The following is a 58,304-nucleotide window of genomic DNA, read 5'->3' as shown; positions in this document are numbered from 1 at the left end:
AAAAGGGGACGACAAGCGGATAAGAGGCAATCCGTAATTTCGATTAAGACATTAATGAGCGAGCTAGGACGGACATAACGTTAGTCAATATAACTATCTGTTTAGCACTTTTGAAATGTACAGCGACAGAATTCAGAACATGGGCAGTTCTTACAGTGCCCTGTACACCAAGTCAGAACCGTAGGATAAATAAAGGGGACATATAAGCAGACAATGAAAGCTCCTACTGTCACGACTTCCGCCGAAGTCGGTCCCTCTCCTTGTTCGGGCGGCGTTCGGCGGACGGAGTCGCTGGTCTTCTAGCCATCGCCGCTCCACCTTTCATTTTCCATTTGTTTTGTCTTGTTTTCCCGCACACCTGGTTCACATTCCCTCATCAGACTAAATGTATATTACCCTCTGTTTCCCCCATGTCTGTGTGTGGAATTGTTCTTTGTGTAGGGTGTTACGCTACAGGCTGGCTTGCGCTAGGTTTGTTTCAAACCTAGGTTTGTTTGTTTTGTTTAATCTGGTTCATGTTACCGTGGTTGTGCTTTGTGGTGCCTCACCTTTGCCTTTGGGCCAGGGTGTATATTAAAGTTCTCCTGTTATCACCCATCTCTGCTCTCCTGCGCCTGACTTCCCGGCAACCAGTCACTCACCCCATTATACCTACAGTATTCAATGAATACATTTCTCTAAAACAGGTTATAGGCTACAGTAGAACAGTCAGAACAGTAGGTGAAATTCTCCCTGGCATATTACATCATTTATGCAGCAGCATACAATACATTTTTGGACTCACTTTGTTGTGCTGTGCTCACTTAAACAGGAATGTGGCGCGGCGGTCCTTCGTGGGCAAATCTTGTCATCAAAGTCTGGCATTCTCTGTATTTATGGTGCTTTCAAAACAACTGGAGGCAGATTTACAATTCCAAGTTGGATGAACGTTCAAAACGTATTTTCCCAGTCGGAACTTGTTTACTCCCGACTTCCCAGTTGTCTTGAACTCACTGAAGTGAAGTCAAGATTTCACATTTCCGAGTTAACAGTTGTTTTGAGTGCGACACAAATCATGCTTCATTGACAGCATGGACAATGTTGAATGTTTATCATTTTAAACTTGGAAAAATCCCAGATTTGGGACCACACAGCCACTGTCACTGATTCCTTCCAAACCACTCGTTGAATTTGCGATTTCCAACTTGTTGTGTAATGTTTATATGTCCAATGGCCGATGAGATACGTTTTATCTATAATTTCTCTTCATTATTTCTCTTCATATGACAAGGATTGAAAAGGATTTGCCAGTAGATTGTTAACTTGATTCATGATGATGAGTGCTAGCTAAGATTGTGAAAGTATGATGTTGACATGATCAGTCCAATCAAAGCTACTGTACGTATAACGTGATTTGACGTAATTTTATTTGTGGCCAATGACCTTGAGCCTTCTTGCATGGGCACTTCTAATGTAACACCCGAAGAGCTAGAATTTTCGAGGTCTCCTCTTACACTTGGCAGTGACATAAAGTCCCCATGAGTGACAGAACACTGAGCCAATCACAGCGCAACGCTCCGTATTTTCTGCTGGCTTGCCCCACCGCCACAGAAAGCACAGAAAGCACTGAGCTAGGCTGAAACACCTGCATTTTGGAGCTGCCTCACTCAAGAAAACAAAATAGTATGTATGCGGCTTTATTAACTCAATTATATATATATTAGTTTTACATTGTTTGCAAACTGATATGTGACACATATTAATGCCAAAATAACATGCAAAACAGGCCCCACCTGTCCTGCCCCACCTGTCCTGAATGATGGGTCGCCACTGCTCCCTATACTTCTAGCATCACACTACCTTTGCAAAAGATTGAGCCCTTTTGCCCGGATCAATGACTTCTCTGCGGCACAGTGGGACCTGAATATCTACCCTGCTGGCTTGTCATCTTGTTAGTCAGAAGGTGATATTTAACGGTCGCTGGCCCAGTGTTCCAGTTAGCTAGGGAGATGTGGAGGGTTAACACCTTTAGTTGGCTCTCCCTATTTGATTTCCAAAAAACAATTATTTATTCCATATTTCCTGTTTTCATTTTGCTCCACTTTTTGGTTTGCTTCCTGTCTAAGTTTGATGTGAGTTTTAATTTTGTTCGCAACTCTTGGGCAAATTTAGTGGGCGCTCATGGTGGGTATCTTTTAGGTTCCAGTTGTTGTTGCTAGGCAACTTTCAGTGCACACCCACATGAGTGTTTTTCAGAACCCCTCCTAGAACCCCACCTGTTTCGTTTTGGTTTTCAATGACTCTTTGTTAGTTCCCCCTTCAGTTTGAGCGACAATTTCTTGTTTCTTGCTGGGGAATGTAACACATGTGACATAAACTGGATCATTCACTTACATGCCTGTTCATAAATCCTATATGTTATCCATATGGAGCATAACACAGCATTATTAATGTTTGCGGTAAAATGTTACAGAAAGGGACTCCAATCTGTTCTGCCGATGGACCACAGTTAGTATGAAAGTTTCTCTAATTGAACCCAAAGCCCAACAGAAGAACAGGTCAGCAGCACCAATACACCCCCAGAGCCCACCTCAATGCCTAGAGGATGGGGGATACATATAAGATCTCACTAGGGCTTTTAGGGCCTTTCAGTGAGTGTCCACTCTGGAGCTTATCATGCACTCACCACCAGAGAAGTCCATCCACTCATGCTCATGATAGTATCAATAGGCATGTAGTGGCTAACCTTCCTGATAGCCACTCTAGCACAGGTGCGATTGCAAATGTTCATAAACGTGTGCAGCACAAACCGCTTTAAAAACCTAGATCTTTGGTTGGGTCTTTTACCCATTTATTAGGAGCAAAATACAGCAATTGTTCCATACTAGTTACCGTAGCGCATATCATAGTTCCAAAGATGTTTAAAAAAATATTATGAAACAAAATGATCGTCACATATATAGGTGCAGTGAAATGTGTCAGCCATAGTATTATGGTACCCCTGGAGCATATTAGGATTAAGTGCATTGCTCAAGGGCGCATCGACAAATGTTTCACCTTGGTAACCTTTCGCTTACTGGTCCAACGCTCTAACCGCCCTAAAAAAAAAGGTATATTGTCACATGCTCTTATGTAAGCATTTATAAAGACTTCAGAACTGGCAGTGGACATGCTAAGTGAACTGTGCATCTTTACTATCTGGTTAATTAACGTGTCCAGTGACCCATGACCCAACATAGTGTGCCCTCTAGTGTACAAATTAAGTGGAACATTCAAACACAGACAAACTATAGACAACACATCAATCAAATAAGTAAGCCCAAATCTCTCCTACAAGGCATACACTTTTGAGGGATAAAATTCATTTACAAATAATGCAAAATGTGGTGAATTTAATATAAACAAGTGTACAATATTAAACGATAAACAGTCTTTCTCAACCCAATTCAAGATATCTAGTCAAGTCTTCCATAAACTCTCTGACAAATGAATTTGCACATTACATCATGAATCACTGGAGTAAGGATAGAATAGGGTGTGTTTATGGACTTTTACCATATACTGAAACTGTACTTGTACAATAAAGCGTGAAAGCTAGTAAGGATGTGAATGGTAGTACCTTGTTTACAACCAAGTTATTGCTGCCATCTAGTGCTGAGAAGATGTGACAGCAACAGAGGCTAAAGCCATCACAGATCTCTAGGCAACACATTATCACAACGCAAGGTGAACATGGCATAGAAGTCATGAGATGTTGATGAATGTGAACACCATTACATCAAGAACATACTACTAGAGCATCTCTGATTCAAATAACTTTCAAACCACTGGGGATGATGAAACTATTTATACTGAGATTCTGAGTCAATACGGAGGGAACTATTTGATGACAGTCTATATACAGAGAACTGCCCAAATGGAATTCCAGGAAGACATTGAATAAAGCAATCCAAACAATGACAGTGACACACCCAAGAGACTATTTGGATCTCCAAATACAGCCCAGTAAATTAGTTCATAATAGAAAGCATGAGTCATACTCAGATTTGGAGATCTGACATGATCAAGTTTTAGAATGTGACCAGGGGGTGTCAGTGAAAGGCTTTGTCATGCGGGTAAGAATGTCCCCCAAATTGGACACATGTTCAATCCCAAATGTAGCCTACGCCATACTCAATCAGAGTATACAGTTGGGATTAGAATAAAATTGGGATTAGAATTCAGAATACTAATTCGATAGTTCCATCCTGAAGTGGCAGAACTCCATCCATCTGGTCAGCCTATATGTAACCCCTGGGTGTACAGATGAAGACAAGGAAGTTATCAGGTTTCAGGGCATTCCATTTCATTTCCAGCCCAGTAATATAGAATAAATTAGGATTATAATCTGCAATTGAAAAAACACCCCTGTCTACTCAGTGCAAAAATGACAAGGCCTACCAACCTCATATAGTCCTAGGTTTTAGGAGCATAAACAAACCTGCTTTCGTGGTCAAGTGGGAATAATAATAAACTACTGGAAACATGTATTTTATAATCAATGGGGTAGCCTAATATAGTGCGCGTTCAAACATCCCAAAATAGAAGGAGAGTGACTCCAGTTGCCCCGTGTTAAGGATCTTGGGTCACAATCTGTTCTTTCTTTGAAGAGGGCGCCGTTTTCTCTGCAGAATTTCGCCATGCTGACGTTCTGTGGAGTCATGTGATGAAGCGCTGGTCCTTCCCAGGGTTCACTGAGCGCTGTTTGCCCCACCCCATCTCTTCAGCGCTGTCTATCTCATATACTGTTCCCGAAGAGAAAGGGAAAAATTATACCTTCAAGAATTGCTTATACCCGTGTTTAATCTTCCACGACCAGTCCAGGAGGGAACTGTCTTCATAGTGGAATGTGTTAGTACAACACGCGTTATATTTATGAATGTATATGCACATGTAAACTCTACCGAGTACCTACCATTCGAGTTCAGAAGGATATAAAACGGAGACTGACAGCGGGCTATACCTGCAAGAAACGGGACAATTCGAAGGATTTTCGTGTTTTCGTCATGTTTAGAAGATTCAGAACCCATTTAAGAATGTATTGGGGGCTATCAGAGCGCTATTAGGAGCCTTGGTGATGTGAGGAGGGATACAAATTTCAGCAACAAAAGAAAAGACAGCGAAGGGCCTTTGGATTGAGAAAAACCAGCAAGGAACAGCCATCACAGAAACGGGGGAAAATCACGAAAATAGAATTATTTTGGGGATCTAAACTGAATCGGACTCACCGTTTAGATCGAGGATCATATTATGGATATAAAAATGAGTTAAATGAAGACGGAAGCAAGGAAAATATTACACATGTAGTTCGTTAAGTGTAAATATATATATTTTTCTCCAGTCTCCAGTCTCTGCGCGTAGAAAGGCCGCAGGAAATACGCCTTTTCCCAAAGAGATGTTTATTCTAACCCGTGTTAAAAAGATCCGGGTCAAATTTTACAGTCGAGTTTTTGTGCTATGCCGATTTTCGGTCTCTGTCACAGGCAACAGTGAGACGTGAGACCCGTGCCGTTCGTGAGATGAAAATAGGCTATTTATCCTCTCTTCAATTGAATGTGAAAGAGGCAAAACCCTCAGTCAACATTTAAACCTGTGGATGGTCATCTATATCGGCATATAAAAGCTGTATGTGAAGAAGGAAAAGCCTAATAGAATTGACCAAACTGAGAGGACGGCCTGGGTGTCGTCATCAACAGTATCCTGCCCTCTTTGACAGCAATATCAATTGAAAATACGCATTATATACACATACTTACAAACGCAATAGGACAACGTTTTAAAACAGACGTTAGTTCGACGTAACATTAAACAACAGACTGTATACATGTCGTTAATATTGTTCTCAATTCCGTCGGTCAACCGAGAGATCTAGAGTAGTTATTTTTCTTCACCTTCCCCTGGACCCACTTTCTTGCGGGAAGATGGGTTGTTTGGGCAACAGTAAGACTGAAGATCAGCGAAATGAGGAGAAGGTACAAAGAGAAGCCAACAAAAAGATAGAGAAACAGCTTCAGAAGGACAAACAGCTATATAGAGCAACTCACAGGCTACTACTTTTAGGTAAATGTGAATGGAATCTGATGTGTTGCAGGCAAGGCCTCAATGGCGACATTGTTTCTAATCTTATATTTTATGTGATATAGGATTTTGTTTTCTCTGTAGGCCTTCCTGCTACACAACATAGTAATTGTACTTTTTCAATGTGACATGGTTGCTGGCATGATGTTTCAAGCTGACGTGGTGTATCAAAAGATGCAGTTAGACTTGATCCTCTAACCATAATTGAAGCCTACTTATTGCAACATTTGTTTCTTTCACATTTGATACATTGTGTCGTAGGCCTGTGTGATTGTAACAGCTCCTGCCTAATCTATATGAAACATGGGTGTCGAGCCTCTACATGTGGGTTGTGGGTGTGCTCTCAGAACTACTAGCTGCTTGAAAACTTTCAAATCCACAGGCCTGTGTATTTCGAGGTGGGCCTATGTGTGAAATAATGCACGGTGAACTCAGTCTTTGAGCACTTCTCTACTCACGGTACTGTTATCACGTGAAAACAGTCAAAATGTCCTCTCTAAAGGATATTTGATTAGAAAATGCCTGAGACGGAGTGTATTGAACGCTATACCAGTATTTCCGTTGGAGAGGAAGTTGTGGCAACTAAAGTAAGCAGAACAGAACTCTCATTTAACCATGACTTCTACAATGCTGCTTTATATAGCACTGTGCTCTTTGCACTTTTCTATGATATGACAATGTTTTGTTGTACCATGATCAAGTTTTCAGATGTTGGCCTATTTGTGAGTTTGAATTTTGTCAGACGGTGGCGATAGACATCCGACCCTTAACCAATCATGATAAAGCTCTTACCATTTGATATCACTGCTATGGGGGATAAAAATATTAGTCATAAATCTATTTGAAATTTAGAGTATGGTCGGCACCTTTTATGCTTGATTCACACTATAGGGTCAAGTCGAGCTGTAATGGACTAGATGGTTATGCAACTACCACTGGAACCGTGCTGGTAAGGACAGTGTTAACAGACAATATCAGAGCCAGTCCAGTTCAGGTCAGCCCCATAGGCATTAGAGAGGATCTGTGATAAAGAACTTCTTTAGTTATTCTCACGTGGGGAAAGTTCACTAACCTAGACTAGCCAATCTAAAATAATCTATCAGACTTGATAGAGGTTTTACGCCTTACTTTGTGTTAGCGGTACACCCCTGGTTATAAGTGAAGCTGTTAATACTATTGTATTATTAGATTTCAACAGGTTAATATTTCACACATTTATTGCTATTTATACTGCATGTGTGGATTCACCTAACATCCCACTAATTTCAAGTTGTTTGCCTCAGACACAGGTGGAATCACGCTCAAAGGTAGAAGTTGACCCTAACCGCATTAGTTTATCCAACTTAAATCCCGACCTTAACCAACTGGAGAATACAGCTATATCTGACCAGAGGTTAAGGCCAACTTTTTCCAGCTCCTGGCCTCTGTTGCTGCTGTGTGAGACCTCAGTCAAGTGGCATAATAACCCATTTCAATTAGAACTTTTCTGATCATGTTTATTTCACAGATTTTAAAATGCTGAACTATCACTTTCAACGTACTCTCTTTACAATTTTTTTGTTATGCATGACATTCCAAATTGGCCATCCTCGGTTGGCTGTCAGGATAGGGCAATGTACTGTACTCTCTGAAATGTGTCTAACCACCTCTCTCGTTCTCTCTCTCGTTCTCCATCTCTTGTTGGCTCTTTCACTGTATACCTCTACACAGGGGCTGGTGAGTCAGGGAAAAGCACCATAGTGAAGCAGATGCGAATCCTACATGTGAATGGCTTCAACGCGGAGTAAGTATCGTTTTCTTCACCAGACTACGTTTCTCAACTGCGAATAAAGGTCAGGGTTTGAGGCGGCCAGAGGGATTGGGGGAAAATCACAGAGGAACCCAGAATGAAAACAAACATTCAAAACACCAACTTGACCCTTATGCATCTTTCATGTATTGGTCTTTCGATACCTGAATTGTATAATACACACACTAGATGCACCTGTGCAAGAGCACATGATGGGAGGGTAGTTACAGTTCCCTCAGTTTGAAGATTAGTGCTTCAATTGCCACTATTACTTACTGTCTAGGTGTCTCGTCCTTATGCTATTTTTAAAAGTGTTGACGGAAATATTAGATTGCGGTTCAAGAATGATTAGTCCGATTGCATGGACTTCCAAAAATGAAAAGCTAATGGAGAGACGAGAAGTCAAACTTCCTTTGGAACAAACTCTGCGGGGTTCAATCCCTGGTTGGTGACTGGTGCTTTAAGGCCCTAGTGCATTGGTTGGTAGAGGTTTAAGCCCAGGTGAGTAGGTTGGTTGGGGGTTTAGGCCTAAATGTGGAGATGGGTGAGGGTCTATGCCTCCGCAGAAGTCCCATGTAAGTGCCCAATCAGAATACGATGGTCGCATTGAAAAGACAAAAGTCGCATTTTTGTCTGATTGTGTTCAGGTCCGTCTGACCACCTAGTTATCATTGTGTGTATATTTCTCCTCAGTCTGGATGCAATCAGGCTACCAAAAGTGCAAACAATGGGTGACATCATCAGCACTCCGCCCACAAGTCTCAAGAAAACTTGTTTTGGTAGCGAGAGGCACCTAGCGTGTGAGGAATGTGTTTGCTGGCTTCATGAATGCTAGCCAAATAGCTAATATTAGTTACGCTAACCCCTTTGCAATCCCTTTAGCTTTGCTAGCTGTCTTGCTGGTTAGCTAAAGATGTTAGCTTGCTAGTTAGCTACTGTAGTTAGCTACAGTAGTTAACTACTGCCATCAAGTAGTTGTTGTGTTATATTTAGCCTTTTCCACCGTTTGCAGAATGCATACTGGCATTTGAATATAACGCTGGAAAATGAAATCCGGGCACAATGTGGACACATTTAAATGTAGGTGAAGACACACGACGTGTTTCTGAATTCTATGATCAGAACTCCATGATCAGAATACAAAAACGTCATTAACTGTCAAGTCTAGACACAGCCTCTGTGCGTTGGTGGTTTGGGTTTTAGTCGCCAGTTTGTGGGGTTAGGTTTGACGGTTCAGACTCTGGTGTGGTGAGTGGCTTGGGTTAAATGAGCAAATCAGCACCTAAGGCACCCAGCATCGTGTGACCCATCTCGTGACTCCATAACACTTACAACTGCTGTGGTGTGTGTGTGTGTGTGTGTGTGTGTGTGCTCAGATCATCGCTTGGTCACATCCTAGATCAAGGGTGTCAAACATACGGCCCGGGGTAGTTTGACTAAAACATTTTAATAATGATAAAACAAAATCAATATACTTTTAAATGACTAAAACCAAATCGAAACTGTGTAGAAATGATAATGGACCTACATTATTACCGTTTCTTGACTGTCCAGCTGCTAATAATCACCGAAACTAAAGCTCACCGAAACTAAACTAATTTTCAGTGCGGCCCTCTGGACCTCGTTGAAGACTGAATGCGGCCCCACCCCAGGCAAAATAGTTTTGACACCCCTGTCCTAGACATTTCAAACATGTATTGATTAGTTGGTTGTGTCTGTGTTAAGTTAGCTGTACCGTATATAACTTAAACGTATGGATTGTATTTCTATGGTATTTGCAATGGATAAAATGCAGGGCGGTGTGTCTGACTTCTTGAGCAATGTTTCCTCGTCAGTCCTGGAGGAAAAGATGCTCTACAAGGAATTCCTGGATGTGTTTGGTAGATTCCTGGATTATGATGTTTTTGCATTCAGTAACTTTCATTGATACGGTTCTAGGCCTAATAGCATGATGGCTCATCCATTTGTGAAACACTGGACCAAATATATTTTGTTTATTTTGTCTTCTTTAGTACATTCTTTGATAAAGATAGACACGGATGTATACACTAACACATGCTTTCTACTTCAAGTTATTGCCTATTCTCTCTCCACACGCACATATAAGCGAGCACATGCTACTTTGTAATAGCATGTGATTTTGAATGACCATCATGTTGAAAATATAAACAAGGCCTTCTCAATCTAACACTCTTGTTTATTGGGTTAGGGGGGATGTCTGTGTAGAATACAGGCCCTCCTGCTGGCTGTTACCTATTCTCTCGACTTTTCTCTCCCTTCTCTCGCTCCCTTTCTATCCCTCTCTATCTGTCGGTGTACCTCTTTCACATTCCCTCTCTTACTCCTTGAATGCTGTTTTGTGTTTTTGATGTCAACTACATATCAGTGGTAGTGCACAGTCTGCGATGGGTGCTGCTCAGCAAAGCGGTTGTTTTACAATTTAGTCGTACATTGAAGCAGTCTAGTAATGGGCTGTTGTTGCAGCTCAGATACCACTCTTACAGTTGGGGGTCATGTTTGACATCGGATCATTTATAGCTATCGTGGCAGGTCGAGTATTTTCATTGGAGTGCAATGTAGACACTGGGAGACTGTGTCCCGTTTTAAATATATGAGTTTCACATGGTTGAAGATGTGTGTGTCAGTCATGAGTAATGGCAGGTTCAGAAGGGATGATAGTGAGGTGTAGTGCATGTGTCAGATGTTTCTAGACTATTATCCACATACGTTTTTGGTTTTGCTGTATCAACATTGTATGACAAAATGATATTGTAATTTACAACATGGAAGATTGAGCTTTGGGGTTTTTTCGCAGGGAGAAGAAGCAGAAGATTCACGACATCAAGAATAATATTAAAGAAGCTATTGAGGTAAGTTTTTGGTTTGAAGCTTTCATATCACTGTGGGTAGGTAGAATAAATACATCTAAACAGCTAAGCATGAATCATCAATATTTTATCAATGATTATTGAATATAAGATACCCCAAGACAATCCTGTGTTGTCACTCGATCTGTATTGATTGTGTGTGTGTGTGTGTGTCGCTCTTTAGACCATTGTAGCGGCTATGAGTATACTGACGCCTCCCGTTCAGCTCGCCAGTCCACACAACCAATACCGGATCGAATATGTCCTCAATTTAGTCAGTCAGAAGGACTATGAATTCACATCTGTGAGTATGACAATGTTTCTACCACCCACACACAGAACATTATAGATTGTCATTGTCTTTTCATGAATGTACAGTGTATACACGTCTGTGAGTAAGCACAGTATTTTCTTGTGTGTGTACCGTGCATGTGCACATACAGTACCAGTCAAAAGTTTGGACACACCTACTCATTCCAGGGTTTTTCTTTATTTTTACTATTTTCTACATTGTAGAATAATAGTCAAGACATCAAAACTATGAAATAACACATATGGAATCATTTAGTAACCAAAAAAGTGTTAAATATATTTGAGATTTGAGATTCTTCAAAGTAGCCACCCTTTGCCTTGATGACAGCTTTGCACACTCTTGGCATTTTCTCAAGAGCTTCCCACACCTGGATTGTGGAACATTTGCCTGTTTATTATTTAAATCATTCTTCAAGCTCTGTCAAATTGGTTGTTGATCATTGCTAGACAACCATTTTCAGGTCTTGCCATAGATCTTCAAGTATATTTAAAAACTAACTCGGCCACTCAGGAACATTCACTGTCTCCTTGGTAAGCAACTCCAGTGTAGATTTGGCATTGTGTTTTAGGTTACTGTCTTGCTGACAGGTAAATTAATCTCCCATTGTCTGGTGGAAGGCAGACTGAACCAGGTTTTCCTCTAGGATTTTGCCTGTGCTTGACTCCATTCCGTTTCTTTTTTTATTTCCCGAAAAAGTCCAGAATCCTTAATGATTACAAGCATACCCATAACATGATGCGGCCACCACTATGCTTGAAAATTGGGAGAGTGGTACTCGGTAATTAATTGGATTTGCCCCAAACATAACTGTATTCAGGTCAAAAAGTGCATTTGCTTTGCCACATGTTTAGCAGTATTACTTTAGTGCCTTGTTGCAAACAGGATGCATGTTTTGGAATATTTTTATTCTGTACAGGCTTCCTTCTTTTCTCTGTCAATTAGGTTAGTATTGTGGAGTAACTATGTTCTTGATCCATCTTTAGTTTTCTCCAACACAACCACTCTGTAACTGTTTTAAAGTCACCATTGGCCTCATGGTGAAATCCCTGAACAATTTCCTTCCTCTCCGGCAACATTGTTAGGAAGGACGACTGTATCTTTGTAGTGACTGGGTGTATTGATACACCATCCAAAGTGTAATTAGTGACTTCATGCTTAAAGGGATATACAATGTCTGCTTTTACATGTTTTACCCATCTACCAATAGGCGCTTGTCTTTGTGAGGCATTGGAAAACCTCCCTGGTCTTTGTGGTTGAATCTGTGTTTGAAATTCACTGCTCGACTGAGGTTGCCGTACAGATAATTGGATTTGTGTAAACATTTCGAAAAGCGTAACTCCACTTTGACATTATGGAGTATTGTGTGGAGGCCAGTAACCAACAATCTCAATTTAATACATTTTTAAATTCAGGCTGTAACACAACAAAATATGGGGGGGGGGGGGGTCTAGGGATGTGAATACATTCTAAAGGCACTGTACATGCTGTTCATGTTCCCTTAGGAATGCCCATCCAGCAGTCCCTGTTGCAGGTGCCAGCCTCATGGTACTGGTAGCTCTGTGGGATGTGGTACAGTACAGTAGTAATTAGCAGGTAGGGCCTCTATGGGATGCCTGTTAACTAATGGACTGCCCTGAGGGAAGGCCTGGAGGTCTCTGAGTACCACTGCTTGACACTGATTGTGCATTTTAACGCCCCTAAATATCTCTCTGGGACCCACGTGTCAGAGGCACACTGGGACCCACACCTGAACAACAGAGTGCTTTCTGGTAGGACTTCGCTGGAAGCAGTCAAACACATAGTCCATTGAATTGCATTTCTAATGGGTTTATTGATGCTTTGGGAACTTTGTTACACATTGATCACAGGAACCTTGTTAATGTTTTTGATTGAATAGTGTGCACCACAGTGAGTTTTACTTACTCCTAGGACAGACGACAACATGTCACTCATCAAAATTAAAACAACCGATAGGTTAATGCTTTGCATATATTTTGTTGTTACGTGTTAATTTAGGTCCACTTGAGAGTCTTCGGCTGATACAAAGTGATCTGTTACAGTTGAATGGTTACATCCCTACCATTGCACCACAGACAGTCATTGAAGATTGCTTTGTCTTTCTTCTGAGCCTAGCACACCTGCCATAACATCTCTCTCTGAGTTTGGGTGTGTAGGGCCACATGTGAAGGCGATGTGATTGTCTGCTGCCTTGCTCTGTGATGTTTGGATCTCTGTGATTTAGAGTCCCCCAACTCCCCTCCATCAGGAGCTAAGGTCAGACAGTGTAACTCTCTCCCTCCCTCCTCTCTGGCACCCTCCAGGGCGGAGAGGAAACCGGTTCTACTGGTCACCTGATCTCAGAGTACATGTAGAAAAAAAGAAAGGATGAGGAAAAGGAGAAGGCCTTTAGATGTGGGCGTTTCTGGGGGTAGAAGCGGGGGTTTCTGGGGGTAGAAGCGGGGGTAGTTTGTACAGTTATCTACTGTCTGGTATTCAGTTCTAGTTAATTTTGAGTTTTAAGATGTCGTCTTTAGGGGCCTCCCGGGTGGCGCAGTGGTCTAGGGCACTGCATCGCAGTGCTAACTGCGCCACCAGAGTCTCTGGGTTCGCGCACAGGCTCTGTCGCAGCCGGCCGCGACCGGGAGGTCCGTGGCATAGCGTCGTCCGGGTTAGGGAGGGTTTGGCCGGTAGGGATATCCTTGTCTCATCGCGCTCCAGCGACTCCTGTGGCGGGCCGGGCGCAGTGCGCGCTAACCAAGGGGGCCAGGTACACGGTGTTTCCTCCAACACATTGGTGCGGCTGGCTTCCGGGTTGGATGCGCGCTGTGTTAAGAAGCAGTGCGGCTTGGTTGGGTTGTGCTTCGGAGGACGCATGGCTTTCGACCTTCGTCTCTCCCGAGCCCGTACGGGAGTTGTAGCGATGAGACAAGATAGTAATTACTAGCGATTGGATACCACGAAAATTGGGGAGAAAATGGGATAAAAAAAAAAACTAAAAAAAAACATGTCGTCTTTGTTGTGGTATGGGATTTATTTTCGGACTGCTGATTTCTCGACTGATAATGGGAGAAGTCTTATAGGTTGTCTAAACGCCAATAAAATGTCAGTTTTCTAAAATGCAAAGCTACCAGGGAACTTCCTTTCTCATGTCTCTCGCTACATGAAGATACTGTAGAAGTGTTGACCATAGAGTTGGAACGCTAGTGAGATTCCCATTTAGCCACAAATTGTGCAAGGTTTTTGCGTAGCACGTGCTATGTTATAGATTGTCGTTTTAGAAACCAGGTAAAAGCAACCAGCCATGGCTCTTCTGATAAACCTCAACTTGACAATTGTCCCTTTGCTTCAAAAAAAGAGTTAAAGGAAGATCAAGTTCCCTGTGATATTTGTTTTGTTGCAAAAACAACATTTGTGTATTTGAGAAAGGCCATCCCAAAGGATGAAATGGAAATGATAAAATAAAGGAAATCTAGGTGTAGTTGGCAAATATTTCCTTTCTTTTTTGCCATTAGACCTGACTAATTCTCACTTAAAACATACATTTTCTGTGTAATAAGCTAAATCACATCTTCTGACTCCAGAGTGATCTATTCTTGCAATTTGTAGTCTGACATTTAGATATAATAAGTAGTTTGAATGTAGTGGACTACTTTTTCAAAAGAACTTTAGTTAATTAAACTGTTTAAGGGTATCCTTAGTGTAGCTTCACTTCTTCCAGAGTAAAGTAATTGGCAACTTGGTAAACTGTATTTTCAGAGTAGCTTCCCGAACACTGCAAGCCGGTGGGCGGAGGCAAACAATATAGCACTGAGTCGTAGCCCCAAAGGATTCTGGTTTGGCTGCTGTAATGCAATAAGGAGTTACCAGAGGAGTTATTTTTCTCTTAAGCGCATGACTGATGATAAAGGAGGACTCTGTTACTACGACACATAATGAGTGCTCTTTTTATGGAGTGGATGCAGGGATTTCAGGTAACCCAAGCCAGACAAAAAGTGGGACAAATATATTGGGCAGCGAAACCTAAATGTTGTGTGTGTGTGTGTGTGGCCCAATTGTTCCACAAAAGTCCAGTTGTCCAGAAGCATTTATTTTATACATGACACCATTTCCTGTTTACCTTCATGGTCCAAATGGAGGAGGATGAAGGGAGATTTGAGACTGTCTAACTTTCCATGTGCTTTTTGGCCCTCTGAATGTTGTTTAATGGGCGGGTCACTCTGGTCCTTGATAAGCTATGTGGACATTCCCACTTTATGCAAAAGATATCAAACAAGGATGTAACAGATTAGCCATTAGATATGAGTTGACTCCCCTGTTTACACCTGCGCCACTTTTGTTTGCCGAGTCAAAGTAATGAAAAAGGTTTCATTTCAATATGATATGGAATTTTGACTTGATTATTTAGGGTTAAGTCTGTGATACCTGCCAAAGATGAGTTAACTGACCCTCCCAAGCCTGTTGACCATACGCACTCTTACTTTCTCCTCGTTGAAGGAAATGTTGAAAAACATGCCTTGTTTTTACTTTAAGGCACAATCTGTAATTTCAACGGCCTGACTAATGTCACTTGGTTTTTCCTATATTGAAGCTCCCCTTGGCCGTTACCCTCACTGGCCACAGAACCTGTTCTCCAGTCAATAAATGCCAGATCCCTAATAGGTGTGCTGCCCCATTGGAATGTAATTCTTCCCACCCCTATTTACCTTTTCTACATGTACACACGCTCTAGCCAAGCACAAAGCACACAGCATGTGGTGTCAACAAAAGATGCCGCACATCGCAGTGCCCTCAAACACAGCATGGATGGACAGGGTCCTCTTTTTCGACCTGCTTTAATTCAATTGATCCCGTCTCTCTCTTCCTCTCACATACTCTTTCTCCCTTTTATATCTCTCTTTCAGGAGTTTTATGAAAATGCGAAGACTCTCTGGCAGGACGAGGGCGTGAGGGTGTGTTTTGAGAGATCCAATGAGTACCAGCTGATCGACTGTGCGCAGTAGTAAGTATGCACTGCACCACACGCCAAGAGAGGATCAGCAGTCTTTAGTAGCTCCGGTGCCCTTATACAGGCCTGTGTTGTTGAACATAAACAGTCTAGGCCAAAGATTAGGGGCACGTATAGCGCACTACCCAATCTGAAACGTATTCAATTTCATCTAAACCTTGTACAAAGCAATTTCCTTGAGAGACTGTTCTGATTTTCTGTGACACCTGGCAACATAATGGGCAAAGGGTTCTGCCTGAAAAATGGCCCCTAATGTTCTTTGTGTTCCTATTGCTGTGGCTGAGGGTCTGTGTAAAAAGGACCCAGGAAGTGCTGTGTGATAGTGGAGCTCTGTCATGGAAGTTACTCTGCAGCTCCTCATTGCGTCTCAGTGCACACACACCACAGTATGACATCCCCAGAGCTGTCTGCATCAACAATGCCACCACTCTCTGGCTATGTGTCTCTCTCTGTCACTCTCCCTGGTACTCTCTCGCTCCACGCGCTCCCTCGTACTCGCACGCTCTCACACACGTTCTCTTCTTCTCTTTCTTTTCCTCTCCTTCACGCTTTCTCTCTCAACTGTTGTGTGGCTCCATCTCCGCATCTGTGATGTAGGATATTTGCAGCAACAGGGACCAAAAAATGGCAGGTTCTGAGTCATAAGAAGGGGTAAGCGAGATTTCACCAGCCCACCACCAGGTGGGGGGGGGGGGGGGGGGGAGTACACCACTTAACCACAGTGACTGGAGCCTCAGAGTTAAATTTGTTATGGTGGTGTTTAGGGATGCACGGTATATCTTTAAGTATATCAGAACCACCCAATATTAGCTGATAATGCTAACATCGGCATCGGCCCGATGTCTAGTTTAACGCCGATGTGCAAAACCGATGTCAAAGCTGACGTGCATAACTATATAACATAGGTAGATGGCGTAATGACGCCACGACACATACTGCGCTACACGTGCAACACCGCATTCCTAACCTAGCCCACAACGTCTGCTGTGTGGATCTATTTTGAAGTTTCAAAGGAAGATAACAAAAAGGCCATATACAACATTTGTGCTGCTATTATTTCCAGAGGGGAGAAAATGAAATCTTTCGATACCACAAACCTAATTTGAAAGTGCATCACCCCCAGACGTTCAGCGGCTACTTGGAACAATAGCAGAAAAAAACGAAGCGCACACCAACAACTAAACAAGTTAAAGTCGAGCAGTAATTTTGAAAGAGTTTAACGTTTCAGCGGGACAACTCAAAGGCGAAATCCATCAACACCAAAATAATGGTATTCATTGCCCTTGACAATCAACCGTTCTCTGTCGTGGATGATGTTGGCTTTCGCCGACTGGTCGAGCAACCTCAAGCCCCAGTACACACTACCAAGTAGGAGCTATTTTTTCAGATGTTGCCCTACCGGAGTTACACAGTATTGTTGAAATGCACATCCATTAACTACTTGCTATGGGCGTCACTGCTATTAGCTTCACGGCTGACATTTGGACCAGCGATGTCAGCCCCATGAGCATGTTGAGTCTGACAGCACAGTGGGTCGACGAGGATTTGGTACTGAGGAAAGCCGTATTGCATGCTCAATAATGTCCTGGTTCTCATACCGCTGCCGCCATTTCAATGGCATTTGAGAACATGTTTCAAACATGAACACACTCCTAAGCTCCATTCGAACAACTGACTCGAGAAATAAGCTCATCAACTGTGTCTGCAGCAGACGTGATACCCTCTGTCATGGCAATGAAACACCTGCTCTACAAAACTTTCGAAACAGACCGTGGGTTTAAAACTTGCAGAAGTACTCTGCTAGAGGCTGTGAACAAGTGATTCGGTGGCATTCTCTCTGAGCCTCTTTACTGTGTCGCCACCATGCTCGATGCTAGGTACAAGGACCGCTACTTCGATGCAGACAAGAAACAGGGTTTACGTGAAATGTTAGACACAGCTAGACAAGATGGAAACGGACACAGTGCGCACCGATGAAGAGGACCCATGATAGAAGAGGACAAGGACCAACTAAGCTGAAACTTCACTGCTCGACATGTACGATGAAATCCTCTTTGAGAATGAAACGACTGAACAAATGAACAGCGAAACAGCACAGCAAGTAAGTGAAAGAAATAGGTTTTGATTATGTTTTACTGGTAATGGGGACATACGTAAATGCACACACACTGACCAAAAATAACTTTTTGGTGTGTGTGTGTTTCAACTATTTAACTGTACTAGAACGTATATGAAAGGCCGCTCAATTTTTTTTATATCGTTATTGGGTTTTTTGGCAAGGAAAATATCGGTATCGGCCAAAAATGTAATCAGTGCATCCCTAGTGGTGTTTGATTTTGAGCTGATTGTATAAAATATACTTGTGCCAATGCTTGAAGAAACCGTGATGGGTATTTGATTGTGTTACTTAACAGTCTAGGACAACCCCTTCAGATGGTCCAGTCCAGTTTTGGTCCCTCCCTCTCTCCCGCTCACTCTCTCACTACCTCACTCTCCTTCTCACTACCTCACTCTCCTGCTCTCTATCTTTCACTCTCCTCCTCTCTCTCCTGCTCTTTCTTTCACTCACTCTCCCGCTTCCTCTCTCCCAGTCCCTCTTTCTCTCACTCACTCTTTTTTTCCCCTCTCGTTCTCTTCCCTTTTCTTTCTCTCCCTGGCTACTCTAGTCACACAAGATTTTGAGCTGATAGTCTATTTATAGAGCCTGTGGTTCTGTCTCTATGGCAACCATGCTGGAGGCCAGGGAGCTATTTTAGAATCTGCTCTGTAATGTCAGACTACTTTCTCTCTGTGTTTGTCTTTTGGGTTCAGGCCGGTGGGCTAGGTCAGTTTTGTGAGTGTGAACCTTTGTGGAAGGAGAGCTTACAGCTTTTACAATATTATTCTATAACGAGCAGGAAAGGAAAAAGATTAAGAGTTAATCTTCTGGAGTCTGCATAGTTATCTCTCGCCATCTTTGTGGCCATAACAAAGAATGGTAAATGTGCACGTACACACACTCACACAATCTCTCTGTTTGTTTGTCCTAGTTAGAGCTAGGTGATATGGCCTAAAAATATATATATATATTTTTTTACATTTATGGGTGATCCACAATATATACATTATCTAGATTTAAAATGTTTTCTCTAAATAAGCATTGTTGTACAATTTTAAAGGTAAAATACACTACATTTCAAACAGTCAGCAATAATCTATTGAATTCAGGGTTTGAAGTTATAAGCCTTCCACAACTACAAGACCCACTAATGTAATTAGTTTATCGAAATAATATAACGTTTTTTTTGTGCAATAATCACTGATCTGGCTTTCAAGTCTGTATATGAAAATGCCCTTTTTAAAAAAAATACATTTAACTAGAACCATGCATAATGCACATTCACTAGTAATGATTCACTTTTTGTAGCAGGCATTAGGCTATAGAAAATTAAAACAAGTCTCATCAACAATCTCTCAAGCCACCGAGCTAGTGATTAGCCAGCTAATCTTTATATTTCAAGTTTAGCCAATTCGGCTATATGTGCTAGCGAACAAGGTTGAATTATGAACACACAATGATTATGAACGTTAGCCTGTCCACTTTGTTCAGATGTTGAAATCAATTGGCCTACCTTATTTCTCAGAATGAGAACGAGTTGTCAATTCCTTATATAATTGTGTTTTATGCTTATTGCATATTTATAAAACAGACTAGACAGCTAGTATACCAGTATTTGGCTAAAATACTTATAGCAGTACACCAATGCCGCGCGCTACAAACTGAGCATTAATTTTCCAGAATCAATGTTCATTGATACTCTCGTTTTAGTAGTGTCTGCTCTGTGCGCAATTTGAGTAGTTGAGACTTAAAAAGGGTGTAGTTTGAAAAGTTAACTTATCCTCTATTACGGTAAAATAATGTCTCAATGTGTTTTGGTGTCTATAACCGATTCTGTTGGACCAAACCTGAAATACAAATATCCCGTTGAAACCAGAAAACGCTTGTCAGAGAGGAATATGTGATCTCTTAAATTTGATGGCGTGAGAGGCAAAGGAAGGGAGGGAGGGACTTTGTTTGGTGTGTGTGTAAACCATAGAGGAAGAGGGGAAGCGAGAGGTTTCACTCTTGCAAAAAGTCTTAAATAAGGCAAATGATTTTCTATGAGCTTATTTTGGACATAAGTTTTGTCGCCTCTGCTTTTCGGACTCCCATTGTTAGGGTGGAGACGTGCATCTCGTCATATTAAGATCGCTGGTGTAAATGGGAAGGTGCACAGAGGAGCGAAGGGGACGAGACCAAAAAATACCACATGAGTACAAGCGGACATAAACGCTATTAAAAACGAAAAAATAACAATCTCGATTCTTGCGATACAGGTATTTGGATTGTCGCGCAAAAACATACGTTAAAATGAATTCGATATATCGCCTAGTTCTAGCCCTCTAGGTTCTAGGTCTCTCCCAGTGAGTGCCGACTCATTCCTGCCATGTCTCACCTGTAGTTAGGCCTGCCCCATTCCACCCCACCATGTCACATTCCTGGTTATCCAGAGGCTCGGCATTCCTCTGTGTTAAGCAGGCTTGTGAGACCAGGCCAGCATTCGTCTGTCACACTGTTTGTGACGTTCAGTTGTATTAGCCACTCTATAGGTACTGTTTAAACCCAAGTGAAATATCAGTTAACGTATGTATTGGAATGGGATATTCGTTTCAAAGTCAGTATGACTACAGGACTGGAACCATTGCCATTCCTATAATCTGTAAGTGTCTCTACAAATGTATGCTAGTGTTTCTCTCCACCCCCTGGTTCCTGACCTGGACCAACACTGGTCCCTAGGATGTTAATAACTGGCTGCTCATTTAGCTGAGTTAAGTTAACTAACGGACAACAATATTTAATGTACATGTAGTTAAATCATTCTACATATTCCTAATTTACTCTTTCTGCAAGTGCTGGATTTTCACCCACCGCGGCGAAATCCACCATTCACTGTGATCTTACCTCCAACACAGATGTCCACAGATTAACCCGTCTTTCTCAGTATAGTGCCATTTTGCTATTTCCTTTTACAATACATCCCTCCATTTTACTGTGATGTGTTACGAGTGTCCTGAGCCTCCCTATTTGTAACATTTATACTGATATTGCCCTAAAATAAATACTTTATCCAAGAGTATAATAATAATAATTTCCCATTGACTGGTCACGGTTTTTCAGATCCCCTAACAGTACAGTTTTCACATCCATCTGAATCCTGGTATTATGACATAACAACCATTCCTGGACCTGACTCCAAAAGCGAGCCACCGATGGACAGTACCAGAAAAGATGCTCTATTGATTGTTTCCTCGTGGCACAAGGCTGACTTTTCATTGCCCCATATATTGAGCATTCTTTTTGTAGCAAGTATTTTATATAATAGCTTCAATTAAAACGAATGGATTGATGGGTCAATTGTTTTATTGATCAGATAATAGACCAGATGCCAAGGTATTGGGACATCAAAAACCTGTTCCCAAGCAACTTGAATTTTATATACAGCATTGCTGTCTCAAGTCCTACTTCTCAAGTCCTAGTTTGTATCTCAATTGGCCTCCAAAGAGGAAGGAGTGATGGCTTACTGCAGGTTAGTCTCTCCCTAGCACGAAGATAGTTGGAGAAACACAGGTCTATACAATGCTATTGAGCTCAGTGGTTTCTACCTGTCCCCACAGAACAGCTTCCCATAAGGCTCACTCACTGCCCCTGCTAACTGTTGATGAGAATTATGCCATTTTGTCCTGTTCATCCTTCTGAATCTCTGTTTCTTTCTTCTCAGCTTTCTAGACAAGATTGATATTGTGAAGCAGAGTGACTACACTCCCACTGATCAGGTGAGTTTCCGTGGTCTCAATGCCGCCATTACCAGAGACCCAGGGATACATCTCAAATCTAATTTTATTTGTCAAATGTGCCGAATACAACCGGTGTAGACCTTACCGTGAAATGCTTACTTACAAGCCCTTAACCAACAATGCAGTTCAATAAATAGTTAAGAAAATATTTACTAAATAAACTAAAGTAAAAAAAAAACTAAAAAGTAACACAATAAAAAAGAATAACGAGGCTTTATATAGGGGGTACCGGTACCGAGTCAATGTGCGGGGGTACAGGTTATTTGAGGCAATTTGTACATGAAGGTAGGGGTAAAGTGACTATGTGTGGCCGATGTGAAATGGTTAGCTAGTTAGCGGTGGTGCGCGCTAATAGTGTTTCAATCGGTGACGTCACTCGCTCTGAGACCTAGAAGTAGTTGTTCCCCTTGCTCTGCAAGAGCCGCGGCTTTTGTGGAGAGATGGGTAACGATGCTTCGTGAGTGACTGTGGTTGATGTGTGCAGAGGGTCCCTGGTTCGAGCCCAGGTTGGGGTGAGGAGAGAGACGGAAGCTATACTGTTACATATGCATAGATAATAAACAGCGCGTAGCAGCAGTGTAAAAACAAAGGGAGGGGGTGTCAATGTAAATAGTCTGGGTGGCCATTTTATTAATTGTTTAGCAGTCTTATGGCTTGGGGGTAGAAGCTGTTAAGGAGCCTTTTGGACCCAGACTTGGCACTCCAGTACAGCTTGCCATGCGGTAGCAGAGAGAACAGTATGACTTGGGTTACTGGAGTCTTTGACAAAAAAAATTTCGCCTTCCTCTGACACCGTCTAGTATATAGGTCCTGGATGGCAGGAAGCTTGGCCCCAGTGATGAATTGGGCCTTATGCACTGCCCTCTGTAGCGCCTTACGGTCGGATGCCGAGCAGTTGCCATACCGGTCAGGATGCTCTCGATGGTGCAGCTGTAGAACTTTTTGATGATCTGGGGACCCATGCCAAATCTTCTCAGTCTCCTGAAGGGGAAAAGGTGTTGTCCTGCCCTCTTCATGACTGTCTTGGCATGTTTGGACCATGATAGTTTGTTGGTGGACACCAAGGAATTTGAAACTCTCAAACTGTTTGGCCCGCCTTTTCCTGTAGTCCACGAACAGCTCCTTTATCTTGCTCACATCGAGGGAGAGGTTGTCCTAGCACAACACTGCCAGGTCTCTGACCACCTCCCTATCGAATTTCTCATCGTTGTCATGGTGATCAGGCCTACCACTGTTGTGTCGTCATCAAACTTAATGATAGTGTTAGTTGTGCTTGGCCACACAGTCGTGGGTGAACGGAGTACAGGAGGGGACTAAGCACCCACCTCTGAAGGGCCCCAGTGTTGAGGATCAGCATGGCAGATGTGTTGTTGCCTTCCCTTACCAACTGGGGGTGGCCTGTCAGGAAGTCCAGGATCCAGTTGCAGAGGGAGGTGTTTAGTCCCAGGGTCCTTAGCTTAGTGATGAGCTTTGTGGGCACTATGGTGTTAAACGCTGAGCTGTAGTCAATGAACAGCATTCTCACATAGGTGTTCCTTTTGTCCAGGTGGGAAAGGGCAGTGTGGAGTGTGGTTTGAGATTGCGTAATCTGTTGGTGAATTGGAGAATGTGAATTGGAGTGAGTCTAGGGTTTCCGGGAGGATGGTGTTAATGTGAGCCATGACCAGCCTTTCAAAGCACTCCATGTCTACCGACGTAAGTGCTATGGGGCGGTAGTATTTTAGACAGGTTACCTTCACTTTCTTGGGCACAGGCACTATGGTATTCTGCCGGTATTACAGACTCGGTCAGGGAGAGGTTGAAAATGTCAGTGAAGACACTTGCCAATTGGTCCGCACATGCTTTGAGTACACGTCCTGGTAATCCGTCTGGCCTTGTGAATGTTGACCTGTTTAAAGGTCTTGCTCACATCAGCTACAGAGAGCGTGATCACACAGTTGTCCGAAACAGCTGGTGCTCTCATGCATGCTTCAGTGTTGCTTGCCTAGAAGCGAGCAGAAAAGGCAGTTAGCTCGTCTGGTAGGCTCGCGTCACTGGGCAGCTCGCGGCTGGGTTTGCAAGCCCTGCCACATCTGACGAGCGTCATAGCCGGTGTAGTAGGATCAAGTTTTTGTCCTGTATTGACGGTTCATCTGAGGCTATAGCGAGATTTCTTATAAGCGTCCAGATTAGTGTCCCGTAGATGTTGCCTGTAATCCATGGCTTCTAGTTGGAATATGTATATACGGTCACTGTGGGGACGATGTCGTTGATGCAAGTGACTGACGTGGTATACTCCTGAATGCATAGTCCATAGTCCAGTCTGTGCTAGCAAAACAGTCCTGTAGCATAGCATCCGTGTCATCTGACCACTTCCATATTGAGCGAGTCACTACCGTTGGTAGGATAGTCTTGATTGTAGATCACCCAGGCCAACATTATTGCATGTTGGCCAATAGGATGCATGGTAGTGGCAGTTTACCCACTCGTCGACGAATTCTCACAAGTCACCGTGACCTACGACCCCTGTATTTCCGTCTTTTCTTCATGGGAATGACGGGAACCATGGCCTGGTTTCGGGAAAGCAGTAATGTCCTTAACGTATGACTCATTAAATAAAACAATTACGTACAGTTTTGAGGTGAGTAATCGCTGTTCTGTCCAGAATCTATTTTCTGTCATAAGAGACGGTAGCAGCAACATTTATATACAAAATAAGTTAAAACAATGTGAAAAAACAAACAAAATAGCACAGTTGGTTAAGAGCCTGTAAAAATGGCAGCCATCCCCTCTGGCGCCATTATAAGTACACCCTATTCCCTGTATAGTGCACTACTTTTGGCCAGAGACCTCAATTGGAGAGACATGCCTACTGTACTTGATCATCAACTTTTCATAATATTGATAAATATAAAGCAGATTCTTTTGTCATCTCTCAGGACCTACTGAGATGCCGAGTGCTCACCTCTGGGATCTTCGAAACCAGATTTCAGGTGGACAAAGTAAATTTCCAGTGAGTATAACCCCGGGTTATCGTCCCATTCGGTTATTAGTACAACACTCGGAAGAGAAATCTCCAACTCGGCCCTGCAGACGTTTACGAGTCCATACAGTGCAGCTAACATGTGATTCATCACTACGCCACAAGGTGGTAGTGTGTGGTGTTAGTCTCACTTTGCCATTTCTTCAACAGCATGTTTGATGTTGGCGGTCAAAGGGATGAACGTCGGAAATGGATCCAGTGCTTTAATGGTAACATTTGTTTTTCCATTTGATCTGGCCAACCCAATAGAGAATAACTCACAATTCAGATCTCATTTATAGATCATTTTTAGTCTTAGAAGGGTCTTAGTCTGTAGCCTCGTTCCTCTAAAGGTTTCCTGTATTTTCCTACCATCGCTTCTCTGCTATGACTGTGTGTTTCGAGCTTAGGCTTAAAGCTTAAGTGCCTTTTGACTGTGTCATTGATTGCAGTTTACAAAACCAGTTTGTCTGTGTCCTTCCTCCCTCTGTCTTCCCCACAGATGTAACAGCCATTATTTTCGTGGTGGCCAGTAGCAGCTACAACATGGTGATCCGGGAGGATAATCAGACCAACCGTTTACAGGAGGCTCTCAATCTATTCAAGAACATTTGGAACAACAGGTGACACACAAATGCACGCACGCACACACACCAGTGGCCGTTCGGAGAGCTTCTTTTTTTCCCTATTAAAGCATATTGGATGACTGTCATTCATATTCCATTCACGTAGCTCAGGTTTAGGCTACTACATGATACTCACATTTTCCCTATACCAATCATGAGGTTGCTACAACCTAGCCTACAAATGAAAGTTTATAACGTAGGTGCACAGGTCAAGAGACAAATTGGAGTAATCAAGGTGACAGACAGTGAGTGACACATTCGGTAACGTCTCGCATATTGTTGCCTGCATCTAACTAATTTGGGGGTTAATCATTAGTCCACTTAAACAAGAGTTTCTGTTGGACAAATTCAGGTAGGTCCCTCCTAGGACTGTGGCGGTCATGAGATTTTGAAAGCCGGTTATTGTCATGCAAAAGAATGCCAGTCTCACGGTAATTGACTGTTAGTGAACGTAAACACGTTTTGGTTGTGGAAGAGCGAAAAAGTAGGGAACTTCTCTGTTCTCGCATCTACACGCTCTCCTCACCTTTACCCTTCGCTTTGTGGACTTCATGTATTTCTATTTCAGCTTTACAATAATTTTAATGATCTTCTGATTTCATCTCTTCAGTTTGTATTGGAAAGAGAAGGGTTAGTAGTGAAGAGTGGCGCAGCGGTCCTAAGGCACTGCACCTCAGTGCATCACTACAGTCCTTGGTTCGAATCCAGTCTGTATCACATCCAGCTGTGATTGAGAGTCTCATAGGGCGGCGTACAATTGGTCTAGCATCGTCCGGGTTTGGCCGGGGTAGGCCGTCATTGTAAATAACAATTTGATCTTAACTGACTTGCCTAGTTAAATAAAGGTTAAATTTAAAATAATAAATACAATTAAAAAAATATATCTAATCAGGATTTTCTTTGGTAGTCTCTAGGTAGAAAAATCTAGCTCGCTCAGCCAGCCATTGGCTGGGACAGAAGGCCTGTGCCGTTCAACTGTATTGGAGCAGAATTTTGTAGTGACAGTGGAATTAAACAATCATATTTTGACTTGCAATGGGTGGGCCCGTAAAAAGATAGAACAAGTAGCCAGATATTTCCAAATATGGTAGTGGGAGAAGATGGAACGAGATGGATTTTGGCCAACATTCTGCACATTGTCATCGATTTAAAAAAAAATAATAATAATAATAATAAAAATAAAAAAATTGATCTCAATACGGTTTTCTGTTCCCAAAACTAGAATCTGTTATGAACAGATTGCGAAAGGTTTTTAAAAATGGTGTTTAGGAGTGCAAATGTGAATTGAGTTATTGCACATTTGCACGTCACATAATAGGCGTTCCCTGACGGAAATATGCAAATACATACTAGAACGCGCCAAAATGATCTCGCTAGCTCCCGCTTGGCTTGGTTTTGCCCACTTTGACTAATTTGTTCCAATCGGAAACGACAGGCTGTGGTCTGTCTTGGTTTAGTTATAACATCTTTGACGTCACTACTGAGAGCACAGTATAAAGTAATCAGTGGCGCAAGCAGTAGTGTCCCCACGCTAAAAGCCAATTTAGGCTTGATCCGAAAATGTGGTCGGAGGCTTTGTATGGAGGGTGTGATGCAATTGTGGAGCCTCCGGAGGCACGTAGAGGCAAGATTAAGCTCCATACCACATCGCCATTGTACACATTTTGTAACAATGTGGAGTGCTCCGCATTGACATGATTGGTTGACAGTAGGTGGGGGCGGTACGTTCTGTATAAACACAAAGCCCTGACGTCTGTGGAGGCTGCATGATCACAGTAAATGCCACTTCAGATGTCGGATTGACCATGCAGAGCCTTTTACACTAGTAACATTAGCTAGCTTGTGTTGTAGTAGTGAGACGATAGTGGCTGCAGCAGCTGTTTTCAACTTTAAGGTGGATGTTGTTGCTAATTTGTTAGCAACACCCTTTTCAAGATACACTGAAAAGTTTGAAAGTTAATGTGTTTATTTTTGTTTGATGCAACGTATTGGAAGATTTTTGGTCCCTCTGAAGGCCTAGGTCCTATAGTCACGGTTCGCCACTGTATTAATGTTATAGTCAACAAACTAGAACTAAGGCGTTAGTATACCCAAAATCCAATCCATGTGTACAATCACACAGTACAATGTACAGCAAGCAGTTTAGTAGTTACACCGGGGGCCCCAGTGGCAATAAGTTAGTAAAAACGAACGCTTACCTTGACTTGAAGGAGGTGCAGTGTTGGATAGTCTTAGCCAGCCAGCTAACATAAATAGCATTCCTCTCTGTTTGTCAGGTTGTTGACTAGGCCAAATTAGATGCATTTTCTAACTAAAAGAAAGGTAAACTAAGAAGAAAAGAACATACAAAGCAATATAGCTAGCTAGCTCTCTTTGCTGCTTCTCCTTAATTTGACAAAATTAATTTGTTAAACTGTACAACTGTCTTTCTGAGTCAACTACTCAACGCACTTTATGCACTGCAGTCTTAGCTAGCTGCAGCTTATGCTTTCAGTAGTAGATTCATTTCTGATTCTTTGATTGGATGAACAACATGTCAGTTCATACTGCAGCTGATAGAGCTCATAGGTTGAAGTACGTCCCCCGAAGTCGTCATAATTACTGTGTAAGTCTATGGAAGGGGGTGAGAACCATGAACTTCCTAGGTTTTGTATTGAAGTTAATGTACCCAGAGGAGGACAGAAAATAGCTGTCCTCTGGCTACACCATGGTGCTACCCTAGAGGGTGCTGTTGAGGATAATGTAGACGTTCATTGCAAAACAGTGTTTTAATCATTTATTTGGCAACGTGAATATATTTAGTAAAGTTTTATCTAAAAAGGATAACTTTTTTAAAACTTTTCCCTTTTTACTTATGAAATTTACTGAGTAGGATGGTCCTCCCCTTCCTCCTCTGAGGAGCCTCCACTGACACACACAGAGAAACGCACACAACCCATGACACCCACTATCCACGAACAATGAAGATTCATTCTATTCCTCTGTTCTATTAAAATGCTCTCATCATAAATCTAATTTGCTAGCCCTAATGGACCACTGATTGCTTTCTGCCAGTGTATTTACCCAGCATCTCTGTGTGTTTGTCTCTTTAGGTGGCTACGGACCATTTCTGTCATCCTATTCCTCAACAAACAGGACCTGCTAGCGGAGAAGGTGTTGGCTGGGAAATCAAAAATCGAAGAGTATTTCCCAGAGTTTGCACGCTACACCACACCGGATGATGGTGAGACACACACACACACACACACACACACACACAGACTGCTTCTGATTTTAGCCACAGTAGGTGGCTCCTGAATGTTCTTTCCTGTGGCTGATAAGTAGTCGCCATAGCGAACTGTGGCACTGACAATGTGTGATGGTGTACCAGAATCCAATCATAACACTCATCATCAGTCTCTCACGCTTCTATAGCGACACCGGAAGCAGGGGAGGACCCGCGCGTCACGAGGGCAAAGTACTTCATACGAGATGAGTTCCTGGTAAGTGCAGACATTCCGATGTCTCCCCTGCTAATGTTACATAGAATCTTATGGTATTGATTACAAAATAGTATCTAATCGCAACAAAAGATGACAAATGAGATGACTTTCTCTTACTCGTATTGAATAAGTTAGCAGGAAGGCTAACGTGTTAGATTTGTTATTGAGTCAAATGGATGATGTCCTGATGGTGGTAGTGCACGTTTGTCTCATTGTGCTTCACTACGGGATTTTTTCAGAGGATCAGCACAGCCAGCGGAGATGGCAGGCACTATTGTTACCCCCATTTTACCTGCGCCGTGGACACGGAAAACATCCGCCGGGTCTTCAACGACTGTCGGGACATCATTCAGCGGATGCACCTTCGGCAGTACGAGCTCTTGTGATGGGAGGGGACTGCAACAGACTCTGAACCCCGACCTCCGGTCCCACCCTGACCCCCACTCCCCCTTCCCTGGAACCCACCCCTGTCGCCCTGACTCTGTGTGCTCTTGGGGACTCCTGAAGTCAAACTAGACATGAGAGCTACAGCGCAACCTGGAAATTGGTATTGAAATACTGCAAAACACAGAATACATCCAAGCCAGATCAGCTGAACTCCACTGCATTTTAGCACTGTGCTCAAGACTTGAACCCATTTCACCCCACACACACACACACACACACGCGTGAGTACGCACACTGACATGGCACCGGGCCGTCTTTCTTTCACAACCTCAGTTCATATTTTGACACACACACAGACACACTCTTAGGCACACTTAATCTCAATTTACCCATAACTGCTTGCATACAGAAAAATAACCCCACACGCTTTTACTCGACTGCATGGTCACTGGTCCTGAACTGAGCAAGTCCCGAGTCTTAGCTGCTTACTGGCTGCAGCCACAGATTGACTGGCTCAGTGTTTTCAATGAATCACAGCCAAGATACCTACCAGGAGCAATTTCAATGACGGACAATGAACCAGAGAAGCATCATGGTGAGCGGTGCTTGGGGGAAGGGAATATTTATGTGAATTTGGTGGAGCTTGGACACCATGACGCCCACAGGATTGTCACATGACTTTGCCTTGTTGGTACAGCAGCGGAAGGAAAAAGGCCAATGTTCACAGAACTCAACGGAGTGCAAAGCCCATATACAGTACAGCACCATATAAGTTAAGAGAAGTCTGATCAGCCCTGTTTCTGTCTCCACGGTTTGTCTGTGTAGACTGTTGTGCCATTGTGCCCTGTGCGCGCTCTCACACACTCTCTCTCGCCTCCTTCACTCCCTGTCCTCTCTCTTAACTTCACCACATACCATGCACTGTTACTTTACTGGCAATGCTCTTTGTTATGTTTTTAAAGAAAAAAATCCTGAAATTAAAAAAAGAGGAAGATAACGATAAATGGGACACTAATCTTTACTCATGTGGTCACTCTCCCGTCACCCCCCCCTTGGTTTCCTCCATCTCCCTTATACCCACTCCCTCCTACCCTACCCCTCCTTCCTACCCCTCCTTCCTCCTTCCCAGGCTCTCTGTATCTCTTTACTTTACTGCTGAACTATTATTCTTGTACAGACTGTAAAATGTATTATTTTGTACAACTTTATTGAAAATTTACCTTAAGAAGATCCCTGTGCCTTGATCACGACTGTACGTGTATAACGAGCTAAAGTGGGTGTTATACTGCGCTGTATAGATTGGCCAGTTTCCCCCCCTCTCTCTCCAGGGAAGGGGAACAACCATTCGTAGCTTTGGATTTTTAATTTCCCTCCCCCATCTCCCCTTTATGATTTAAATGTCTATTTTTGGATCCATATACCAAAAAAATATAAATATATGAAATGTCTATGGATTTAAAAAAGTATTTTATTAGAATCAAAGAACCTTGCCACATTGTACACTTTATAGTGTGCCTATTGCTGTAACTTAAATTCTTTTCGATTAGGTTTTGTTCAGGTTTTGTTTCATTAGCGAACAACATGAAGGGTGAGTTTATTTACCATTTTTTTTATTTCATTTATAGCTTAAAGGTAAAAGGTAATGACAAATATCCAAATGCAAAACATTGCTTGTTTCTACATTAATTTTTTTCTTTTGCTAAAGAAAACAAACAATTGTATTGTTATGGGGTCCTTCCTAGTGTTGCACAACAGACGGACTGTACAGTATTACACTTTCACTTCAGTGCCCTAGTTTTCATTTACTGTGTACATCAAAAATGGGTCTCTACTTTCAGGAGAGGAGCTCTGCGAAATAAAGGTTTTTGGTGCAGACAGCCACAGGCCCGTCCTTACACACAATCACAAGGACAAACCTACACCAGATACACCCATGGCATTTCATTCATCCATCTTTAGCCATGTCTCGTTATGTCCACTGTAATTACTTAGACAGCTCTTTAACTCCTCACTGTTACTTCACTGCTTTTCACAGATAACCATTTTACCCTCAGTTCTATTTGACATTATACTGCATCTATCACATGCATCACGACTCTATTCAATTCTGTCTTTGTTCCCCATCCAAGGCGATAGAAAGGTCATTCCCAGTGTAACCCAGACACGGGCATTTACCACATAGCTTCTTTGCACAAATACACAGTTACAGTTTATGAAAATATTAACATGGGTATTTGCCTAAACATTGTTATGTTGACCTACACCATGACAATGGTTGATGAATGTATTTTTCGTTAGGAGTGTAGCTTAGGGAATTACAAGGTAATTAACTGCAGTAATTTTATGTAGGTGATGGGACGCAATATGTTTCAATTGCATCTATTGACGAGTTAGTCATTGGTTCAAGGTCAAAGGAAGTGTAGAGGGAAGAGGCAGGATTGTGATGAAAAGGGAGGAGTGCTGCTGGTTAAAGAGTTTCAGCCCAACATGAATGTCCCTTGATCTGACCACCGTTCAGTGCCATGCTCCTGAACATGAGAACACTGCCAATGACACAACAGAGAGCAGAAGGTAGGTGTCCTATGTAGCATGATGGACAAGTCTTCTCAATGATACTGAGCAAGATTTATAGGGTGGTTGGCCCATGAACTACACTGAGCATACCAAACAATATGAACACCTTCCTAATATTGAGTGGATTAAACAAGTGACATCAATAAGGGATCATAGCTTTCACCTGGTTAGTCTATGTCATGGAAAAAGCAATGTTTTGTATACGCGGTGCATACTTTGTTTTTTATCTATGGCCTGAATGATTGACGTAGCTTGCTATTCCTGGTGACTGGGTGAGGTCTGGGTTCATGGTCTGTGATGCTCTGTGGCACAACCATATCAGAATAGTTTATCCTGTCTCGTAGTGTGGGTATTGAACACAGAGACCTCCATACTTTAAGGTTTGATATATGATATACTATGCATTCAGATAGTATTCAGACAACTTCACTATTTCTACATTTTGTTACGTTACAGCCTTATTCTAAAATTGATGAGGAAAACATGTATTCAATCCATCTACACACAATACCCCATAATGGCGAAGCGAAAACAGGTTTTTAGACATTTTTGCTAAATTATAAAAAATGTAAAACATATTCCTTATTTACATAAGTATTCAGACCCTTTGCTATGAAACTCGAAATTGACCTCAGGTGCATCCTGTTTCCATTGATCATCCTTGATGTTTCTACAACTTGATTGGAGTCCACCTGTGGAAAATTCAATTGATTGGACAATTTGGAAAGGCACACATTTGTCTATATAAGGTCCCACAGTTGACAGTGAATGTCAAAGAAAAAACCAAGCCATGAGGTCGAAAGAATTGTCCGTAGAGCTCCAAGACAGGATTGTGTTGAGGCACAGATCTGGGGAAGGGTACCAAAAAGAATTCTCCAGCATTGAAGATCCAAGAACATAGTGGCCTCCATCATTCTTAAATGGAAGAAGTTTGTAACCAACAAGACTCTTCCTAGAGCTGGCCACCTGGCCAATCTGGACAGAAGGGCCTTGGTCAGGTAGGTGGCCAAGATCCCGATGGTCACTCTGACAGAGCTCCAGAGTTCCTCTGTGGAGATGGGAGAACCTTCCAGAAGGACAACCATCTCTGCAGCACTCCACCAACCAGGCCTTTATGGCAGAGTGACCAGACGGAAGCCTCTCCTCAGTAAAAGGCACAGGACAGCCCACTTGGAGTTTGCTTAAAGGCACCTAAAGGATTCTGACCATGAGAAACCAGATTCTCTGGTCTGATGAAACTAAGATCGAACTCTTTGGCCTGAATGCCAAGCGTCATGTCTGGAGGAAACCTGGCACCATCCCTACGGGAAGCATGGTGGTGGCAGCATCATGCTGTGGGGATGTTTTTCAGAGCCAGGGACTGGGAGACTAGTCAGGATCGAGGGAAAGATGAACGGAGCAAAGTACAGAGAGATCCTTGACGAAAACCTGATCCAGAGCACTCAGGACCTCAGACTGGGGTGAAGGTTCACCTTCCAACAGGACAACGACCCTAAGCACACAGCTAAGACAACGCAGTAGTGACTTTGGACAAGTCTCTGAATGTCCTTGAGTGTTCCAGCCAGAGCCCGGACTTGAACCCGATCAAACATCTCTGGCGCGACCTGAAAATAGCTGTGCAAAGATGCTCCCCATCCAACCTAACAGAGCTTGAGAGTAATTGCAGAGAAGAATGAGAGAAACTCCCCAAATACGGGTGTGCCAAGCTTGTAGCATCATACCCAAGAAGACTCGAGGCTGTAATTGCTGCTGAAGGTGCTTCAACAAAGTACTGAGTAAAGGGTCTGAATACTTATGTAAATGTGATATTTCAGTTGGTGGTATGGTGACTGAAAGTTTGGGAACCACTGCTCTAGTCTACCACTTTCCACCACTAGATGGTGACAAATCCATGTATGTCAGAATCTCACAGCCCTATCCCCATAAGAATGATAATTTAGTTCAAGCAATCCTTCATGGTTGAACGAGATGAAATCTGTCTGAAGGTGGAAGGATTATTATCAACAGGTTATAGAGGGAGGGTCCAACGTTCAGTAAATGCAGGGGCTTTGTGAAACCTTGGTCCTGTAGAATACAGCTGTGTTAGCAAGCGAATAAGGTATTACTAAAGGATTAAATACAATCTTTCGATCAACTAAATAGGGCATGCATGAAAGACTGTGTGGACACAGGCACGCTACACTCGAACACAAAATTTGTCCCAATAATAATGCAAAATACTGACTGGGGCCATTCCAAACTCCCAAAGGCTGTGCTTTACTTCTCAGCTTGGTTGTCCTTGCAGCATGAATAAGACTGAAGCAAATCAACTTTCCACCAAAAAACATGTTTGGGGTTTATGCATTTAATTCATTATTATGATGCTACACAATCCATTATTATGATGCTACACAATCCATTATATTTAGTTTATTTAATGTACATACAAAACTGTATCCAATTATTGTGGTTACATGTGATGGTCTGAAGCGCCAATGCAGTTAATGTAGTGTTCACAGCTCAATTTTCCATCCAGCCGTCCACAATCCAAGCCCCCCAGGCTACACAAAAAAAAGTGGTTTTAAATACAAACAGGACAGTTGGTTCTTTAGACAGCTAAGACAGTAGAAACCAAGCCAAGAGAGAAAACACCCCAACCGATACCTAGTTCCGAGATGGTCCCTTTTGAGAAGAGAGTCATATTTGCTGCTGTGTTTAAGACACGGGAAGAAAGAAAACTATTGAGGTCATTTCCATGCTATTTGTAGACACTATATGACAACTTGATTTGAATACAGTGCGTACAAATATCATTACAAAACAATTATGCCTTACGTGATACTCAAAAAAGAAAACTGAAGCAAAGCACAAGAACATAAAGTACTATCAAACTATATACATCGTTATGAGTCCAACCCCATCGTTATATGTTAGTGTACTGTATGTCAAAAATGGATGTTGCATATTTCTCTTACTCAGCTGCAATCAGCTGATACGGGACTTGGATCACTTCCAGGCTTCACTTAAGGTAAAGCCATTTGCTGTCATCTGGAAAAGCTGCATCCCTGTTGTTCTCTCGGAAGATGACAGCCGTTTCATACTGACCCTGAGGATATCACTCACATCCCAGGCCTTCGACCAAAACGACAAGTCGCTCATTCTGCACTTTCACCTCAGACACTGTCACTAAACGAGTGTGTGTAGAACTAATTCACTGCAGCACGGTGAGACGGTACATCTTCTGTGATATATTGAAAACCAATTACAAGTTTGATTATTGGAAATAAAAAGCAACCTACTGTATTGGAAAGGGGTCTCTTTGGGACAAAACGATGGTTAACATTTTATTTTCAGTTACCTCCTAAATCCATTTTCTGTTTTATAAAGGAATAATTTTGGATGACTGGATTTACATAATTACCCATTCATGCTAAAACTCAAAAGCAGCCTCGACTCACAACATACGGTGTCCTTCCCTTAAAAAAGCAATGATTAAAACATTCACACAACATCAGAACTGTCACGTTAATCCTGCAGTAGGAAAAGCCTTGGCCTTACTGGAACACATTGCTACGTATAGATCACAAAGTTGCCACTTCCCCACACAATAATTGGTACTGTATCTGTGCGAGTAGAAGTGGAAGGACTGAGAATAGAGTGATTTTAAAAAGGCAAGACGACTCTTGATTACCTTCTTCGCTTTATGTTAAAAAATGTCACTACTCAAATAAACGTGTGATGTTGCATTATGCAACAACAACAAAAAAGTATACATCCCGTTGTGGTTTTGTTCGGACCTCCGAGCACGCTGCCACTGGCTGTTTACAGGACCAATTTCCCGATGATGACTCCGATGACGAAGAACAGCACGCAGAGCGCCAGAACACGGGTACTTAGGCCCTCCTCCTTCGCCATGGCCTGGGAGGAAGAGGAGTGGGGGGAGGACACCATGGAGGTGACTTTCCTCTTCCGCAGACCATCGTCCTCCTTGGTAAAGGGGGAGGAGTCACAGGCCAAATGCCAGTCAAACAATATAGAACAGCTTTTTTTTTTTTTTTTTTTGCAATAACAGTGAAACAGCAGTTACTGATCTCAAATCAGTCAATTACCCATCTCAAATAAGAAACGAAAGGCGAGGCCTGTTAAGTAAGTCTGCATTGTTGCAGATACATGTATTGTGTGGAACAGAACTGAGTGTTGTGGGTCCTAGAGCCATTAGAGACTCACCCTGATCTGTTTGTTCTCTTCCCGTAACCTCTGGACCTCCATCTGCAGCCTCTTGCACTCCTCCGTGATCTTCTTCACCTCCCCGTCATCCAGGGAGGAGCTGGCCGACTTAGGGAGTGAGGAGAGCTCTGGCTTTACGGGGGCGGAGGACACATTTGTGTTGCTTTCACTGTCATGCTGTGGGGAGGAGTGGAGGAGACAGAACTATGCAGATGAATAACAGAATGGGGATGAGAAACACAACATACAAAAAAAAGGGGCAACGGCTGCTTCAGAGATGCAATGGAGATGACAATCATTCAGGATCTGTTTGTGAATGGAATGAAGGTGCTCTTTGTGAACGCATCTTACACTAAAATGAAATATATGAGGGAAGGAATATTAAGAAAAATACATGCAGTTGGATGTAGTGATATGATAAGATATAGTGACGTAGAGTACTTACAATTTTGTCATTCTCTAGCGGCAGCTCAAATGCACATCTCAACTTGGAGTCCATTAGCTCCTCTGGCTTTGCCTCTTTCCACTGCCGGTGGGAAGGATAGAATGAGAGAAAGAATGATAGAGAAAGAGAGCGAAAAAGAAGAGGGGAGGGCAGACGGAAAACTGAATCACAAGGTAACACCAAGATGACCACACCCAGCTTGGGACTCTATGACACTCATAAGACAAGCATATCTTGACAGCACATTTGTCCCACTTGCAACAACCTAAATAAGTAGAGGATTGAGACAGTAAGTACCAGTCCCTCTGAACTAAAATTGCAGTTTGAATGGACTTACTGTGATCATCAGATCATAATTAGTGACATTCAGATTGATTACATTCCATTTGGACACTTACCACCCCTTCCATGTCAGTCATGTCATACGGAGCAAGCACGGACTGCACCATGAATTTGTGTTTGCTCTTTTCGTTGGGATCATAGTCGAAAGGCTGTAGCATAACTGTAAAACAAAGCAGACAGATAAATGCCACTGAGCAACCCCTTAGCAACAGCACAACGTGTTACCTTACTTTGACCAGCTCAACATACTTTTAGTTCCTCTTTTTGAGATTTGTCAGCTACAATAATGTACAATCAAACAAAAAGACACCAACCAGATACATTGACGGAGGTGCCTGCGTCAATGATGCCACTGTTTGGACGGACACAGTATCGACGGGGCGCGGTCGTCTTGACTTTGAAACAGACATTTCTATCTGTTGGGTTGCCTAGCTTCAGGGTGGCCGTGACAACATCTGTAAATGGACCTTGAAAAGATGGAGAGAGAACAGACAATAGATATCAATACTAGCTAGCTGACTCCTCTATTATTATAGCGATCTTGGTTTTTTCCCAAAAAGTTGGGGAGAACCATTTTATTTAGATGACCCCACCTATTTTTTGTTATCGTTAGACTTATATCACTAGTTATAATCTATTTTTTTATGACTAATGATATAATTCTCAAAACCAATAATCAATGACAGTCCCTGTTCAATAATTCCATTAGAAGCGGTAAAACGGTCCACCTGATGTTACCATTCTGCTTGGACTCACTGATCCTGTGCCTAACAATTGTCAACAGTCACCTTTTTCTACGGCAGTATTTCTCAATCAATTCCTGGGGCTCCCCTAAGGGGTGCACATTTGTGTTTCAGCCCATCCATAACATATCTGATTCAACTCGAGATTCCCCAAAAAACACGACACTTTGAAAGAGCTACGACTGGAAGTGACTTTTTCGTAACCGGTTAGGGGAATGTACGCAGCAGGTTAGGATAATTAACGTAACAAGTTAGGATTATTAAGGTTAGGAAAAGGGTTAGGCTCAGCGAAAATGCGCCCAAACCTGCTACGAAGAGTCACTTCCGGGTCCTAGCTGTATCGAAGTGACGTGTTCTTAGGGAGTCCCGATTCAATTTATCGAGGCTGAGGGATTGTTGTGTGCTGGGCTGGAACAAAAATGCGCACGCTCAGGGTTAGCCCCAGGAATGGATTGAAAAACACTATTCTCTGTATCCATTCGGGTAGTTTTTTAATGGAAATTTCCCTAGTGTAGTCCTGACCTTATAGAAAGTATCTAGTTTGCTACCAACGTTAGACCTTTTTTCATTAGTAGCTATTGAAATAAGTATTTATTTATGCTGGCAACTGCTGACTCGCAAACCAGAGGTCGTGATTATGATAGTAACTGAATAGCATGCAACTGATATTGATTGAGGAAATGACCCGGGCCTGCTTTTTCGTTACAGGCTAAACTAGTAAATGACAGCTAGGCATTAGCCTGTTAGCATTGGTAGGTAGAAGACGTCGGTATGCAATGTCGCTTCACTTGTCACCACTCTAGAAACCAAATAGGAAATATGATACACCGTGTGCAGACCAATCTTTTCACAATGAAGTTAACACTATTGTTAATACATTATCTAGGAACGATGGTCAAATATTTGCAGACCAAACTATCAGGCCCTGCCCTAGTCTTACCTCTAAATGTCAGTTCGTGTGGTGGCTCAAGCTGGAGGACTTGTTCTTGTCTGGCCATGTCCCAGACGTTCGTAAGCCTTTCTGATATAAATTACCTGGACTATATGTCGCCGCTATTGTAAATGCTCCTGGATACGACCTGACTTCGGTAAGGTATAGCTGAGGATAAAAAAACTTGAACTGCCAACAACAGCTGAAGCTAAGCTAGCAAGCAGAGAGCAGGAAGGAAGGGCTCCGTGTGACGTCATGGGATGGGGCATGTCTGTGGAATGTCAGCGAAGATCTTTTCTATGAAGTTGTTACATTTTTGCAGGGTTATTTTTAAATGACCTGGACAAATGAAAGAGCAAACCGAACAGTCTCTGCTCTGATATGGCAACTATTTGAGAATGTAAAGTCAATTTCATTTAGAACAGGGGTGTCAAACTGATTTTGTCCCAAGGGCCGCACAGAAAATAGGAGGGTGCTACACTTCTGGTAGTGAACGATCCAGCCTACCTTCAAAGGAGGAGCTGTGAACGTCTAGTACGACGAGGTGCCTGATGAAGAGCTCCAACACAGGAGGTTGGTGGCACCTTAATTGGGGAAGACATTCTCGTGGTAATGGCTGGAGAGAAGTGATGCCATTCCATTTACTCCGTTCCATCCATTATTATGAGCCCTCCTCCCCTCAGCAGCCTCCTGTGACTGCTCCAGGGCCTATCTATCAGATGCACCATCAGTGCTCCCTCCGCTCAACATACCACTTTTCCGAACTGCCTATCACCTGAAGTTATGGAAGAACAACACACAAGCGACTTGGAGAGATTCTACTTGTAATGAAAAGCCAGTGGTGGAAAAAGTACCCAATTTTCATACTTGAGTAAAAGTAAAGATTCCTTAAAAAAAAAAGTAACCCAGTAAAATACTACTTGAGTAATTTTTTAAAAGTATTTGGTTTTAAATGTGCTTAATAAGTATCAAAAGTAAAAGTATAAATCATTTAAAATGTCTTATTAAGCAAACCAGAGGACACGATTTACTTGTTTTTTTAAAATTTACTGATAAAAAGGGGCACAGTTCAACACAGACATACTTTACAAATGATGCATTTTTGTTTAGTCAGTCCACCAGATCAGAGGCAGTAGGGATGACCAGGGATGTTCTCTTGATAAGTGTGTGAATTACACACATTTTCCTGTCCTGCTAAGCATTCAAAATGTAACGAGTACTTTTGGCTGTCATGGAAAATGTAAGGAGTAATTAGTACATTATTTTCTTTAGGAATACAGTGGAGTAAACGTTGTCACAAATATAATTAGTAAAGTACAGATACCCCAAAAACTACTTAAGTAGAACTTAATAGTACACTGCTCAAAAAAATAAAGGGAACACTTAAACAACACAATGTAACTCCATGTCAATCACACTTCTGTGAAATCAAACTGTCCACTTAGGAAGCAACACTGATTGACAATAAATGTCACATGCTGTTGTGCAAATCGAATAGACAAAAGGTGGAAATTAAAGGCAATTAGCAAGACACCCCCAATAAAGGAGTGATTCTGCAGGTGGTGACCACAGACCACTTCTCAGTTCCTATGCTTCCTGGCTGATGTTTTGGTCACTTTTGAATGCTGGCGGTGCTCTCACTCTAGTGGTAGCATGAGACGGAGTCTACAACCCACACAAGTGGCTCAGGTAGTGCAGCTCATCCAGGATGGCACATCAATGCGAGCTGTGGCAAGAAGGTTTGCTGTGTCTGTCAGCGTAGTGTCCAGAGCATGGAGGCGCTACCAGGAGACAGGCCAGTACATCAGGAGACGTGGATGAGGCCGTAGGAGGGCAACAACCCAGCAGCAAGACCGCTACCTCCGCCTTTGTGCAAGGAGGAGCACTGCCAGAGCGCTGCAAAATGACCTCCAGCAGGCCACAAATGTGCATGTGTCTGCTCAAACAGTCAGAAACAGACTCCATGAGGGTGGTATGAGGGCCCGACGTCCACAGGTGGGGGTTGTGCTTACATCCCAATACCGTGCAGGACGTTTGGCATTTGCCAGAGAACACCAAGATTGGCAAATTCGCCATTGGCGCCCTGTGCTCTTCACAGATGAAAGCAGGTTCACACGGAGCACATGTGACAGACGTGACAGTCTGGAGACGCCGTGGAGAACGTTCTGCTGCCTGCAACATCCTCCAGCATGACCGGTTTGGCGGTGGGTCAGTCATGGTGTGGGGTGGCATTTCTTTGAGGGGCCGCACAGCCCACCATGGGCTCGCCAGAGGTAGCCTGACTGCCATTAGGTACCGAGATGAGATCCTCAGACCCCTTGTTAGACCATATGCTGACACATGCACATTTGTGGCCTGCTGGAGGTCATTTTGCAGGGCTCTGGCAGTGCTCCTCCTTGCACAAAGGCGGAGGTAGCGGTCCTGCTGCTGGGTTGTTGCCCTCCTACGGCCTCCTCCACGTCTCCTGATGTACTGGCCTGTCTCCTGGTAGCGCCTCCATGCTCTGGACACTACGCTGACAGACACAGCAAACCTTCTTGCCACAGCTCGCATTGATGTGCCATCCTGGATGAGCTGCACTACCTGAGCCACTTGTGTGGGTTGTAGACTCCGTCTCATGCTACCACTAGAGTGAGAGCACCGCCAGCATTCAAAAGTGACCAAAACATCAGCCAGGAAGCATAGGAACTGAGAAGTGGTCTGTGGTCACCACCTGCAGAATCACTCCTTTATTGGGGGTGTCTTGCTAATTGCCTATAATTTCCAACTTTTGTCTATTCCATTTGCACAACAGCATGTGAAATTTATTGTCAATCAGTGTTGCTTCCTAAGTGGACAGTTTGATTTCACAGAAGTGTGATTGACTTGGAGTTACATTGTGTTGTTTAAGTGTTCCCTTTATTTTTTTGAGCAGTGTATACTTTACACAACTGTGAAAAGCCCAATATAAAATCTATATATTATTATTATAAGGGCGGCCGGTAGCCTAGAGGTTAAGAGCGTGGGGCCAGTAACCAAATGGTTGCAGGTTTGAATCCTTGAGCCGACTAGGTGAAAAATCTTCATCAGTGCACTTAACCCTACTTCTGTAAATTGCTCTGGATAAGAGCGTCTGTTAATTGACAAAAATTAGTATTATTACATTTCTTATCCAGCAGGTGGAGCCCCATGGAATACCACCCACTAGGGAATAATACTACGTCATACAGCCTTAACCAGGAAGTGGGAAAAACAATCGGCGAGAAGAGTGACACCATAGCCAGTAGTTAGTCTGAAACGTTTTAAAGGGACATTATTTCCCATATAGTTTAGATCCCAGAATGTCGGTGTTTGGGAAGCTGTTCGGCGGTGGGGGGAAAGGAGGGAAAGGGCCGAGTCCACAAGATGCGATTCAGAAACTCCGAGACACAGAGCAGATGTTAGCGAAGAAACAGGACTTTCTAGAGAAAAAGATTGACCAGGAACTCATAACTGCTAAGAAAAACGGCACAAAAAACAAACGAGGTGAGTCGCCAACTAACATCACATATACATCTTCACGATTGTTGTCTAACTTGGCTATCTAATGAAGCTAGCTACTTAAAGTTCGCCTGTATGTTAACGTTAGCAACTAGCTGGCTAACTAGTCAAAGCAGCTAACTTGGTAACTTTCCGAGCGGCCACGGCTGTCACTGAATGTCAGGGCGAGCCTGGCATCCTATCTCGTTGCCACAACTGTGTTAGAACAGCTACATTTCATTATCCCCGTGTATAGGTGCGTTCTGTGTTAGTGACTGCTATCAAGCTACACCATCAACAAGTTAGGGGATTTTGTGTGAGTCATGAATTTGCCTGTTTGTCAAGAGAAGGGAAGGGGCCACCCTTCCATTGACACAGTATCTACTTAAAAATATGTATTACATTTGTAAAGCGCTTTTCATGATACAGAATAATCTCAAAGTGCATAAAATTTAAATACAAACGAAATATTAGAAAAAAAACTAGACACGGCAACTTCGCAGTTAAAATTGAGACACTAGAATCATAGGGACTAAGTTAGTGCTTATTAATTAATTTTTTCACCTTTATTTTATGACTAAACTAAACAAAGTTACACGGCCTGTAGTGATTTTTATTTTTTTATTTCACCTTTATTTAACCAGGGAGGCCAGTTGAGAACAAGTTCTCATTTACAACTGCGACCTGGCCAAGATAAAGCAAAGCAGTGCGACAAAAAACAACACAGAGTTACAAGTGGGATAAACAAAAGTACAGTCAATAACACAATAGAAAAATTTATATACAGTGTGTGCAAATGGAGTAAGGAGGTAAGGCCATAGTAGTGAAGTAATTACAATTTAGCAAATTAACACTGGAGTGATAGATGTGCAAGTAGAAATACTTGTGTGCAAAAAAAGTAAATAAAAACAATATGAGGGTGAGGTAGGTAGTTATATGTACAGCGATCGGTAAGCTGCTCAGATAGCTGATGCTTAAAGTTAGTGAGGGAGATAAGTCTCTAACTTCAGCGATTTTTATTTTTTTTGTAATTCGTTACAGCCATTGGCAGCAGAGAACTGGAAGGAAAGGTGGCCAAATGAGGTGTTGGCTTTGGGGATGACCAGTGAGATATACCTGCTGGAGCGTGTGCTACGGGTGGGTGTTGCTATGGTGACCAGTGAACTGAGATAAGGCGGAGCTTTACCTAGCAAAGACTTATAGATGACCTGGAGCCAGTGTGTTTGGTGACGAATATGTAGCGAGGGCCAGCCGACGAGAGCATACAGGTCGCAGTGGTGGGTAGTATATAGGGCTTTGTTGACAAAATGGATGGCACGGTGATAGACTGCATCCAGTTTGCTGAGTAGAGCGTTGGAGGCTATTTGTAAATGACATCGTCGAGGATCGGTAGGATAGTCAGTTTTACGAGGGTATGTTTGGCAGCGTGAGTGAAGGAGGCTTTGTTGTGAAATAGGAAGCCGATTCTTCTATATTTAAGTTGCTTAATATGAGTCTGGAAGGAGAGTTTACAGTCTAGCCAGACACCTAGGTATTTGTAGTTGTCCACATATTCTAAGTCAGAACCGTCCAGAGTAGTGATGCTAGTCGGGTGGTCGGGTGCGGGCAGCGATCGGTTGAAGAGCATGCATTTAGTTTTACTAGCATTTAAGAGCAGTTGGAGGCCACAGAAGGAGTGTTGTATGGCATTGAAGCTCGTTTGGAGGTTTGTTAACACAGTGTACAAAGGGCCAGATGTATACAGAATGGTGTCATCTGCATAGAGGTGGATCAAGGAATCACCCACAGCAAGAGCAACATTGTGTGTGTGTATATAGATATATATATAATATATTTTACACTCACACACAGAGAAAAGTCGGCCCAAGAATCTGCCAGAGGTCCGGACAACAGGCCCTCCGATTTGACACACTGAACTCTATCTGGGAAGTAGTTGGTGAACCAGGTGAGGCAGTCATTTGAGAAACCAAGGCTGTTGAGTCTGCCGATAAGAATACGGTGATTGACAGAGTCGAAAGCCTTGGCCAGGTCGATGAAGACGGCTGCACAGTACTGTCTTTTATTGATGGCGGTTATGATATTGTTTAGTACCTTTAGCGTGGCTGAGGTGCACCCGTGACCAGCTCGGAAACCAGAACGCACAGCAGAGAAGAAAGAAAGGCAGGGCAGGATGGATATAGGTCTGTAACAGTTTGGGTCTAGAGTGTCACCCCCTTTGAAGAGGGGGATGACCGCGGCAGCTTTCCAATCTTTAGAAATCTCAGACGATACGAAAGAGAGGTTGAACAGACTAGTAATAGGGGTTGCAACAATGGCGGCAGATAATTTTAGAAAGAGGGTCCAGATTGTCTAGCCCAGCTGATTTGTACGGGTCCAGGTTTTGCAGCTCTTTCAGAACATCAGCTATTTGGGTGAAGGAGAAGCTGGGGAGGCTTGGTCAAGTAGCTGCGGGGGGTGCGGAGCTGTTGGCCGGGGTTGGGGTAGCCAGGAGGAAAGCATGGCCAGCCATAGAGAAATGCTTATTGAAATTCTCGATTATCGTGGATTTATCGGTGGTGACGGTGTTTCCTAGCCTCAGTGCAGTGAGCAGCTGGGAGGAGATGCTCTTATTCTCCATGGACTTTAGTGTCCCAAAACTTTTTGGAGTTAGAGCTACAGAATGCAAATTTCTGTTTGAAAAAGCTAGCCTTTGCTTTCCTAACTGACTGTATTGGTTCCTGACTTCACTGAAAAGTTGCATATCGCAGGGACTATTTGATGCTAGTGCAGTACGTCACAGGATGTTTTTGTGCTAGTCGAGGGCAGTCAGGTCTGGAGTGAACCATGGGCTGTATCTGTTCTTAGTTCTACATTTTTTGAAAGGGGAATGCTTATTTAAGATGGTGAGGAAATTACTTTTAAAGAACAACCAGGCATCCTCTACTGACGGGATGAGGTCAGTATCCTTCCAGGATAGTAACCTAATACTGAGTGCCAACAGAGAGGCTCCAAGGGACTCCTGTCATTGGTCGCGTTCCCCTGTTCAGACGTTGCATGCCTTAACCAGTGGTTGCGTGCGACGTCATTGAGTGTGTTATCGACTGACAGAGTGCTATAACATAGGATGGGGTTAGCTGATACATAAAATACCTATCCAGGTGTTGTAACATCTGGCAGGCGTCAGCAACGCCTGAGCAGAGCAATACGCCCAATGTCTTCAGTAGTGTTCATGACAGACTAGCGTAGCCCAATAACGGACTAAAGGAGCCTGACGTTAGTCCTTTTAGTCCAAGGACCTTACATGTTCTGTTTAGAGGCGAATTTAACCGGTTTTAACACAGTTGCGGTTTACAGTATTTTTACTTGTTTCCAAAACCGTACCGCAAGCGATGCGTTTTAACGTTCCCCCGGCCAGAATATACTATCTTTAATAGGCGCTAAATGCAGTTAGCGTCTAATAACGAGTTAAACATAGATATGACATAATATAATGGTCAAATATATAAACGCAACATATCAATTTCAAAGATTTTAACTGTGTTACAGTTCATAAGGAAATCAGTCTAAATGTATTAATTAGGCACTAATCTATGGATTTCATGTGACTATGCAGCTGTTGGTCACAGATACCATAAAAAGAAGTAGGGGCATGGATCAGAAGACCAGTCAGTATCTGGCGTGTGACCACTATTTGCCTCATGTAGCGAGACACATCTCCTTTGCATAGAGTTGATCAGGCTGTTGATTGTCGCCTGTTGAATGTTGTTCCACTCGTCTTCAAAGGCTGTGCGAAGTTGCTGGATACTGGTGGGAACTTAAACACGCTGTCATACACATCAACCCAGAGCATCCCAAACATGCTCAATGGGTGACATGTCTGCTGAGTATGCAGGCCATGGAAGAACTGGGACATTTTCAACAGATCCTTGCGACATGGGGGCATGCATTATCATGCTGAAACATGAGGTGATGGCGGCGGATGAATGGCACGACAGTGGGCCTCAGGATCTTGTCACAGTATCTCTGTGCATTAAATTGCCATCGATAAAATGCAATTGTATTTGTTGTACGTAGCTTAAGCCTGCCCATACCATAACCCCACCGCCACCATGGGGCACTCTGTTCACAACATTGACATCATCAAACCGCTTGCTGACACAACGCCATACACGTGGCCTGCGGTTGTGAGGCCGGTTGGACGTAGGTGGCTTATGGTAGAGAAATTAACATTAAATTCTCTGGTAACAGCTCTGGTGGACATTCCTGCGGTCAGCATGCCAATTGCACACTCCCTCAACTTGAGACATCTGTGTCATTGTTGTGACTAAACTGCACATTTTAGTGGCCTTTTGTCCCCAACACAAGGTGCACCTGTGTAAGGATCATGCTTTTTAATCAGCTTCTTTATATGCCATACCTGTCAGGTGGATGGATTATCTTGTCAAATGAGAAATGCTCACTAAGAGGGATGTAAACAAATTTGTGCACAAAATTTGAGAGAAATAAGCAGTTTTTGCATTTTTAACATTTCTGGGATCTTTTATTTCAGCTCAGAGAACATGGGACCAACACTTTACATGTTGCGTTTTTATATTTTTGTTCAGTGTAGTTAGCGGTTATGTATTTACTCGCATGATAGTCCTGGGGGTTCAGAAACACTGTAACCATGTCCATGGTTCCGGGAATCGAACCCACTAATCACTTCAAATCCCCTTTCACTACGCACAGCGGCCCTGCAGGCCTTGAAAAGGAAGAAGCGGTACGAGAACCAGCTTACCCAGATCGATGGCACATTGTCCACCATCGAGTTCCAGAGGGAGGCGCTGGAAAATGCCAACACCAACACTGAAGTGCTCAAAAACATGGGCTTTGCTGCCAAGGCAATGAAGGCTGCCCATGAAAACATGTAAGCAAGGGCACACTACTTGTTTATTAGCTTTGGTCAGGTGCAGTCATACAGCTCTTGTATTTATTCAAATCTCTCTGTTCCCCTGTCCGGTTGTGTTAGGGACATAGACAAAGTAGATGACTTGATGCAAGACATCACTGAGCAGCAGGAGCTGGCGCAAGAGATCTCAGATGCCATCTCAAAACCTGTAGGCTTTGGAGAGGAGTTTGATGAGGTAGGTGACAATGTTTGTTGCACATTGTTCTTTATTTGTCTTATCAGTGCTGTTAGTTCAATAGTTGACCAGATATCACAGAGACTGGGATGTTCTGATTGTCTTGCACCATAGGATGAACTCCTGGCAGAGTTGGATGAGCTGGAACAAGAGGAATTGGACAAAAACTTGCTGGAGATCGGCGGGACAGAAGATGCCCATCTACCCAATGTGCCTTCTACTTCATTACCCTCCAGACCTGGTGAGTCCTTTGGAATATTTCAATAATATGCAATAAAACAAGCAAATCCTCCATGGGAACATTGTATGCCACGGTTACTGTCCCAACAGAACATGAAATAACTAATTGATCTATTGTTATTTACCACTTTATTGCTATAAAACATTTATATTTACTCAAGTAATTCACTATCTGCATATGTTTTTTTTTAAATTTTAGCCAAGGAGGATGAAGACGAGGATGGCATGTATGACTTACAACGCTGGGCGATGGAGGCCATGTAGTTGCATTACTGACACCACCTGCTGTAGAAAGGACTTATTGAATATGGTTGTTTTGTATCCGAGGAGAACCAAACACCTTCTAAAACTAGCACTACAAAGGCCAATGCTGTAGGTTCTGTTTTCCTGCCCAAAACTAGAGAAAGGGTACCATGGCCCTGCATGAAAAGATGAAGTATAAAACCTGTATAAAAGCTATAAACAGGATGTTTGAATCAGAAAAAAAGAAAAAAAATTCTCAAAAAGTTTAGCATAATCAATACCAGCTCTTGCATTTGGGCAGTTATTGTAATATCACTTAACTGTTCTGTTGCCTTTGTCTGTGGGATGTTATGAACATCACTGACAGACAAATTTACATTTTAATACATGGGAGTTGCAATGTCTATTTTTCCGACTTAAACATATTTATCGTGTGGCGTAGTGGGTGTGGTCTGGATGTTTTTATTAGTACTTTTTGTTTAATTTCTACCATTAATAGGATGAAATATGAGCATGCGCTCATGGTAACGTTTAGAATGGTCTATTCTCGGCATTGTTATTCTGAAACTTTTGTTTTCCAACATTTTGACTATTTCCAACTCCAAAGCATCCTCACCATGTGACACTTGTGATTTGAAGGAAATATCTAAATCGTTTATATTGTTGCTGGCACAGGTTCTCTTCATGTGCTAAGCATGCAATGAGGGAACATCTTAATACACTGCACAGCTTTAGAGAAAGACAAACTCCACCCTGTTCTGTTGTCTGTCTTTTCTGAAAAAGTTTATTTTTAATTGTATGTTGAAAAAAATGTCAACATATTAACTGCAGCAAAAAAATAAGATAATGGTTTGTAATGAATAGATTAGTAGATAGATATAGTATCAACATTTTGGATTTGAGGATTACTTAATTTTTAAGCAATGTATTAAAACAAAAATACATAGGAGAAAGACAATTAACAAGGATAACCATGTTTGCATTTCTATGGTTTATTTATCCAGATATAAACATTATTTGGAAAATCATTAAAGTTTTGGATTATTTTATTGTGGGTGAGGTTTTTCTTGCTTAGGGATCAGTGAATTCAAAGTAGAAAAGCATTTTTAGGTGTTTGTTTAGTTTAATGTGTCTGATGTTGCTGTAATTTCAGGTAGGGAATACTGAGTCCAATCATTTTTTTATTTGTCACATGCTTTGCAAACAACAGGTGTAGTCTGAAATGCTTATGGGCCCTTCACAACAATGCAGATTTTAAAATAGAAAAAATAATAGAGGAATAAATACACAATGAGTAACGATGTCTTCACTATATACACAGGGAACCAGTACCGAGTCGACATGCAGGGGTACAAGGTTATTGCGGTAGAAATGTACAGTGCATTCTGAAAGTATTCAGAGCCCTTGACTTTTTCCAAATTTTCTTACATTACAGCTTTATAAAATGTATGAAACAAATCTGTCTACACACAATACCCCATAATGAAATTGTGAAAGCAGGTTTAGAATTGTTTTACAAAAGTTATTTTTTTTAAACAATACCTTACTTACATAAGTATTCAGACTCTTTGCTATGAGACTCGAAATTGAGCTCCGGTGCATCCTGTTTCCATTGATCATCCTTGAGATGTTTCTACATCTTGATTGGAGTCCTCCTGTAGTAAATTCAATTGATTGGACATGATTTAAAAAGGCACACACCTCTCTATATAAAAGGTCCCACAGTTGACAGTGCATGTCAGAGCAAAAACTAAGCCATGAGGTTGAAGGAATTGTCCGTAGAGCTCCGAGACTGGATTCTCTGGTCTGATGAAACCAAGATTGAACTCCTTGGCCTGAATGCCAAGTGTCACGTCTGGAGGAAACCTGGAACCATCCCTACGGTGAAGCATGGTGGTGGCAGCATCATGCAGTGGAGATGTTTTTCAGCGGCAGGGACTGGGAGACTAGTCAGGATCGAGGGAAATATGAATGGAGCAAAGTACAGAGAGATCCTTGATGAAAACCTGCTCCAGAGCACTCAGGACCTCAGACTGGGACAAAGGTTCACCTTCCAACAGGACAACACAGGAGTGGCTTCGGGACAAGTCTCTGAATGTCCTTGAGTGGCCCAGCCAGAGCCCGGACTTGAACCCGATCAAACATCTCGGGAGAGACCTGAAAATAGCTGTGCAGCGACGCTCCCCATCCAACCTGACAGAACTTAAGAGGATCTGCAGAAAAGAATGGGAGAAACTCCCCAAATACAGGTGTGCCAAGCTTGTTGTGTCATACCCTAGAAGACTTCAACAAAGTACGGAATACTTACAGTACCAGTCAAAAGTTTGGACACCTACGTTTAAGGGTTTTTCTTTATTTTTACTATTTTCTACATTATAGAAGACAAACTATAAAATAACACCATATGGAATCATGTAGTAACCAAGTGTTAAACAAATCAAAATAGATTTTACATTTGAGATTCTTCAAAGTAGCCACCCTTTGCCTTGAAGACAGCTTTGCTCACTCTTGACATTCTCTCAACCAGCTTCATGAGGTAGTCACCTGGAATGGATTTCAATTAACAGGTGTGCCTGGTTAAAAGTTAATTTGTGGAATTTCTTTCCTTAATGTGTTTCAGACAATCAGTTATTCTGTGACAAGGTAGTGGTGGTATACAGAAGATAGCCCTATTTGAAAAATCCTGGAAAAAGTAGGTACTTTTGACTGATACTGTATGTAAATGTGATTTCAGTTTTTTGTTTTGTGCTAAAATGTCTAAACCTGTTATTGCTTTGTCATTATGGGGTATTGTGTGTAGATTGAGGAACAAAACTATTTAATACATTTTTGAATAAAGATATTACGTAACAAAATGTGGAAAAGGTCAAGGGGTTTGAATACTTTCCGAATGCTTTGTAGGTATGGGGTCAAGTGACTTAGGCAACAGGATAGATGATGAGCAGTAGCAGCCTCTTGATAGTGGATACCACTGATGCATGTACATATAAGGGATGCGTTTACACAGGCAGCCCAATTCTGATATTTTTATGACAATTATTTGCATATCTGATACCTATCGGATCTTTTTCCTAATGTGTGAACAGCAACAACAAAAAAACGCAAGCTTATCGCTTGACTTATGAGTTTTACCACCTCCATATGTGAATCTGAATCCTGATCATAGAGAATGATAGAGGACTCTAGTGCCTGAAAGCCTGTTTTAGTATGGGCATCGCCATTGACTTTCTCCATTTTGAAGTAGTCAACTGGGTGGGATTTCCTGTCGGTTAAGGAAGGATCACATAATTCCATCCAGTTCATCAGGATGGACCAGCCAATGAATTATACTTGTGAGCAAACATCCCAGTACTACAGGTGGCAGTAAATCACCAACCTTGGCTTTATACCGGTTCAAACAACACACTCCTGGTGGCAGTGTGCACACTTTCAGTTTGTTTACCAACTCATAGTAGACAAAGAAAACGGAGATGGCCTCAATGGTGGTGCCCATGCGCTCACAAACAGCATGTGTGTCCAATAGGCCAAGTTTCCCCTAAAGTAAATTGAAATAAATTTGCCAAAATTATATAATTATTTCTGTCTATACAGAAAGAAAATCATTCTAAATACTTCACCAGAGAGCATGAGAGCCACAGAGGAATTGAGGATAATTAGCTTCTTTAAAAAAAAAAATGTGTGGCAATAGGCCTAGCTGATTAGCTGTCAGTGAAAATCATTAAAATATATGTGAAGATCATTTGTCTTGAGTATAATTTAAAATGTTGAGACAAGAAGGGGAGGGGTATGTGGCAAAGAATAGGTGGGTCTCTCCAGAATGCATGCTCTCAGCTCTCCAGAATTCTCTCAGCCGTCTCCCGACAATTCTTGCACATTTGTTGTTTAATTGTGTTAACTGTTAGCCCTTTATTTTTTTCTAAAATCCCTATTACATATGTCCCCAGTAGTAAATGTACCATTAATCCCTGTATTTTGGTTACATTAATTTCTGTTAAATATGCACTCCGGGATCTTAAGCACAAGAAATGTGTAACATATTGCACAAATTGGATTCGTAACATATCACATGTATTTTCAAAATGAATATGATATCACACAAAAAGGATAACATAGTACACAATTGGATGAGTAGTACACAAAAAACTAGGAACCGTTTTGGCTAGTGAGCACCACCTTCAAACTACTGGCTGAAATTATACAAAAGTTGGAGAGTGCATCTTTAATGCATGTATTAATTAGTCATTTAATGTTCTCATTCTAGGAGTGGATCCCCCCCCCCCAGAGTTCACAACCTGCTACACTTGTGAGAAACAAGTTTCAGTTAATTTCATAATGATAATTTACTAGTTTTGTAAATGTTTTCATTGTCTTTTATTTGGAGTGCTCCATGTGAGCAGTGAGCATATGTCTGGTTTCGCTGTCCTGTTAATGTTGAGGCAACATGCGCCCGAGCACACAGAAGTACCTGGACGTTTTGTTAACCAAGTAAATCTCTAGGACAAGGTGACATTTATCAATATATTCAGCTCTATTTACTCTCAGATTAGAAAACGCTGATTAGCACCACAGTAGACCTGTACAATTACAAATCTCTGCAACCTCCTGCACGTCATCTCCAGCTGACACCTTTGCAAACAGATATTGTGTCAATTTAAAACTTGCACAAGACAGTTCACATAATTGTCAATTTAAAGGCATGTAGCCAATTTATTCATTACTACATTTAGCTAACATTAGATAGTTAATCCAGAGATTCTTACCTTTGCCTCCATTCGGCAGACTCATCCAGATCATCATGGCATTTGTAGTTCTTTATGATAGCTACATTACCAGCATATTAACATTTCATTTTTGGGGGGTAAATACAGGCAAATATCTTGACCTTATCCGAGACAGATTGACATGGTTTTCAAATGTCACACCATGGTAAGCCTACACGAAACACAGCCCTTATTTGAAGTGTTTCTAAAATCCCCTATGGGATAAATTAATACTGGAAAAACGATTGGAACCATTTCCTGTTTGACGGTTAGGTTGTATGGGATTATGACTACTGTGGTATTCTTTCGAGAGGATTTGAAGCCACCTGTCGGCCATTTTGGCACTTGGCACTCCCCAGCAGGAGCAGTCCTCCATAGGAATGAATGGAATTCTAGAGTATTTCAATTAAATGTTTCAAGGATAAAATTACTTAAGTATGTTTTTGTTTTAGTGGGGACAGTAACATTAGTAATCTCTAAAAATACTACTTTTAATTTTACTTTAAGGAAAATGTTTTTAGATAATTCATCACATGATATAATTTTAAAGTATGCATTAAGGTGTCTGTAATATACTAAATGTAGACATTAATAAATGCATAGCTATAGCTTCCTAAAAATAAATTACAAAGTGGGGAGTGTCAAAATGGAGGCACGGTGGCATCAACACAAGGCCCCCTAAAACTAAATCTAGTGTTAATATAAACCATTGATGCAGACCCGCAAGCCACTGCTGCCCATGATGAGTTGTGATTTTGTGTGACGCCGCCACCATCAAAGTTGCCCATCATTGCCTTATATGAACATGTATTTCTAGATGAAACTGATTAAGTTTGGTGAAAAAGTGATAGTAGTAATTAGGCTACTTTGAAAACGATGTCGCAGGTAAAAATGTATAGGTCGCAGGTTGCTGGTTTTTGGGAGACTTCTAAGTTGCACCACGGCCACCATGGCATTTTTCTTAAAAATATATATACAGTATTTAGCTGTGACCTTCTGCTATCAGGCAGGTGTGAGGCAGGCTGTTGCTGAGTGAGTGAGTGGTGAGGAGGGCCTGAGTGGTGTGTATGGGGAGTGATTCAGGCCCCATACACCAAGTCACCTAACCTATTCCTAGCGCCATAAGATACCACCATGAATTAACATGGGCTGTCAACGGAGACAAGTTTTTTTCTAACGCGTTCACGTCACGTTCATATCACGTACACGTCATATAGATGTAGTGTTCACGTCAGTACACGTGACACCGAGTTTGCGTGTAAGTTTATTATGAAAGCTCTCACCTTGAACGCCTTAAAAACATCTACGTGTACATCATGCGTTCACGTCATGTACACGCCACACTTACGCGTCATGTGTTAGTTTGAGTGTCAATTTAGTTTATTATTAAATATCTTACCATAAACACCTTACAAACGTCTACATGTACATTATTTTTTTTATACATTTTTCATTGCCAGAGTATTCTAATCAATTTAATTTGTCGATTTAGCTAAAATATGGATTTCACCTCTAAAAAAAGATGGCTAGTTGATTTGCAGCCAGCCATGCCTATTTCTCAAATCAATATGGACAAGAGGGCTTCTTTGTTGGAGGGAGCCCTATTCAGAAACAAGATGTAGCATAGGTCTCTACTGTCGCGTTTAAAACAACTCTGAACTCGGCAATTACGGAATTCACATTTCAGTGCGCTCAAGACAACTGGGAACTCAGAAAAAAAATTGCTTCCGCCGTCTGGGAAAATAGTTTTGAATGGTCATCCAACTTAGAATTCCAATTTGGAAACTCTGGCATCTTTCTTAGACTTTTCGACCTGAAAATCACTGATGTCATGGTTTTACCTCGTGTCCCCCCCCCCCCTACCAACAACCCTCGTGTCCCCCCCCCCCCCTACCAACAACCCTCGTGTCCCCCCGTTTAACAGAGACAATCACTGTCACCATGCAATCCTTAGGCTATACATTTCTGTGGAGATGTCTTATGGTTAAAGGCAGGGCATGAATTGAGGGGGTATGTGAGGATATAGGCCTAACTCATTTTATAGAGAAGGGCAAAAAGCTTATGCTAACCCTTGTTTAATTAGCCTTAGAAAAAACAACGGTCCAGATAATAAATCGATCTAGGCTATAACAATGATTAACTCCTTGATTATGTCTGCATAGTCTACTACCCTATCGAAGGTCTTGCTAAGCCTCAACATGGGTTGTTGGTAGGCCTATAGGCTTATGAAAACATTCACTTTTAAATGTAAAGCAAGTGTCATTATCCCACGTAAAATATGGTTGTTTTAAATGCTCCGCAATTATAGAATATTAGTGGTAGACTATGCCTATAGCAAAATAGCAACAAGATAGAAGCGGTATGGGTCTATTCATAGACCAAACATCTTGACAGATAAACACATTAGCTGTGTTCGAATACCCATACTAACATACTGTATACTACATTCATACTATTAGTTAATTTTAGTATACTGTAAACCATCGGTATCATTTCAGTGGACCGTACTAGCGCTTCGCCTGTCTCCCGGAAGTTGATGCTGTTGCTATGCAACCTCTTGCTAGCATAACAAATGACTAGCTAGACATTTCACGATTTCGGGTGTGTTCGTGAATTCAATCTAGAGTGTCAGAGTGCGCTCTGGGCGTTCGTAAATCCAAAACGTTGTCAGATTGTACTTAGTAAATTCTGAGTGTAAACTCTCGGATCGCACACTGAACGCTCTGACCGAGGAGTAGATTTTGATCTGAGCGTTCAGACCTCACAACGGCAGTCAAGCACCCCCAGCTAACTGGCTAACATTGGCTAGCTACTTCCAGACACAAATGAAATTCTGACCATTTTACTCACCCTGGCAGAGCTGGTTAGGTGACTGTAACTGCTGCTGGCAACAATTTAATTACGCTTTTTTTTTGCTGACGTTTACTGACACCGGCCATATTCAACGGGTGTGGATCATTCGCAAATTCATCAGTTATTCTGCACTCTGGCACACTCAGACGAGAGTGCTCTGAAATCGAAGTAGATAGACAGAATTAACTATGTCCATTGGGAACGCACAACGACTATACCACTTAGTTAAGAATGACGTGAATAATCAAGTCAATAAACGTTGTGTAACGTTAGTTAGATAGCATGCAGTTAACACACTGCCTGGCAAGTTCGATGTATTGGTAGGTAACGTTAACTAGCTAACATACAGGCGGTACATACTGCTATAATGCTATGCGGTTCGTAAAGATAGCGTAGCTAACAAATTGTCAGCCAACATTACTTTATTACATTGCTCAACATTTTCTTAACATTTGTTATAATTATTTAAAGCAATGCATTTTTATCCGCTCTCGTCGAACTTCGGCTGCATATTTTCCGCAATTTTCTTCAAATCTGAAAACTTTTGAAACCACGTTCATTTTCTGAAGAATTGCATTATGGGCCCTAAAAGCACGGAAATAGTTTCCATTGCGTGTATACTTCGTACCTTGGAGAATTTAGTATGACTTCCGGGAACTTTTGGCATACTAAATATAGCCATACTATGACCAATAAGTACACTACATACTCAATTTATGTCACAAATAGTAGGTATGAGTATTCGAACACATTCTTTTTTAGGAGAATCGCATTGAATCAGGCTATTCATTTGAGTACAGTTGCGTTCTTACGCATAACCTTAGTTTAAACGGAACCAAAAACATCCCAGACTATTTTGATCAAAGATCATGATAAAGCCTGAATATTGCAACTATATTTTTGTCATTCATTTAGCCCACTATCGCCTACAGATTTGATACACATGAAGGCCTATATTTAATCCGGATTTGACTAACGATAGCCTGACTAGGATCCTTTGACTTCTCCCCTCAGCCATGTTCCCAATTAGGCTAAATGTAGTCCTATTAATAAGGTTAGAATGTTTTCCGATTAGTGTGCATAGACTAACCATTGTGATTAATGATATGTACTATCTTCTGTTTTTGTGATTAAACAGGCATCGGTAAAAATAATAATTGTTTTCGATGCTCCTGCATGGGCCATTTGATGTTTCATTTGTTTTCCACAAATGACTATTGCTTTATACCTCACAACGTTTTTTAAGGTTAGGCCTAGGTCTATTCCTTGTAAATATTAGGCCATATCTATTGAGTGTAATAAAAAAAATGGGAGGGAATTTGTGTGTGGTGAAGACGCACCAAAGGCATGTTTCTGTCTCCCGACAAATGTGCGCATTTATTGTTTCATCGTGTGAATTGTTTAGGCTACCCTTTCTTTGTTCATGTTGATCAATTCCTCGTTATCTATATCACCACCAGTAAACGTTCAAAGTTAACTCCAGTCTTTTATAATCTACAATGTTGATTTACAGTCATTTCTGTTCATGCAATTCAAGCTGCTACACTTGATCAACAAGTTTTGTTTTATTTTATAACATTCACGAATGTTGTCAATTTCTTCGTTGTTTTGTCAATTTCTTTATCGCCTTTTGTTTTCATGTGAGCATGTCTTTTTTTGGTGGTCCTGTCAACGTTGAGTGATCTCTCATGCCTCAGCATAAAAGTAGTCTACTTTGCCTGCTTGCAAATGTGTGCTAAAAGTGGGGATGTTTCATAGTATTTCTGATTATTTTTAACTCACCACCCCAATTAACCATTTTATTATTATTTTAGTTTTTTACAGAAAACTGAACCACCACTCTTAGAAAAAAAAGGTGGTATCTAGAATCTAAAATGATTATTCTGCTGTCCCCATATGAGAACACTTTAAATAACCCTTTTTTGTTACAGGTAGAACTCCTTCAGTGCCTAGGTTCCATTACACAGAGGGTTCTACATGGAACCCAAAGGGTGACAGCCAAAGAACCCTGTTGGAACCCCTTTTTTTAAGTGTGCTCAACAAGTTCAACCTGTTGAGTTTACACCATTTCATTCTGTACCCCAACACCTGCCTGGTATTCAAGATATCACCCAACATCACACCAATACCTTGAAAGTTTTCGTCAACCTCTGCTGACTTAAATAACCATGTTCCAAGAACCTCCACCAGGGGTGACTGTAGCATCCTCAAACGGACAAAAAGGAGACACAAGAGGGCACTCCACCCTCATTTTAGATCCCATGGGGTCTTTATTTTCATACGCATTTATGGCATTTCAACATTGACACAGAGGGGCACATCACACTCATTTATTTTCTTGGAACTCCACACACGCGCACACTACATTTCTCACATTTTAGGAATCCAGCTGAGGCCTTGGATGGATCATGTTGCACTGAGATGAGCACAGACAGAGTACAGTCCTTTTCAGTGTGGCGGCAAATTAGTTGAACAGGAGAAGAGGATGTGGTTGCTTGTGGTGGGAGAGCAGTGGGGGTGGTAGGTTGAACAGCTGCAGTGAAGCTGATTGGTTGCTCTGGTTCATCACATCTTGACTAAAATAAAGATAGATTTAGCAATTAGTTCGACATTGCCATAGTTCAACAGCTGAAAAGCCAAAGACATTCAGTATTCACTGAATTAAGTAACCTACTCATCCACATTTACAATTTAATTCATCAATGAAATAAATAATACTGTAGCACATTCAATGACGTTATTATTGTAGACTATGGGCTACTCCTGTAGCAACACTATATTAGGATACCGTTATGATTTCATTGGTCTTGTCAGACATGATTTTAGGTCTTCAATGAAGTGTGTTGTACCTCGTTTCCCTCCTTCAGGGAAAAGTAGTTAATCATCCCCCATTAAATTCAGTTTGGGTGTGAATGTGTAGGCCTACT

At 42.0% G+C, this 58,304-nt stretch overlaps 3 protein-coding genes across 5 annotated transcripts; 2 read left to right on the top strand and 1 right to left on the bottom strand.

Moving 5' to 3' along the window:
- Positions 1-4,733: 4,733 nt before the first annotated feature.
- On the top strand, positions 4,734-31,317 carry LOC120059469 (guanine nucleotide-binding protein G(s) subunit alpha-like). 3 transcript variants are annotated; one of them, XM_039008541.1, is made up of 12 exons: positions 4,734-4,869; positions 7,807-7,879; positions 10,701-10,755; positions 10,937-11,056; positions 15,967-16,064; positions 21,869-21,923; positions 24,863-24,936; positions 25,117-25,175; positions 25,448-25,568; positions 28,664-28,794; positions 28,986-29,053; positions 29,293-31,317. In XM_039008541.1, exons 1-12 carry the CDS (start codon positions 4,866-4,868, stop codon positions 29,437-29,439), a joined length of 1,005 nt encoding a protein of 334 aa, XP_038864469.1. In that variant the 5' UTR covers positions 4,734-4,865; the 3' UTR covers positions 29,440-31,317. The 3 variants fall into 3 exon arrangements, with proteins under 3 accessions (XP_038864469.1, XP_038864470.1, XP_038864468.1); XM_039008542.1 differs by having other exon boundaries at positions 4,734-5,990; XM_039008540.1 differs by having other exon boundaries at positions 4,734-6,078.
- Positions 31,318-34,342: 3,025 nt separating this feature from the next.
- LOC120059470 (vesicle-associated membrane protein-associated protein B-like) lies at positions 34,343-38,940 on the bottom strand. The gene is made up of 6 exons (XM_039008543.1): positions 38,691-38,940; positions 37,322-37,474; positions 37,064-37,167; positions 36,666-36,746; positions 36,221-36,397; positions 34,343-35,980 (listed from the first exon to the last, which is right to left on the bottom strand). The coding sequence occupies exons 1-6, from the start codon at positions 38,746-38,748 to the stop codon at positions 35,816-35,818; spliced, it is 738 nt and encodes a 245-aa protein (XP_038864471.1). The 5' UTR covers positions 38,749-38,940; the 3' UTR covers positions 34,343-35,815.
- A 2,942-nt stretch (positions 38,941-41,882) lies between these two features.
- LOC120059468 (charged multivesicular body protein 4b-like) lies at positions 41,883-48,813 on the top strand. Its single transcript, XM_039008539.1, has 5 exons — positions 41,883-42,185; positions 46,887-47,064; positions 47,167-47,281; positions 47,396-47,522; positions 47,721-48,813. The coding sequence occupies exons 1-5, from the start codon at positions 42,002-42,004 to the stop codon at positions 47,783-47,785; spliced, it is 669 nt and encodes a 222-aa protein (XP_038864467.1). The 5' UTR covers positions 41,883-42,001; the 3' UTR covers positions 47,786-48,813.
- Positions 48,814-58,304: the final 9,491 nt, after the last annotated feature.

This window comes from Salvelinus namaycush, chromosome 14 (genome assembly GCF_016432855.1).
Source record: "Salvelinus namaycush isolate Seneca chromosome 14, SaNama_1.0, whole genome shotgun sequence".
NCBI classification, from domain to species: Eukaryota; Metazoa; Chordata; class Actinopteri; order Salmoniformes; family Salmonidae; genus Salvelinus; species Salvelinus namaycush.
The sequence above is the reverse complement of the archived record's forward strand: the minus strand, read 5'-3'. Positions and strand labels throughout refer to the sequence as shown.

Coding starts and splice junctions, on each gene's coding strand:
- LOC120059469 (XM_039008540.1), top strand. CDS start 5,940: ATGGGTTGTTTGGGCAACAGTAAGACTGAAGATCAGCGAAATGAGGAG. Junction 6,079..7,806: donor TCACAGGCTACTACTTTTAG/GTAAATGTGAAT, acceptor ACCTCTACACAG/GGGCTGGTGAGTCAGGGAAA. Junction 25,176..25,447: donor ATGGATCCAGTGCTTTAATG/GTAACATTTGTT, acceptor TCTTCCCCACAG/ATGTAACAGCCATTATTTTC.
- LOC120059470 (XM_039008543.1), bottom strand. CDS start 38,748: ATGGCCAGACAAGAACAAGTCCTCCAGCTTGAGCCACCACACGAACTG. Junction 37,168..37,321: donor CACCTCCGTCAATGTATCTG/GTTGGTGTCTTT, acceptor TTTGTTTTACAG/TTATGCTACAGCCTTTCGAC. Junction 35,981..36,220: donor AAGAGAACAAACAGATCAGG/GTGAGTCTCTAA, acceptor CCCTTTACCAAG/GAGGACGATGGTCTGCGGAA.
- LOC120059468 (XM_039008539.1), top strand. CDS start 42,002: ATGTCGGTGTTTGGGAAGCTGTTCGGCGGTGGGGGGAAAGGAGGGAAA. Junction 42,186..46,886: donor CGGCACAAAAAACAAACGAG/GTGAGTCGCCAA, acceptor CACTACGCACAG/CGGCCCTGCAGGCCTTGAAA. Junction 47,523..47,720: donor TTCATTACCCTCCAGACCTG/GTGAGTCCTTTG, acceptor TTTAAATTTTAG/CCAAGGAGGATGAAGACGAG.